Source organism: Pleurodeles waltl, chromosome 9, assembly GCF_031143425.1.
Source record: "Pleurodeles waltl isolate 20211129_DDA chromosome 9, aPleWal1.hap1.20221129, whole genome shotgun sequence".
Classification (NCBI taxonomy): domain Eukaryota; kingdom Metazoa; phylum Chordata; class Amphibia; order Caudata; family Salamandridae; genus Pleurodeles; species Pleurodeles waltl.
In genome coordinates this window covers 628,234,471-628,306,559 of record NC_090448.1, presented here as the reverse complement: position 1 = coordinate 628,306,559, position 72,089 = coordinate 628,234,471, and positions in this window count along the sequence as shown.

Here is a 72,089-nt window from a genome sequence, read left to right as displayed (position 1 = left end):
AACCCTGAGCAAAGGTGGCACCTACAACTTCCTTAGCATTATCAGTTGGGAAATCCCAGAATATCTCTCAAATACATCCTTTAATCGATTTAAATGATGAGTGGGAAATTCTCCCTTTGTTTACAGTTTGAAAATGTTCAATCATTCTTGACCGGACATTTCACCAAAATGGATGTGGTTGCACGGACAGCGGCATTATCCAGGGCATTTTGAGACCATTACCCATCTACATTAAATGGTTCAAAATTTTGCTTAGCAGATAAAGTCACAACATTTGATTCACATCAACCCAGTTAGGTTTATAGTATTCAGACACAGATAGAAACTCCTCTCAGATTTTATGGTATTATCTCAGATACTAAGGAAGTGTTTCCTATTGTTGGCAAGATCTGCAGTTGACCAATGGACGTGAATGGCAGCACTACTCCTGCCCTAGTACAAGGTAATCTCTAAAGGGAAAAGGGCATCCTTGGAGGTTATTACTATCAGCATCAATATATGGGAGGATATGTCAGTTATGTTTGGGGGTACTCTCAAATAGGCAGTGGGCCTTATTGTCTAGCATTAGTCTAACAGGGGGCAAAACTGATTGTGTTTCTGAATATTGACACCAATAATATACACAATGTTTATAGGAATTAGATTTTTAATTGAAAATCACTCATTTTGTAGTCACATGGGTGGCGTTTTTTCCTTTAGAGCATGCAAGCAGAGTCTAGATACTAAAAGCATTGAGAAACAGTCGTTCGAGCTTTTGGTTCATAGCTGAAACACAGGAATGACGTCTAAAGCTAAGTTGGTGGATGATACACAGGTGAATGAGGGGTTTGTAAAAGCAGAGATTGTTAACTGAATATAAAATGTGCCAAACATTCAGAGCCTATATCCCAGGTTGTATGTTCGTTTGCAGAATGAAGTGGGTGACATCATAAAAGTACTCCAAGAAGAAAGATATGATTTTTTCAAAATGCATAAGAGCTTTAAAGTCAGAAGAAGGCATAATATATCATTTGTACTAATATCAAGGACGGAATACCGAGGGACAAAATATCGAAAGGTAAGTGTGCACAGTGACGTGTAGATTTACTACTCCTAACTCGACATCTACAAATCTTGAAGATATATGTACTCCTGTATATTTATGTGAAGATGGGTATCGAAAATCTAGGCTTATTTACCCGTCAATATTTCAATTTAGACAATCTATCCTCGATATTATGCTCCATCCATGTTGTTAATTTGTCATTAACGGGGAACATCTACGGAACTAGAGTGATTTCTAAAAGAAGTGTGAGTAATGGTGAAATCAGCAACTTTTGTGTGCCCTCTCTGTCTGCTGGTTGCTTGCGTCATTACATATGCTTCACCCACCTACATGTTGTTTACCAGCACCCTTCATGCTAGTTGATCAACTGGTGCTGCCCCTTTTCAAGGTCCTACCCCAGAGGCATCTTTGGCATGTGGAGATTCCTTTTCTTCTACCTGCACCGTTTTCTCAGTTGCAATCCTGGAAAATAAATGCAGAGGAGGTAGGTCAGTAGGCGTGCGGGCACTCACCCTGTCCCTCATGGTTTCATGTGATTTCAAAGAAAAACAATTTCATGAAATACCACCACTGAGAAACCATTTCATCTAAACTGTTTAATGGAATTTTTCAGAATTAACCAATCAATCAATCATAAGACTAGTCACCCGCTAGGGTCTCAAGGCGCTGGGGCAGCAGTAAGTGAGAGGTCGTCAATGAACGGAGGGGATTAGGTCAAAAGCCAAGTTTCTGAATCGCGATAGAGTGGGAGATCTTTTGAGGTGGATGGGAAGGGAGTTCCAGATCTTGGCAATGTGGTGGGAGAAGGATCTTCCTCCTGCTGTGGCCTAACCAGACACGTGGGATGGCGGTGAGTGCTAGGTCAGCGGAGTGGAGCTGTCTGGTGGGCGTGTAGAAGTGGAGTCTTTGGTTGAGGTATTCTGGTCCGGTGTTGTGGAGGGCTTTGTAGGTGTGCTTGAGAAGCTTGATTGTGATTCTCTTGTCTATTGGGAGCCAGTGCAGGTCTCTCAGTAGAGCGGAGGTGTGGCTGTGTTTGGGTTTGTTCATGATGAGATGGGCGGAGGCGTTCCGGATGCATTGCAGTCTTTTCTGTACCTTGGTGGTGGTTCTGACATAGAGTGTGTTGCCGTAGTCTGGGTGGCTGCTGACCAGGGCCTGGGTGACTGTTCTTTTGGATTCGGTTGGGATCCATTTGAAGATCTTCCGGGGCATGCGCATGGTGCTGAAGCAGGCGGAGGAGACTGCACTGACTTGACAGTTCATCAAGAGTGCTGAGTCCAGGATGAAGCCGAGGTTGCGTGTGTGGTCAGTGGGGGCCGGAGCGCTTCCGATGGCAGTGGGCCACCAGGAGATGTCCCAGGCTGAGGGGTTGTTGCTGATGACGAGAACTTCTCTTTTTGCTGTATTAAGTTTGAGGCAGCTCTCCTTCATCCAGGCAGAGACTGCCCTCACTCTGTTGTGGAAGTTGGTTTTGGCTGTGTGCAGGTCGTTGGTGAGGGAGATGATTAGCTGAGTGTCATCGGCGTATGAGACGATGTTGAGTGCATAATGTCTGGCGATGGTGGCTAGGGAGGCCATGTAGAGGTTGAAGAGAGTGGGGCTCAGATAGGAGCCTTGCAGGATGCCGCAGATGATCATGATGGCCTCTGAGTAGAAGGGGGGGAGTCGGACTCTTTGGGTCCTGTCAGAGAGGAAGGAGGTGATCCATTCTAGTGCTTTGTCTCAGATGCCGTCGTCGTGTCGAAGGCAGCGGACAGGTCGAGGATGGTGAGATCTGCAGTCTCACCCCTGTCTAGGAGGATGCAGATGTTGTCTGTGGCGGTGAGGAGGGCAGTCTCAGTGCTGTGGTTGCTCAAGAAGCCTGACTGTGAGGGGTCCAGGATGTTGTTGAGTTCGATGTGTCTCGTGAGTTGTTTGTTGACAGCCTTTTTGATGACCATAGCTGGGAAGGGGAGCAGAGAGATGGGCCAGATGTTCTTGAGGCCGTCCTGGTCTGCAGTGGATTTCTTCAATAAGGGCTTGATTTTAGGCATGTTTCCAGATTTCTGGGAAGGTGGCAGTTTCAAAGGAGCGGTTGATTGTGTGCTGGAGCTTGAGTGCGATGGTGCTGCTTGCTTTGTTGAAGATGTGGTGGGGGCAGCCGGAGTGGATGGAGTTCATGATGTTGAGGGTTTCTTCTACGGAGTTGTTGGCCCAGCAGAGTAGGTGGTGGGGGTTTGGAGGAGCTTCGGTGGTGGATATGCCGGTGGGAGGCATGGGAAGGTCCTGAGTCGGGAAGATGTTGTAGATGTCTGCTATCTTATGGTGGAAGTAGGTGGAGAGGTTATTGCAGAGTTCTTGTGAAGGGAGGATATTTGTGGAGTTCGCTTTGGGGTTGGTCAGTTCGCTAATGATCGCAAAGTGTCCCTTGCTGTTGTGTACATTGTTGATGCGTTCCTGGAAGGAATTTCTCTTGGTGGTCCTGATGAGTTGGCGGTGTGTGTTTATGGCTTTTCTGAAGGCTTTGTGGTTGGTGGGGGTCTTGTCAGTGCGCCATTTTCTTTCGTGGCATCTGCAGTTTTGTTTGGACTCCTTGAGGGTGGGGGTGAACCAATTAGCTTTCGGTGATGTGCGCCTGTTGGAGGGTTTGTTGATGGGAGATAAGGTGTTGGAGCAATTAACAACATTTGCCTTTTCGTAGAAACCAATACATAGAAACATAGTATGTCTTTTTGGTTGAAACTGACTTTTGAGTGCTTATTTCTTAAGTGTAAATGTGCTGGCTGTAGGTCTTACTTTCAGAAACAGTTTTGTCTGAGAAATGTATTTCAGTGCTTTACTTCAGGGGATATGATTTCATATTTATATCTGTAACATTGTCAAACAATTACTACGGATACTTTTAATTTGCTTACCCATTATCACCCATAAACTCCAATCATCGCTGACCCCTAACATCCCTCACTACACGTAAGCTACACTCATGGCTGAAGCCTAAAAGCACTTTCTACCCCAAATATTCACCATTCCTGAACCCCTAACTCCACCCATTCCGGAACACTAAAAGCTTTTCCTATGCTTAATCCCCACCCATCCCATAACCCTTAAAACACTTCAGCACACCCAAACTCCACCCATTCCTGGACCTTGACAAACTCTCACCACCCTTAAGCACCAGCCATCTATGACCTGTAAGAACTCCTCATCACTCTTAGCTACTCATCCCTGAACCCTGAAACCCCCTTTCTACATCTAAACTTCAGCCATCCCTGAATCCTTAAAATTCCTGATCACTCTAATTGCACTCCATCCTGAACCCTAGAAAATATTCACCACCCCAGCCGCTAACCATAATTCAGCCTTAAAAACCCTCATTAGCGCTAAACTCCCCCCATCCATGAACACTAAAACCCCTCAACAACTTTACACTGCACCCATCCCAAAACCTAAAAACTCCTAACATGCCTAAACACTACTCATCTGTGAACCCTAAAAAACCCTCACCACCCCTACACTCTCAGCATCTCCAAACTCTAAAAACCCCTTTCTAAGCCCAAGATCCAATTATTTTTGACCCCTAAAAAGTAATTACCCTCAGCATTACTCATCCCTGAACCCAAAATCCCCACAGTACTCCTAAACTCCACCCACGGTTTTAATTTAGAATATTTTTATTGAATTTTACATTCCCATACTGCAGAGCAAAACTAATGAGAGCATTAACATAAACAATGCCAGCAGATTTCTCGCAGACACAGGGCAGCAGTAATCAATCAAGACAGTAGCTTGTACATTTGTAAGTAATAATAGAAGCAACAGACCCTTACAAGAGCGCACATCATCCAGGAAGGAGAAAAATGAAAACCACTGGAGTTCTAGGGTCACCAACAAGAGATGGGCACAGTATCACCTCCATTCTGCACTTCTCCCACACACGGACCCCTGTGGCTGGCAATGAAACCGGTCAGAGTAGATAGAACCAGGAGAGAAAGAAAGTCATGGGTCATCAGGGGCGCCTCTGGACATCGGGCTCAACGCTCCAGTGTCGGAAGCCTGCCTGGAGCCATCATATGGATAATGTTTCACTGGCACCTAACCCCCTCGGTCCACCCATGGACAAGCCAAAAGAATAGCATTCCATGTGGGTAGTACCAGGATCTTCTGGACTCCCCTAACTTACTCCAGGTAATTGCCTCCAGCTCACAATGAGCCCACTTCTTCATTTCAGACCACCAATTATAAATTTCAGGCCCCCGGGTGAATTTCCAATTCATAATCAGTTCCCTTCGGGCAAGGATCAAAACCATATATAGAAATCCATTGGTGACATTCCGAGCCGCCGAGCATTCATGAAGGCCCAACAAGCATAACGAAGGGCACAGGGAGAATTCCCTGTCCGTGGCCCCCTGACCACCTGAAGGACTGCTGTCCAATAGGGCAACTGGAGTGGGCAGGACCAAACCATATGAAAAAAATCTGCTTCTTCAATGGCACACCGGGGGCATTCCGAGACCACAGCCGGGAACATAGCATGTATATGTCAGGGAGTCAAATAGGAGTGATGTGAGTAAAATAATTGAATACGTTTGAAACAGGCATTGCAAGACGCCTTAAGGCTAAAGTCCAATATCCCCTTCCAGGAGGGATCAGAAAGAGGTATCCCGTGGTCCGCCTCCCAGCATGACTTCATGGTCAGGAGTGCAGGCCTTGTTCCTTCCAACAAGGCCCTATATAATAATGTAACCGCTTTCGTTCGGTCTCTGTGGAGGAGGAGGAGGCATAGGCAGCCATGCTCTGGAGGTTCTGAGGGCCCGGCACCCCGCCACTCCTGTATCTTACGAGTCAAAGATCCATGAAGAATGAAGTGACCAATCGTGATGTCATAAGACTTCTGGAGGTCCGAAAAAGGGCAAAGTTCTTCCCCTTTGAAGATCACCCAGAACATCAGTTCCTGCCACTGGCCATTCACAGAGTCCTGTCCATCCCAGCACCCCTAGCGCTGAATGACCAAGAGAGGGAGTTCACGAGTATATGGGACCGGCGACTGAGTTTGACATAAAGCATGGACCCAGACATAGCGCACTGTCCTAATCAAGATGTTCAATGTCTGCGCCCAGGATGCTGGAGTAGGCTTCAGTGAGAAACCCAGGAGACAGTGCTTGGTGGGGGATCGACATTCAGCAGTACCCAAGCCTTCCCACGGAAAGGCCCCCCAGCGAGCCACCCATTGAAGCTGTGCCACCAGGTGATATAACTCCAGGTCCAGAGCAGCTAGGCCTCCCTCAGTCACTGGAAGGCATAATTTCCAACAAGCAACCCGACGACGCAAGGAGTCCCAATAAAGTGAGAGAAGTAAGCATTCTAACTCCCGAAATAATTTTTGGGGCAACTCAATCTGAAAGGCAGCAAACAAATAGAGGCAACGAGACAGTATAATAATTTTGGGCACAGCCACGCGGCCATGCACCGATAAGAGCAAGCTAGACCAGAAGGCAATGGAATGACGCAGTCCTGCCAGCACAGGGCTGTACTTTTCCACATACAGCAAGTCCAATGAGTGGTATACAACGACACTTAGATACCGAATAGAGTCACGTTCCCATCACAGCGTCGTGCCGTGGGGATGTGACCACCCAGTGGGATGTCTCCCCTCAATGGATAAACAAGGGACTTATTATAGTTTAACTTTAGTGCTGAATGGGTACCAAAGTCCAATAAGGCCAAGACCACGCCCAGGAGGTTGGAGTCCCTCCCCCTAAAAAACAACATCTCTGAGATCAAAGCACAAGTAAGAATCTGAGCCAGGGGGTCACTGTAAAGCAGCTTCATCCACCGGACAAACGTTAGGCCTAAACCCATGTTGAGCATAGTAGTGTAAAGAAAGTCCCAGTGGAGGGAGTCAAAGGCCTTCACAATATCCACTGAAATAAACAATGCCTCCGGCAGAAGAAATTCCCAGCAGTTCAAAGCCAGAAATAATTGTTGAATATTAGGCAAGGAATAAAGCCTCTTTCATCTGGATGGATGAAAGAACACATGTGAGGAAGGAGGCGGGTCAATAGAATCCTACTCAAATTCTTATAATCTGTGTTGAACATGGAGAAGGGGTGATGAGAGTAAAGTAGAAGTGGATCCTTATCCTTTTTAGGAAGAGACACAACAGCAGCCTTCTTCAAGAAAAGTGGGAGCCAACCACATTGTTGGGAGTGGTTAAAAAGCGCTACCAGCCTTGGAACGAGCACCAACAAGAAAATTGCATAAAGCTGTATCAGAAACCCGTTGCAGCCCGGGACCTTACCCCTCCCCATATCCTTAGTAGCTCCCTGCACCTCTTGTTCAGTAATATCTGGCCCTAGTTATTCGGCCACTGTCGACTGGCAGGCCCTCCAAAGTAGCATCAGCAAAGTAGTCCGGAACCTCCTGTCACTACTTGCCTCCCCAAGAAGTACAAGTCACTGAAGTACTGCAGAAAGACCCCTTTAATCTCTTCCTGTATGAAGGCATTACGTTACAAAGGGGCCCATAACAGAAGGATAGGCCATACGCCCTTGAAATCCCGCAAAAGCCATACCAGCATTCTGCCCCACTTATACTCTCTGGAATTAGCCCTAGCAGAATATGCTTTGTAATCGATTTGGCGAAGGTGCTCCACTAGCGCAAACAACCTCTCTCGCTCCTCTAGTAAGTGTCTCCTATCCTTGGTGAACCACTCCAGTCACTCAAAAGACCGTCCAGCACCTCTTCCTGCTGCTGAATGTCCAAGAGTAACTGAGCACAAACTCTCACTTTACTGGAAATATATTACCCCAAAAGGACCACATTCATAGCTTCCCTTCCACGCCCACCAATGAGTTTGTATAAGCATTATCAGACCAATATTGAGATATCTGCTATCCCCGCAAGCCTCAAAAGGCTTGATCGTCTAGAAGCAGCAGATCAAAGTGCGACATGGGCATGCTCGTTCTGGGAGAAGACCATTGAAGTGTCCCCCCCAGGGGCATGGTCTAAGTAAGATTTGCTAAATATTCCATCCCAGTCACTCGGCCGCAGAGTACCCTGCCTGTATAAAATGTGTCAAGAGAACCTCAAGATCATGTAGGCCAGAGCGGTAGGAATAGACACAAGACTCTGGGTGGCAAATGTGCCAGAAATCTACCAAATCCCACTGGGTGGACCAAGAACGGACCGTCACCACCAGTCTTCCAGTGGGGGCACTGTGTAGGGGTGGGTTGGACCTATCCAAAATTAGATCTTCAACACAATTAAAATCCCCTCCCACTACTCCCATATAAGGGATCATAAGAGTGAGGAGGGGCTTCAAACTGGTGAAACATAGATTGGTCTACGTTTGGTGGATAATATTTAAGAAGACAACATCTCTACCATTCAAACACCGTAATACCAGGACATAGTGGCCCTCTGGGTCTGTAACCACCCTATGTAAACAGAAAGAGACTTTGTACCTAAACCAAAAGAGGACAGCTGGCGAGAAGGCTGAAAATAGAGTAGCATAGAGCTGGGCAGGCCAGCTCCCTCAAAGGGTGTGTCCCTCAGACTCCATAAGATGGGTCTCCTAAATGAATGTAATATGGACCCCCTGATCTTTCAAATAAGACAGCACATTATAAATATAGCACAAGAAGAGAGGCCATGAACTTAAAGTAATGTAAGGTGTGTAGCCATAGATGGGGGGAAAAAAAGAAAGAAAGAGAAAAGAGGCCACCTGTTGGTCCCGCCATTAGAAGCACCTCTTACAACCAAGCTGTCTTCATAAAACAAACAAGCATTGTCACAGCCCCAGACATTCCACCAGTGGCAAACAAAGAAGAACACAAGAAAATAAAAAGCAAGACCCCAACAAAACCCTCCTATGTCCGCAAGGACCAAGACATACAACCATCCTGTATGAAGCACACCACACACAGATCCCGAAGAGGAACCAACTAAAGGCTGACTAGAACCATAACAGAAGATGATATGTGAGGAGAGAGACACCAGTGAGATGTGGACAACCATCACTCAAAAAAGGACGACATTGTGAAGGTATGTGGCACGTAAGCTCCCCACTGCCCGGACCACCCCCGGACGCATCTAGCAGGATTAACAAGAGCAAACATCAAGAAGCAGTCCGCCAACCACCCCACCACTTAGACTTTAAATTGAACAAGGCAAAATATACAGGACAGGTTCAAAGGACCACATGAAGCCAGGTCATCCACATATTTTGGCGAGACCATGGGCAGGATGTCTTCAACAGCAGGAGGTGTGGAGTCCTCAGAATCTGATGCGGGAAGAGTGGTTCTCCAGAGTCTCAGGATGCAGGGAGTCGCAGAGTTACAGAGTACCCTGCATCTGAGGAGGGCATACAGTCCCACGTCTCTGGGAATATTGGCGCTTGGGCTGTGGAGAGGAGGTAGTCCCAGAATATTCTGGGCACACAACACCCCATGTCATAAAGTTTAATCTGGTGTCAATAAACCTCTATCGCCCTAGTTACTCACCAACGCTGGAATCTGAAACTCTCCAAATTATAACCAGGACATGCATAATGCAAATAAAGCAACCTTCCACTCTGAAAAGCAAATATCTTGTTCATAATACTGCCAAACAGCTTCTCACACCACCCTCCCTCCCTAGCCTAATCCACCAAAATCCTTTTCCACACTTAACTGTCCATAGGATCATGCCACCAAAAAGATTTCCTACAGAATTAGATACCTGTAGATTGGCCAGATATGGTGACAGCTGACAGACCTTTGTCTATTTGGCTTGTAATAAAATTAACAGAATCAGTATGTCTTAATAAAAAGTTCATTTTTGGCCACACGCCTCTTTCTTGACCCATACTTCAGAAATTCCTGTCAAGCCTGTTTATTAACTTGTCAGGTTGATTTAGGTACTGGCTTCCCCATTATGTAAAGAACTCTCATCTCATCTGCCAGAGGCCCCGCTGTATCTTGTTCTAATGTCTGTTCGCTCTTGGTGCCAAACCAAGCCACCTCTGCACTTTAAACGAGCTAATGCATCTAAATGTTATTACCCACCCCAGGTACATATCTCACCTTGAACAAAATTGAGACATCCCAACACAAAAACCCTCAATAACCTTAAAACTCTTTCATCCTTATCTTTCAGTGACTTCACTAAAGCCACCACTGTCTGATTGTCCACGTATAAAGTAACTTTACTGTTGGCCAGCACCTTTCGCCACAAACCCATAGCGTCCACTAGATGGACAAAATACAAAAAATGCTGAATTCCATTTTTTGAGCTAGCCATTTGTCTGGCCATAGCTTTGCCTTCATAGAACTGTTAACGCGTCCCTTTATAATAATTTATTACACATCAGGACTCGTTTCAGGCCACTGAATCTTTTGACCCAGTTGAGAGACACCTTAGGATGAGATAGCTAATCAATACATCAATCAATACGTCTATAATGTCATCAATATTTATCACAACAATATATTTCACTTTAGTCAAAGCCATTAATCAATTCAAAGCTACTACCATGACCTTGCAGTCATGAATAACCACACCAGTTTAGTAAAATTTTATGAGTTTTATTCCCTATTGGTTACAATTCTAAAAGCAGATGCGTTAATCTCAAAACCAAGAAACATAATAGCATAGTCACGATATGGCAACTTTGATAAGATTTCATTAAGGCGAAAATCACGGGGGCGTGGCCGCGCGATCGAAGATGGCGCACGCATAAGTTACGAGCTCCGGAGGGGCCTACAAATAATCCTGTTAAATCTACACCCAGCCCTGGGGGCAAACCGCAATCGCAGTGCGGGAGAGCTGTGGAGGACACTGCAAAACAGTGGAGCCCGAATGGAGCAAGGCTGAGAGGCTCCGATGCAGGTTGGAGAACTACAGAGCTGTCTACTAGGTGGGCCCAGCGCAACCGGGGACCCGAGTATGAACACGCGGCCAGCGCTGAGACGACCGGCTGCGCTCGAGGAACAGGAGGGACCGGGAGCGGAGCGACTTAGCGAGTGACGGCACTGGGGCCAGGGGGTACTCGCTGGACCGAGGGAGTACCGAGAGCGTGCTGCGGAGACCCGAGGAGCGTGCCCTAAAGAAACACAGTAACAGGGAGTCGGGCGGAGCCAGTGGGCCCCGTTCGACGCACCTACGCCCAGAATCGGGGCAGTGAGAATGCGGGATCTGACCCTCTGGACACATAAGAAATACACGGGCTGCACTAAGGAACAGAAGAGAGAAGGCGTAGGCCCGAAACCGGCGCCCTGGAGTAGGGTGAGTGTTGCATGTGATTCCCCTGGCACCCCGGCGGAGCCCCACTGGAACATACCTGCGCCCCCAAAGATCAGATCAGCACCCTGAAGGGGGCCCTTAAACAAACAAATAAATAAATATATAATAAACGGAGAGAGAGAAATCCCGGCCTACGGCGGCGGAACCTGGTCCGAACAGGTGAGACCGAGAGTGGTGGGGTCTGGCGGGTGACGGCGCCGGGGCGAGGGGCACTCGCTGGACTGAGGGCCGAGGGCGTGCAGCGGAGACCCGAGGTGCGGGCCCCAAAGAAACACAGCAGTAAGGATGCGAGCGGAGCCAGTGGAAGTCACTGTGCTGCACCAAGAAACAGAAAGGAGATGGCGGAGGCCCGAAATCGGCGCCCCGGAGTAGGGTGAGTGTTGCAAGAGATTCTCCTGGCACTCCGGCGGAGCCCCGCTGGAACACGCCTGCGCCCCCTAAAGATCAGCACCCTGAAGTGGGCCCTTAAATAAATAAGTAAATAAATAAATATATAATAAACGGAGAGAGAGAATCCCCGGCGTGAGGTGGCGGAACCTGGTCCGAACAGGAGAGACCGGGAGCGTAGCGGCTTGGCGGGTGATGACGCTGGGGCCGGGGGACGCTCACTAGGCCGAAGGAGTGCCGAAGGCGTGCTGTGGAGACCAGAGGAGCGAACCCCAAAGAAACACAGCAACAAGGAGGCGGGCGGAGTCAGTGGGCCCCGACCACCGGACAATCGCGCCCAGAGTAGGGGCAGAGAGAACACGGGATCTGACCCTTTGGACACATAAGAAATTCACGGGGCCGCACCGAGGAATATAAAGGAGATGGTGGAGACTCGAAATCGGCGCCCTAGAGGAGGGTGAGTGTTGCAATTGATTCTCCTGGCACTCCGGTGGAGCCCCGCTGAAACACACCTGTGCTCCCAAAGATCAGCACCCTGAAAGGTACCCTTAAACAAATAAATAAAAATATAATAAACAGAGAGAGGGTAACCCCGGCGGGCGGTAGCGGAACCTGGACCAAAGAGAACTCTGGTCTCGGACGGTGACGAGTAAAGAGACACTGACCAAGTGAGCGACCCCGGCAGACCTGGTACGCCAAGTGCCTGCGGGGTGCCGGAGGCGGAGAACGAAGTGAGAGGTCAAAAGGAAACCTGAGAGATCCCAGAACTCGGCCCAGCCTGAATGGGTGGCCCCACCCGGGTGCCAGATGTCCCCTAAGAATCGCCACAAAGGTAAAATAATCGGCAATATGACACCCATTGCACGTAAAGAGGGAGAGCCGCTGGACCCTCCCCAGCTTAAAATGCAGGACACCTTAGATAAGATCTTGGGTGCAATTGAGGACACTAAAACTACTCTACAACGTGACATTAACCAGGTCGCAGTTGAAGTTTGCCTACTGATGGCGGACCACCACAAGTTAGTGGATAGAGTAAAAGACACGGAGAATGTCCTGGCTGAAATTGCGCCGCAACAAAAAGACCTAAAAGCCGAGGTGACGTGCCTTGTGGATAGCGTTGCGCGCCTAGAACAAAGAGCAGAGGACGCGGAAGGCAGAAGCCGCAGAAACAACGTGCGTGTGGTGGGGCTGCCGGAAGGGGCCAAAGGAGCGAACATGTTGAAGTTTCTAGAGGAATGGCAAAACCAAAGGTGACTATGGATGGTAAGACCACCTTTTTCCAGACTCCCTAGGAGGCGTGGGACTGGCTGGAGGCCCGAGGGACCCAAATGGTGCGACACGCAAACGGGGGAGTACGCCGGGGCTCAGGAAGACGACGAACCAGGAACCGATCCTGCTTGGCACCAACCCAGTCGCAAAAGGAAATGGGGAAAAAAGCGGCATTAGAGGCTGCTGCCTCCATGAGCAGAGAGGAATCGCCCCCCAGGGACTCAGGCGGAGAATCGGACGGCACAGTGATGGCCTCGGTGGACGGGTCGGGCTGCTCGGTGCAAGTACCAAAGGTGACCCCACAGACGGCGGATGAGCTCGGGTAATCGAAAAAGCAGCGTAGCCCTGAGATGGAGGTGGACAGCGATCTGATGGCCCCTCCGGGTGTGGTCCCCCCACCAGAATCTCGTCCATTCCGACAGTATGGCGAGAACTAGAGTTGACAGTTTGACTGAGTTACACAGTTGCACAATATTTTGGCAGCCTTCTGTTTAGGGGGTGCCCTGGGGAAGGGGAGTTGAGGTTCAAGATAGTTCGTTCTGGTGGCGCTCTGCAGTAGGTGGGTTTTTAGGATTAGACATACAGTCAGTCACAGAATGTTCCAGACCAATGGGACGGGCCAAGAAGGAAATATAGTGAATGTCCTTCCAATATGGCAGAGTATAATATGCTAACATGGAATGTGCGGGGTTGGGAACACCAAACAAACAACACAAAACTCTGTCCTACCTAAAGAGGAGGGGTATCCAAGTGGCGTTGCTACAAGAGACCCACTTAGCAAAGAGGGAGGCGGAAAAGATAAGGCGAAGATGGAGGGGTCAGGTGTATGCCACGGAATATTCTGCATATGCTAGGGGGGCGCTGATATGGATACGTGCTGGGGTTCCCTTTGCAGTGGAATCCACCAATATTGACGAGGAAGGCAGATACGTGGTGTTAGAGGGAAGGTTACACGGTGTACCAATTACCTTGAGTTGCATTTATGCCCCTAACCAGGACCAGATCCCCTTCATGACACGGCTATCAGGTCAACTCACGAGCCAGCGGCGGGAGGCCTCTTGATAGGGGGAGACTTTAACAGTGTGTTAGATATAGAACTAGACCGCTCCACCCCTCCACTGTCAGGGGCAATGACAAGCAGAGTAGCCCAAAAACTTAGAGAATGGGTAGATGCATGGGAATTATTAGACATATGGCGTGAGCAACATCCTACTGAAAAAGATTATTCATATTACTCAGGACTCCACAGGGTACACACAAGAATTGACAGGGTGGTTTGTACAGCAACACTAATGCAGGGGATGGTCCACTCTGAATACCTGGGACGTACGCTCTCTGACCATAATCCTCTTCTGCTGACCTGGAGAGTGAAGGAGGTTAGGTCCCCCATCCCGATGTGGCGATTGGCCCCTGGAGCCTTGGAGGACCAGGTGTACAGGGATGACCTTCGTCTTTTTCTAGCTGACCATATTAAAATTAACAAGGGATCCACTGACTTTAGATCCGTTGAGTGGGAGACCCTTAAAGTGACAACCAGAGGATACTGTATGGGACAGACGACGGGAGTGAGATGAACGCTGGAACGTGAACTGACCAGACTCAAGAAAGAAATACATGAGGGGGAACTGAGACAGGGAACAGATGAGCAGGAAGGGGAAAAGTATGCCCAGGCATGGAGAGACCACTCCCAGGTTGAGGAACAACTTAGGTGCCATAGTGTGCAAAACTATATGGCCTCATTACACTCCGAGGAGGGGAGATCAGGCAGAATGCTGGCGTGGCTGGTAAGACCTGGAGGGGAAGGAGAGCCTATAACCAAGGTGATAACCATAGAGGGAGAGGGAAGACACAGTCCGAACACTATAAATGACGCTTTCATGGAATACTATGCTCATTTATATAGGAAACCTGGGGAGCTTGACGAACCGGCTCTTGAGGCGTATCTGCAGCATCTCCCATTGCCCACGCTGACAATTGAGGAACAGGAGGGGCTGGGGGCAGTTGTGACAGTAGATGAGATAAAGAATGCCATATCGCAATTAGCGCCCGGGAAGACACCGGGAACGGACGGCTTACTTACGGATTTCTATAAGAAGTACGAAACCTTACTGGCCCCCAGACTGGCGGTGGTGTACTCTGAGGCATTGAGCCGGGGTGTGTTGCCAGCCACGCTGAGGGAAGCGTTGGTGGTCCCACTGCCCAAGTCTAAAGCTAGAGAGACATCTGTCGCTAATTTTCGCCCCTTGTCAATGCTGAACAATGATTTTAAAATACTCAGCAAAGTTCTGGCCAATCGGCTGCTCGGCCACATGCCCAAACTGATACACAAGGATCAGAATGGGTTTGTCCCGCACCGGAGCACGTCCCTTAACCTGAGACGACTATTTGCCATTCTACATATGCCCAGGGAAGCGAAACCTTTGACTGGGGTATTACTCGCCGTGGACTTCGAAAAAGCCTTTGATTCAGTTAGATGGGACTACCTGAGAACAGTGATGAGAAAGATGGGGTTGGGAGAGGGTTGGGTAAAGTGGGTGGACCTGCTATATGCATCCCCCCTGGCTAGAGTGAGGACAGGCAAGACGGTATCCGACACCTACCCAATCCACAGGGGTACTAGGCAGGGTTGTCCTCTATCGCCACTATTATTCGCACTGGCCATCGAGCCGCTGGCAGCCAAGCTACGAAGGGATGGCAGGGGCAGAGGGATACAACGGGGACAACCGGAGCACATCGTTTCCCTTTATGCAGATGATATACTCATCTACCTCGGTGACGGAGAGACGGGACTCCCCTGGGCTCTGGATGCCCTGGAGCACTTTGGGTCCTTATCGGGATTGCGTCTCAATAGGGGCAAAACATATGTTTTTCCCATCCTGGCGGGATGTGACCGGCCCGCATCGTGCCCCGAGGATGTAGGCTGGGCGCCGAGGACATTTAAGTACCTGGGGATACAGGTGTTCCACGAGGTGGAGGACCTCCGGGATGGCAATCTTGGGAGGGCGCTCCGCTCCCTGCGTTCCTCAGTAAAGTTCTGGCGCTCTCTAAGGCTATCCATAATGGCCAGAGTTGCACTGTCCAAAATGATAATCCTGCCCCGGTTACATTACTATTTCGCGAACCTGCCGCTGCAGATCAATGCGGCGTGGTTCCGCGAACTTAAAACGCTGATCAGGGAGCTTATATGGGACGAAGGCCGTAGACGTATGGCACTTTCGATTCTTTGCAGGCCGACACACATGGGAGGCCTGGGAGTCCCTGACTTTGAGTTTTATTATTTAGCATCACAACTGCAGTGGATTGCGGTGTGGATAGGAGGAAAGGGACAATTGGATAGATACACTGTTCAAGGAGAAATTGGAATGGAAAGAATCATTGCGCGGATGGTGAACATGAGAGTGACCAAGCGCGCGGACAGTATGATGACGAGAGTAGCGGCAGCATGTTGGAAGAAAAGTGCGAGAAGAGTAGGGGGGGACAGCCTTATTCCCCCGAGCTCCCACTCTCAGTACTGGGGGAGGGAACTGATGATGGGAATCTGGTGGGCTTTGACCTCGGACCCTGGAGCAAGGCGGGAGTAGAGACAGTCGGAGCGCTGTTTCAGGAGGGGGTGCTGAGGTCCTTCTCGGACCTAATAGAAATGGGCGTCCCAAGGGGACAGTTCCTCCAGTATGGGAAACTAACACACATCCTCAAAGAGCACTGGGGAACGGTAAATGCAGAGCCCCCAACCCACAGAGTACTACACTTACTACTAACGTCTGGTGGGGAATCTCACTTAATAGCTAGGATCTACAGGTCCCAAAATGAGGAATCACTGGACGCACTACAGCCCCGAAGAGAACAGTGGGAAAAGACAGTGAGCAGGGAATTAACAGACGCAGAGTGGAGCAGGGCACTAGCCTATCCTCGGACGGTATCCAGAAACACCCGGTTAAGATACATACAGTACAACTACATGCACAGAACATACCTCACCCCACACAGACTGACAAGAATTTATGGGGGAACCCCCAAGACATGCCCTAGATGTGGAAATGTAACTGCAGACTTTGACCATATGGTATGGAACTGCCAAGAGCTCCAGAGGGACTGGGCTGCGGCGCTGGTGGACCAGGAGCGAGTGCTGGGGGTGGAGACTGGGCTATCCCCCGGCGTCATGCTTACTGGGTTTGAGAGCGCATGCGCCTCTAGGGAAAGTGAGGGGACGCTTCCTGGACCTCACACTTGTCCTCTATTGGAGAAGAATCATGATAGGTTGGAAATCTCCCAGCTGCCCATCGGCAAGCGAATGGAGGCGGGATGTGTCAAGATGGGCCCGAGCAGAGTTGCAAGTGCTGAAAAGTGAGGAGGCAAGGGGTATGCGCCAAACCCCCATTGCCCAGGCGTGGGAAGAAATACTCCTGAGATGGGATAGTCAGACTAAGGAAGGAGGGTGGCAGTGGAAACCCAGAGCGACTAATAGGGTAGTGCACAGACAATGGGGCATGATAGGGGAACCAAGAGAAAAGGAGTGGAAAGAGGGTGACCAGGACCATCTGGAACAGGCAATTAGGGGGATAGGATGACTGAACCCCAAGAGACAGAACAAGGATGTTCTCGGCCCCCAGGCACATCTGTCTCGGTATGAGGAAACAGAGACAATAAGCATAGGAAGGTACCGGCCTGGTCTCAATTGATTGAAAGAAGGGGGGGAAAAAAAAAAAAGAAGAACAAGGAAACAATGAGTAGCACCCACCATGGCTGTGAATGTAGTCTGTTTGAAATAGCGCCATCAAGTTAAAATAATAAGTAGTTTTAGAGTAGTTTGCGATGCGGACAAGTGGGCACTCCAGATTAAATACGACCACAGGATAGAGATGTACCCCTAAGACACCGAAACAATCTAAGTGCATTGCATCCCCAAGGAACATATACATGTCCAGGATAAGAAGAAATGAGGTGGGAGCATTAGAAAATGAAAGAGTATGCTGTATATTCAATGATCAATGATATGCACTAAATAGAAATCTGTTGATGCCATCAAGAATGTTGCAGATGTAAAGCAGTGAAAGTTAATTAATAATAATAAAAATATATAAAAAAAAAAAAAAGGGCGAAAATCACAAACATCAAAACATAACACGCGTAAACATAAATCAATTTAGCAGAATATCATTAGCACGTCAGTTCAACAAAGCATAGATTCAGGCGTTTGTCTATTTGCGTCAATTTAGTGAACACCTGTCCTAACCACTGATTAGCATTAGCATGTTGGGCTTCATGCAAAACAATTTAGACCATCAATTGAGAAAACATCTAACTATGGTCTCTGTCAAAAGTAAGCAGTTGGTACCTAGAAAGGAAAAGCAAACAGATAAATCACAAATGCATTGTCATAATTACCCTCCAAGGTTTAGGTCAGCGCACAGGTTCAGTCTTCGTCTTCAGAACATCAGTCAACTCGCCATCAGTCAGAACTCAGCTCTGGGGCAAAATGGGCACTTCCCTCATAAGGAGGTAAAGTGTAAAATGGGCAAATCTAAGGACGAGGATGGTTTTAAGCAAACCAATGAGTCACCAAACAGAATGGCAAAGTTTCTGGATAAAATCAATAGCATTCCCTACCTAATTCTAAATGGCTCCCCGTGTCATGGGTTTTTATCCCTTTTTCGTTGTACATTCCCCTAAAATGTCATTGGTCGTTGGTTATACCCCACTATCTTTATCCAATGGAAAAACACATTATGTCATTAATCTTTCACCCCATATTATTTTACAAGCTTCTCATTGGTCTTCATGATTGACGTCTTCAGAGGTAGCATGTCCGGTATTATTTCATCCTTCTGTAATTCTTTGCACATCTTTTGGTCAGTAGCTCCATTGTCTTTACCGGTTAGAATGACCTCGTATATTACATTAATCTACACTGTTGCATTTTGTCTAATATCACTCCACAAGCAATGAAGAATTCTTGAGAACGGATCTACTATGGTTACATTCAGCTTCTAGTTTGAAGAAAACAAAAGGTCATGTCCTTTTGTGAGTCAGCACACTGCAAGATAGGAAAAATACATTTAATATGAGAGCCAAGCAGCTAAGCTTCGGCTCATGCTAGGCCTATAAGGATTTCAGCACAGATTCAATAACACAATGATTAATAGTTAGTATAGAACTTATTCAATATAACATTTTATAAACATTTTAATCATCATTATTAGTCTACGTATACATTGGTGGCCACTCCCCGTGGTCACATTTCAAGTGCACGTTTAAGAAAAATTTACTATTACAGTTTTTATGCGACATTATCACACATTACTTCATAAACATTTCATGTTAATATAGATTATATAAGCTACGCTCTCTCAGTCCCTCCTCTGATGACGTTCGTCATCACACAAACCTTTCCCTTTTCGACCTTTCATTTTAATTTTTTCACTTTACGCATAATGCGCATTTCAACATCCTGTCCTTTGTGTGAACTTTCCCAAATTTCGTTAAACATTTTCTCCCTTTCACTTTCCTCATTCTTTTTATTTCTCTTTGTCCAATTTTTTCTAATTTTGTCATTGATCTTGCATGCTCCCCATAAACCTAATAAACAGGCCAGAACAATTAATAGACCCCCTAGTATTTTTGCAAGAACCCCATTCCAAATGTTGCTAAACCAGCTCCCTACTCTGGCAATTCCATTTTCCCACTTTCTCCCACACTCCAGGTTCCTTCAAATCCTTCAAATCTGCACTATCTCTAGTTAGGTTGGTAAGCATACCTCTAATCTTTTTCCTATTGTCCGGTATAAACGAGCAACACTGACGCTCGTTGAGCATCTTGCAGACTCCGCCGCTCTTTGCTAAAAGAATGTCTAAAGCAAGCTGATTTTGAAGAGTCATAGCTCTTTCCGCAGCAAGTTCAGTATCCATCAGGAGTATAGCCCCTGTAAAATTTGTCAGCATGTTATCCACAATAGTAGACAACTTTCGAATCTTTATGGAGTTTAAGATAACCCCTACTGAAGGAATTATGGCTCTAAATATGTCACCAACGACAGCAGCCGCTGTCTCTCGTTTTTGTCTAGCTTTTTGTAATTCAGACGCTTTAGGTATTTGCTTTAAGTCATCAATCTGGTAAATCTTTGGGAAAACTATCCCCAAATAACATGTCCCATACCATCCCTTAGGGAGACGGTAATAAGCATTTAGTCCACAGATATAATAGATCCCGGGGATTGCTGGATCCTGTCCATTTAACATGAATGTCCATTTTCTCTGAAACAAAAACACATACCTGCATTCACTCGTTCCCACAAATAAAGTGTCATGTTCAGATTTTGGCCTATATATACACAAAGCCTTCCTACATGCAATGCATCTATAGCTAATTTGCCTTGCGTCTTTATTGCAGTGTAAGCATAATCATTTGCATATGTGCGTTTCTCTAGCCCCTTTTCTAATCTTTCTTTTAATGCTTTGCGTCTATCATCAGTGTGATCTAAGAAGCTCTTCTCTACAGGTGTTAATAAGCAAGTCAGATTGTTGCGGTGTGCATAAGCTGTCCCAGATGTAAGTGTCGGTTCAAAGAAACCTCTAACTATTTTTATACTATGCTCTTTAGCTAATTTGTTCAGAAACTCAATCACTGGCACAAAGGAAAACACCACATCCAAATTTGAATAGAAGTATTGCACATGCTCTTGATTATAGAATCTTGTTAGTAGTAAGCTACACCTTATCCCGTAAGTCAGTGGCAAGCTATGGAAAGTGACCCCTTCTTGCACTGATGAAGGAATCTTTGTGCACACATAACAATTTCTAGCATCCATGGTTTCAACATACTCATTCAGTAAGCGATAGAAGACGTTAGTGGAGAGTTCCCCTTTTCAATTAGTTCCCTCATGCAAGAGTTTTGTATCTTGCTGAAACCTTTCCCATGGTGTTAGTGTTGTAGTTTCAGGTTTTGAAGCATTGTTAGTCGCTTTCTTATCCAACCACGGCATTCCCACAATCACACCTACAATTATTATTGCACACACAATACCTAATGTAAGGCTTAACCAACCACACACTTTACCCTTCTTGCTACTACCTCTATTATGAGCCATGGCCTGTAAAGAATCAGATAGCAAAATAACTCAAAGCAAAACAATCAACTTGAGGACAATTTAAAAGCTCCTTTTTTTCTTGATGTAAAGTCTCTCTTTCTCTCTGCGTGTATTTACAGCGTTTCACTCACTCCAGGACCCTTTTGCCAATCAGGTTAGCATGTTGTCATAATCAGGTTTCAAAGTCAATTCAGGTTATCAGTGTCACATCCGGTAGTTTTATAAGTCTCTTTCCCAGCTTTTCAGCTTTCGATTTCAATTTCAATTTTAACACAGTCTCTTCTCTGATTGAGTTCAGGGACCGTAGTATTGGCCTGGTACTTCTCGATCAAAACAGAACGCTAAGAATTCTTGTTGCCATTCAGATATCGTTGCATATGCCCATTCAGGACCTGCGTACCTTCTATTTGCGGTTCTTTTTCTTTTCAACCTGCGTTCACTTTGTAATTCTCCTTCACTCAAATCCTCTATCCTTGTGGTATCAGTTTCTTCCGCTATTGTTTCACCTGGCACAACCCTTTCTTTGTCAACTTGTTTTCTTGGCCAGTTATCACCCTTATGCGTTTTCCTCCTGCTTGACTTTTCAGGACACTGAACAGCACCCTCCTCTTGTGCTATGGTGTTTTCTCTTGACGGACCTGCAACTGGTTCAGGGGATGCCGGTGTGCTTTGATCTCTCTCTACTATTTCCCCTTCTTCTTCTTTTTCTGGGTCTGTAACAAGTTCAAGCTGTAACCCGTATCCGTCTACTTCTGGGAGAACCTCTCCTTGACTTAGTTCTCCTGTTGCCTCTCTGAGATAGGCTCACTGTTTCCTCTCCCAAACTTGGTTTACTGTTTGAGGGACCGAGCCGTTCTCAGTGGGCTCTCCTGCGGTTTCAGTTCCCCTTTGGCCGTTCTCTGGCCCTGAAACTTCCTTCTCTGTAGTTGCTGAGTCGGAGACTTCAAGTTCCTCATCAGTCGGACATGTTACCTTCTTTGTGTGACTGGGATGTATCCAGTTCGGAACGCCTGCACATTTCACAGCAGTGGTTGTCGTCAGTATTACTTGATATGGCCCCCTCCAGCGTGGTTCCAAACACGACTTTCTCACGTGCTTCTTGACAACCACCCAGTCACCGGCTTGCAGGTTGTGAACTGGATCACTGATTGGTGGCAATGTGTTGGCCTCCACCTGGTGGGAATAAGAGCGAACCACATCAGCCAAACCTTTGCAGTAGTCCAACACCATATCATCCGTGATATTCACAAGAGCATTTGCAGGTACTGCGGGCAGTCTCATAGCTCTGCCCATGAGGATTTCATGGGGTGATAGTCCTGTCTTCTTATCAGGGCTGTTTCTCATTGACATCAATACTAAGGGCAATGCATCTGGCCATTTCATATTGGTAGCTGTTCACATTTTTGCTATTCTCGACTTCAGGGTACCATTCATCTGTTCTACTAATCCTGATGCCTCAGGGCGGTAACTACAATGCAGCTTTTGTTCAATGTCCAATGCAGCACACAAGAGCTTAATAACCTCATTGTCGAAGTGTCTGCCCCTATCTGATTCTAAAGAGACCGGAAAACCGAACCTGGGTATTAGCTCTCAAAGCAACAGCTTCACAACTGTGAGACTGTCATTCCTATGTGTGGGGTAAACTTCAATCCAATGACTGAAAACACACACAATCACCAACACGTACTTCAATCCTCCACACACTGGCATTTCAATAAAATCCATTTGCATCTTGCCAAATGGACCTCCAGCTCTCCCTATGTGGCTCATAGTCACCACAGTCCCTTTTCCCGCATTCATCTGTTGACAGATGATGCACCTGTGGCAGGTAACCTCTGCGGCATGTCTGAATTTCAGGTTAAACCAGTCAGTTTTGAACAATCTGATCATTGCATCCCTCCCAAGATGTGCCTGTCCATGATAAAGCCTTGCAAATTGTGACAAGAGACTGTTTGGCAAAACCAGTTTCCCCTCCTCTGAGATCCACAAGTCATCAGCTCTTTGTACGCATTGCATTCTCTGCCAAGAGCGCTTTTCTTCTCTGCTTGCACGGCTCTGCAGTGACTTTAGCTCATCTAATATGTCAACAATCCTTAATGCAAAGTTCAAACAAGTTTAATTTTCTGTTTGCGGTAATAGTTCCCACTGGTCATTAAAAATGATATACAGTTCAATGCGCAAAACCTTGTGACTTGATCTGCATAGCCGTTTCCCATTGACACAAAATCTTGTGATTTAACATGAGCACTGTATCTCACCACGGCAATTTCAAGAGGTAACTGAATCGCATGTAACAAATCCTTAATTTGTTTGGCATTTTTAACTGGAGAGCCAGAAGAGGTCATGAAACCTCTTTGCAACCATAATTGGCCGAAATCATGTACAATGCCAAATCCGTATCTGCTGTCAGTAAAGATAGTGACTTTCAAATTTTCAGCTGCTTGGCATGCCTTAGTAAGGGCAATTAACTCAGCCACTTGAGCAGAATACACTCTTTCGAGCCAGGATGCTTCTATAATGCCAGTTATGGTACATACTGCATAACCAGCTCTCAGTATTCCAACTGAGACTCTCAAACAGGATCCATCAACAAACATAATGCAGTCATTTTCTTTTAACTGCGCATCTTGTATGTCAGGTGGGGGTTTGGTACATAGTTTGGTTACCTCAAGACAATCATGCTCCACTTCTTCATTATAAATTTCAGTATTTTCAACAGGAAGTAGAGTTGCCGGATTTAATACAGTACATCGCTTCAAGGAGACATTTGGTGACCCCAAAATAATTGTCTCATATCGGGTAAGTCGAACTTTTGTCATGTGCTGGGTTTTAGTTCTAGTCAACAAAATTTCAACTGAATGTGGAACCATTACTGTTAGGGGATGTCCCACCACTATGCCTTCACACTGTGTGAAGCTTTGACCAACTGCTGCAACTGCGCGCAAACAACCCGGTAAGGCTGCTGCGACGGGGTCCAGAGTAGCTTCAAAATATGCTACAGGGCGGTTTGCACCTCCATGGACCTGTGTTAAGACAGACAAAGAACAAGCATCACGTTCATGACAAAACAATAGAAAAGGCTTTGTGTAGTCAGGCATACCTAAAGCCGGTGCCCTACACATGCATTCTCTCAATTCCATAAAGGACTCAAGCTCTTCCCTAGACAAAGCTATGGTATATGGTTCATCCTTAGTTTCTTTGCCTGTCAGTTTTATCAATGGTTTAGAAATAATCGAATAATTGGGTATCCAATGGCGTCAGTAGCCCACCATTCCCAAGAACATCCTTACGTCTCTCTTTGTTGTCGGTGGGTTCATCTGTAGTATGGCTGTCACCTTTTCCTTTGGTATTCTCTTGGACCCTTTCTCAATCAAATGTCCCAAGTATTTCACCTCTTTCTGACAATACTGCAGCTTCTTTGGGGACACTTTATGTCTGTTCTTTCCCAAATAGTTCAGCAAGGCAATTGTGTCAGACCTACAGTCATCTTTTGTCCTAGATGCGATCAGTGAGTCATCAATGTACTGAACTAGAGTCGAACTAAAAGGCAATTCTAGCGACTCCAAATCCTTCTTCAATATCTGATTGAAGATGGACGGAGACTCAGAAAACCCTTGAGGAATTCTGCACCAACTGTACACCTTGTCCAGGAATTTAAAACTGAAGAGAAATTGGCTGTCCTCATGAAGAGGCACCGAAAAGAATGCTTGTGACAAATCTACCACTGTGAACCATTCTGCATCACATGGAACCTGGAACATGATTATTGCTGGGTTCGGCACTATGGGGCAACATTTGACCACAATCTTGTTTATTTTTCTCAAATCCTGCACAATTCAAACCTTCCCACAAGGCTTTTTCAGACCCATTATTGGTGAATTACATGGGCTGCTCAACACCTCTTTCAGAACCCCTTGCTTTACAAAATTTGCAATTATTTGCAACACCTGAATAAGGACATCTTGTGCTATGTGATATTGTGGCACCTGGGGAAACACTGCATTTGGCTTCACTTGTACTTTAACTGGTTCCACTCCTTTTATCAGCCCCACTTCCTTTCCTGTCAAATCCCACACTTTCTCTTTCACTGTTCCCTGCAACTCAGCTGGTAAGTCAGTCACTGTAAGCATCGGGAATAAGGTTATCAGAGGGTAATCCTCATTCGCGGTTTCAGTCTCTAGTTCAGAAAACTGGACGTCATCCCCTTCATCATCACTGTTTGTTTGCACCTCTATTCCATCATTGGAACAGGTAATTGAACATTTTGTCTTACACAATAAGTCTCTTCCTAATAGGGATACGGGACTTGAATCACAGACTACAAACTTATGCAGTCCCTGGAAGTTTCCAATCTCAACTTGCACCGGATCCGTAATCGGGTTTGTCAAGTACTGGTTTGCTACTCCTACCACTCTTATGGTACGCCCTCAAAGTGTCAATTTCGGAACCTCTGCACTTCTGACTGTAGAGCGTGTAGCTCCGGTGTCAACCAGGAAGGAAACCTTGTGACCCATCAACTTTCCCTCTACATAGGGTCCCCTCTGGTCTACTTCTAGGGATGCTACAAGCCTGCATTCTTCACTGTCTGAACTATCATCCGACCATTCATCATTCACTCCATCTTCACCACGCAATGGGAATTGCTGTACTGTATTATTTTGGCTCACTACTTGACCTGTGACCTGCTGAGGAAGCATTACCTGTTGTTGTCCCATTGGAGCTAATGGTAATTGCATTTGCTGTCTAGGTACCATGGGAACCTGCTGTTGTACCTGCTGCATTTGTGCTGGTTGAACACTCGGCATTTGCATTTGCTGCATGGGCTGTAGCCCCTGCATCTGAACCATGTTATTCTGGAAGTTCTGATTCTGACCTCTCAATTTTGGACCTCTCATGTTTTGAAATGTACCGACATCAGTGCTTTGTTGAACGACACCATCATGCACCACATTTGGGCATTGCCGCTTCCAATGCGCCACGCCCCCGCACGCGTGACATGGTGACATCTTTTTCATCCCTTGCGCATCATTTTGAACCACAACAGTATTCAAATCTGGACCGCGATTCACAAAACCTCGACCTTGGCCTCTTGGTTGCGCCTGAAACACGTTATTCCCTTACGGTTGCTGCTGTACCATCTGCTGGATTCCATTTCCCTGCATACCTGCCTGCGCTGCCCATATCTGCATCACCATCACCTTCTCCTTCAGTTTTCTCTGCTTCAGCTCCATCTCATCACTACAGTATTTCGCATACTGCAACACCTCATCAATCGGCTTCGCTTGCCAACAGATCAAATGATTCTTAATCATCTGGCTAACCTCTGGTCTCAGCCCTTCAACAAATCTATATATGAGATGGTTCATGTCTTTCAGCGCAATAGTTTCAGTACCACTGTAATGTTTGAACGCTTGCACCAACCTCTCATGGTAAGCACGTATCGATTCTTTAACCTCCTGTGAGGTCCGATCAATTTTCTGCCAATCAGTCACTTTCGGCGACACTTTCTGCTTCAAAAACTCAATCACTTTATGATAGTATTTCATCACCTTCTCAGAGGGTGCTCCGGTCGCCTTATCCCTTGCCGGTTCCTGTGTCGGCCAGTCCACACCTCTCTTGCACTCAAGCCATAAATCGGGCGGAACAATGATCTCAAACAAAGTATTTAAGTCTTCCCAGAGACACTTCGCAAGCTTCACAAACTTATCTGTTTGCTGATACCACTCGATCAGCTTCTCCCTCAACCTGGGATAATCATTTGTGAAAGATAGAATGTCTCCCCTGGACCACGGTACATGGACTAAAACCCCACCAGCTGTTTCTCTCATTGGTAGCATCTTTACTGATTCTGTATCTGGTGAAGCTTTAGCTTGACTTGATCCCGGACTATTGCTTTTCTCTTTATCACTTTTCTTTGCCCATCTGCCTTCCCATTTTTCTAAGGCTCCCAAATCTGAGCACCACTTTGCAGTATTTCTTTTAGATGCACTTTCATTCTGGCAGACCTCATGTGCTCGAAGTCCTTTGAGTCAAAGTCTAATCTGTAGCTTCTTTTCAAATGTTTAGTATTCTCAATATCGATATGGTATTTGTCTGCCAGGTTCGCCAACCTCTGATGTACCTTACCCACTTCTTTAGTGATTTTAGGGCACAGATATCTCAATTCTGCTTCTGTATATGACTCTAATCTGTTTACCCCCATTGTTCCCTCCACTAATTCAGCAGCTTCCACGCCCAGTCTCACAAGGTTCAGGTATTCATCTTTTTCTGACCTTTCTGGCTTCTCTGCAGTTACTGTAGTCTTTTGTGAAGCATAAGTCTTTTCTAACCACTCATTTAACTGTTGTACCGTAAAAGCTTGCAGTGAAATATTCCCTGCATGCATCATTGGCGAATGTGAAGCATTTGTACTTATTGACTGCGGGGTTAGCATACCTAGCCTTGCCTGTCTCATCGCCTCCAACGGTGCTTCAACCGGGCTAAGGTCTAACAAAGACCTCGGTCTTTCGGCCGTTTGCTCTCCCGGAGCCATTAACTGGGGAGTTCCTATGGACCCTCCTCTTATTGCATCCTGGGTCATTACTCCCTGATCACACATACCAGGCTTACCTTGTGCATACAATGGCACCGGCGGACCGACAGTAATTGACAACGATATGGCAGCTGGTGTCTGACCTGGTCCCAATCCCCGTGGAGCAGCGACTCCAAAAGTTTGATTCTCTGAAGCCGGGGCAGGTACTAATGGAGGTCCTGCTGCTGGATTGTACCCTGGTATCAGCTGTTGCTGCGGCTGGGGCAGCAATTGGGGAGTTGGCTCCAGGTGCACTAACCTTGATTTTGTATATATCGGGTCTGGCGGCACTATCAGATTTGTAGTAGTCTCTAGCACTGGGATGTCTGGATAGATTCTCTGTATCTGCGGTGGAGGTTGCAACTGTATCTGCATGTCTGGTGCAGTGGGTACACTGACACCATTCTGTATCAAACCTGTCTCACTAGTCTGTGCTGTATCAGTAACTCCCTTCTCCTGCGTCTAATTTTCAGGACCCGCACTAGTGCTCGGAACATTGATGCTTACCGCATAAGGTGGCGGGCGATCGTGTAATATCTGATTTAGAAACTCCTCATCGTCTGAGTCATCTTCTTCTATCCAAGATCTCTTAGTCTCTTTAGGCTTACTTGAGTCTTTGTCTGTTTTACAAGTGACTTTCTTCCCTGCGTCTCGTCTCCCTGTGCTATTGCTGGAAACAATTTAACTCTGTCAACTATTCCCCGTCTCCACATTTTGCTCTCATTGTCCCATCTTGCCTCAGCTAAAGTCTTTTCTGCTCTTTTTATTCTCCTTTCGAATTTCTGCTGTCTTTGTTTGATAGCCATTAAATCCCAGACTGCTAATGCCTCGTACTGAGCTGGCCTCGGAGGCGGCTTTTGTACACTTAACATCCATCTCAAATTCTCTAGAACTTTCGTATTGAACGTTCCATGTTCTGGGAACACCAAACATCCCTCTTTTTCTGTCAGTTTGTGCCACTGTTTCATCCACACCCTTTTCCTCCATTACTATATAAGCTGGAGTACCCTCAGGCGGTGTAGGCTCCCCATCACTCGCCATAATGTATGCATCTCCTTTCAGAGCGCTCCTAAAAGCCTTGATAAAGTTCATCTTTCCGTCTTTTCTTTTGTTTGTATTTCATCAGAAAGTGACTTTAATTCCCAGGACACTCTTCACCCAGCTTTCTCAACCTATTGCCTCTTACGGACGGCAGCCAATCCGGGCGCGAACCCTCTCGTCAACTGACCTATCTCAGCGCTGCCCCACTGACATCACACTCACACACTGCAGCTGACAAAGTCTTGCGGCTTGTCTGCCCCTCACTGGATTCACACCAAACTGTTGCAAAATTACTGCGAGCACTTTTAACAACAACAACAACTCAAATTTGCCGGTTTACTACAGGAAAGGTACTCATTCGCTTCAGAACTTTACAGAGATTTCTTTTGAAACCTTGGTCGCTACTCTCTCTTTCTCAGTTCCCGCACCCGCAAGCAGAATTCGACCCGTAAATCCTACTCTCGACTTGTCAATGGTTTGCTCTAGTGCACTTTAGAACTTGCCAAATCTCCATTGAAGGTTTCACACATACAGTTTGACTCAAACTCGACTTGTCAACCACGCCCGATTGACCTAATTAAAACTCACAAATTACAACATAATCCCAAGTGTCTCCTACACTTGTCAATATACTCCGGAGTCTTAGACCACGACGAGTTTGTACATTCAAAACCAACCACGTCGATAATTTTGAGCACAAAGCGCTACACTCATATGAAGTACGTCGACTTCCCTACTCTCATACTGCGGAGTACGCCCACTCCTACTAAAACAACATTTACCTGCCCTAAATACACACAAACTTCACATATCTCCTGCAAAAAAGCATAAGCTGAGCAAGTGCAAATTCTACACCACACATGCTAAAACGCCGAGAACATCCCCAACTCACTTAGGTAGGCTCCGAGATCCCAGGAAAGTCATGGTGAATTTAGAAACACATCATACCTCCAATTTTCATTATCTCAGAAAAACAATTAAATAATAATTCTCCGTTCTAGGGCCCCAAAGGGCCAAACCGTCGCTCTGCTACCAGAACTGTTAACGCGTCCCTTTATAATAATTTATTACACATCAGGACTCGTTTCAGGCCAATGAATCTTTTGACCCAGTTGAGAGACACCTTAGGACGAGATAGCTAATCAATACGTCAATCAATACGTCTATAATGTCATCAATATTTATCACAACAATACATTTCACTTTAGTCAAAGTCATTAATCAATTCAAAGCTACTACCATGACCTTGCAGTCATGAATAACCACACCAGTTTAGTAGAATTTTGTGAGTTTTATTCCCTATTGGTTACAATTCTAAAAGCAGATGCGTTAATCTCAAAACCAAGAAACATAATAGCATAGTCACGATATGGCAACTTTGATAAGATTTCATGAAGGCGAAAATCACAAACATCAAAACATAACATGGCGTAAACATAGATCAATTTAGCAGAATGTCATTAGCACGTCAGTTCAACAAAGCATAGATTCAGTCGTTTGTCTATTTGCGTCAATTTAGTTAACACCTGTCCTAACCACTGATTAGCATTAGCATGTTGGGCTTCATGCAAAACAATTTAGACCATCAATTGGGAAAACATATAACTATGGTCTCTGACAAAAGTAAGCAGTTGGTACCTAGAAAGGAAAAGCAAACAGATAAATCACAAACGCATTGTCATAATTACCCTCCAAGGTTTAGGTCAGCGCACAGGTTCAGTCTTCGTCTTCAGGACATCAGTCAACTCGCCATCAGTCAGAACTCAGCTCCGGGGCAAAATGGGCACTTCCCTCATAAAGAGGTAAAGTGTAAAATGGGCAAATCTAAGTACGAGGATGGTTTTAAGCAAACCAATGAGTCACCAAACAGAGTGACAAAGTTTCTGGATAAAATCAATAGCATTCCCTACCTAATTCTAAATGGCTCCCCGTGTCATGGGTTTTTATCCCTTTTTCGTTGTACATTCCCCTAAAATGTCATTGGTCGTTGGTTATACCCCACTATCTTTACCCAATGGAAAAACTAATTATGTCATTAATCTTTCACCCCATATTATTTTACAAGCTTCTCATTGGTCTTCATGCTTGACGTCTTCAGAGGTAGCACGTCCGGTATGATTTCATCCTTCTGTAATTCTTTGCACATCTTTTGGTCAGTAGCTCCATTGTCTTTACCGGTATGAATGACCTTGTATATTACATTAATCTACTCTGTTGCATTTTGTCTAATATCACTCCACAAGCAATGAAGAATTCTTGAGAACGGATCTACTATGGTTACATTCAGCTTCTAGTTTGAAGAAAACAAAGGGTCATGTCCTTTTGCGAGTCAGCACACTGCAAGATAGGAAAAATACATTTACTATGAGAGCCAAGCAGCTAAGCTTCGGCTCGTGCTAACTTAAGGCCTACAAGGATTTTAGCACAGATACAATAACACAATGATTAATAGTTAGTATAGAACTTATTCAATATAACATTTTATAAACATTTTAATCATCATTATTAGTCTACGTATACATTGGTGGCCACTCCCGTGGTCACATTTCAAGTGCACGTTTAAGCAAAATTTACTATTACAGTTTCTATGCGACATTACCACACATTAATTCATAAACATTTCATGTTACTATAGATTATATAAACTACACTCTCTCACATCCATTCCAAAAAAGACTGAAGCGTGAGAACCAACTGCACTGGGAAATATCTGTAGTTGCCACCGCTATTCTTCATTAAACGACAATATAGTAACACTCTTGAATTATTTCAAGAAAGTAATCCAAACTCTAACTTCCTTCCTCAATCCTGCTTTCAGGAGCACTGTATGGTGTGGTAATCTAGCAGAGACAGTCGTATCATTCTCATTCTCCCTCCTCATAGCAGAGTGCTGGAGGCATAAAATGCCGCCCACTGCAGTTGCACCTTTATGTCATGATGGAGCAGGAACTTTAAAACAGTCACCAGTCCTTTTCTCTCCTTGTAGCTCACAACAAGCATGAGACACGCGTTTTAGTTTGATTTAAACTGTTAGTTTATAGGTGTGAGGTTCCGGGCTTCCTTTTTCATTGGTTCTCTTATTGTTTTAGCTTATGAAAGTTTTCAGTTTAATTATTTTCTGCACATTTTTTGTTCAGGCTACCTGACTGCGGCAGAGTCATTCGTGTTATCTCCCACCTGTCTCCTCACAGCTGAGTACTAGAGGCATAAACGATCGCCCATAGGGGGCGCACTCAAAGGACGGCTGCAGTGAGTGCAACCCACGAGTGCAAGAGGAAAACCGGAAGGCGGCCAGCCCTACTGGACTTCTAAACAACCACCAACCTAACATAACTTTTTCAGGTGAACACATTGTGTCCCTTTCTCGAAATAGTATCCACTTAAGCCTGATATCAGCATCACACATAATGGAAATTAACTTTTTTATCGTGCCTCTGAACTCCAAGGCTTCCCATTCTTTTAACTTCCTTTACTACTTTAGGCCACGTGAACCTACTTTACTCTCTGGCCCCTATAATGTTAGATCAGCTCTCAAAATCAGGTTTACGATCAGCAGTCTGATTACGCATAACAACTGGCAATTATCATTTCTCAATGAGACATGGCCCTCTTAGGTCCTATTCACAGGAATTTGATCCCTATGGCTAAAAAGTGTTAACAGCAGGACCATGCTGAAAAACATGGTTGCGCGGTAGCTGGCATGTTTAAAGATTTTCTAAAACGTATTAGTCTTCTATGCTCCCAATACCCAGGCGCCGACATTCTAGATTTAGAATTTGAAAAGACTATTTCGCATCTCTCAATAATTCACCCATCAACTCTGTTGCGTGATTATTTTTCGTAGCTCAATGAAAACATTTTGCTCGTCCAAATTTGCTGGGCCAGTTAAGTGGTTTTAAAGGATTTTATTGTGTGGGGAGAATAGTGACACCAACGTGCACTCTTTAATACACCATGACTAATCTTAACGTGATCTAAGATGATGTTGGCCACAATCATAATGCGGTTCATCAGCTCGACCTCATTTACTCAACAATAGGGCTGGCAGTGTCCAAATCTGCTTTGACAATTCTGTGGTCAAATTACTTTGTACAGTTCGTTTTCTGTCTTCATAGCAAAGCCCAACAAAATTTTTATCTAAAAAAATAAAGAAGAAATAACCCATAGCAGATCATGGACAACCAATAAAGTCGTCAATTTAACAAATCAGTTGTTGGACCTCTATAGTTCCTTTTTCCAATGCTCTGATAAATTAAATCCCTCCAAAATGGTTAGGGCCTTCTATGATCTTGTGCAGCATAATGGGAGAATGTGTGCCCTAAACAGACAAAAACAATAAATGTCAACCACGTTACCTGCAAGTGGTTTACACCTACCCCCAAACAAGAATAAAACAATTTAAGAAAGTTAGAAAAACTATAGAAATTAAACTATAACTCTACAGACGGAACTAATTACTGCTGCCAATTGTGTAAATACTGCTTCCTCCTAAGGGCATCTAAAATGTTATTATTCAAACAAGAACCCCAGGGCTAAAAACTCCATCAATGAAATATTCCAGTCCATTATTTTCTCCCCCTAACCGTGGCCTCAAGAAATTCTGTTGCTCCCTCTGAATCATTAATCAATAGCTTATCACATTTTTTCTCTGGGAAAATCATAAAGATAGGAGAAGAATGTATTAATTTAGAAGGCTCATTTGATGTTCAATCAGCAGACACGAATCCAAAAAATGGATATTCACCTCTGGATGTACTTCCAATAGGCATGTGTTGAGAAGGCAGCCTGTCTCTATTTTTAAGCTTACCACTTCAGACGATTGAGAATTTGATCTCTGTTAGCAGACCCCATGCTCTCCAGGCGTCCCAATGGCAATACATTCTTCTGTCTAAAATACATAAAAGATAAGGTAACTCACTACCTAAAGAAATCATTAAATCATCCTTAATAACTGGTAACATGATTGCTTTAAACATGCTTATAATTCACTCCCTATTTAAAAATGACTACCATGGACTCCACAGATCCTTAAAGCGTTAGGTAAATCTCCCTACCACCTTTGATTTTTATGGTCATTAAACATAGTTCCTCTGCAGCTACAGAACTTTGTCTTAACATGTCTTTTAGTATGTTCAGTAAGGGAATCACAAAACATATTCTCTGGATACATTTTCAATACCTTTTTTTGAAGCCCAGCATGCAACAAACTTTACATTCCATTATGTTGCTCCAGTGAGATGTCCCTTCTAAGCTGGTTAGGTTTTTTGCACCTTGTTTTTATAGTGCATTTGTGTTGGTCCACTTAAACCTGAGCTGCAAGCCTTTGGCCCCAACATTATAGTGTGTGGGTCCATGTGTGAAGGAGGCCTCCCCTTCCACATGGGGCAATAATTTTAATTTTATATTACATAGCATCTCCCTGATTAGGGTTTTTAGTGTATTCGAGAGACAGGGTTATATTCCACTCTGTTTTAAGTCTTTGCTTCAGAGTCTTGAACTAGAACGAAAGTCAAACAAAAGTTACGAGAGCCAGGAACATAAGCTTTCTGATTGGCTGATCTAATCTCAACAACTCCCGAAATAAGACATGTGTGAACAACTACCGGTTGACAGGAAAACCAACTAGTGTTGCCATACTCAATTGCAATTTTGGGTGATCCTCATGCCCCATTTCAAGTACTTACTAGTCACGTGACCTTAGAAATTTGCAGTACTCCACCATGGAATCTTCTATTCCTTGTTACGGACTGATGGTCTATGTTATGATTAGTCAGTGTTTTTTATATGCACTGTGTACTTTTAGTATGGTGTCTCCTAATGACTGTATGCTGATGTGCTTATTCATTGTACAGAACAGTGGTGGATTGACAATGTAACGGCAAGCATTGACAAAGACATTATGCGTGACCTTCACAAGCTAGTCTGATGATTATTTTCGTATATTTTATTTCAATTGTATGCCATAAAAAGAAAATACAAAACATGCTGTTGGCAATTAAAAATTACATTAAAAAAAAAAAATAATTGCCTATAATTTTGATAGAACAGTACCGGTGCTTCGTAGCATTCAGGTGTACGTCGAACACAGGAGCCATTTTTAGTTTCACAGCAAAATCTTATTCTTATTCAGAAAAAGACAATATGCTATTAGTTTGAATTACGGCACCCTGAAGACATGGCTTGCATACACAAGGATGACTAAAAAATAAAGAAAGAGTAAGAATGGAGAAAGGAGAAAGCATTGGCACCATAAAGCTTTGTCCCACTAGCCATGGCACTGATGTGCACTTTTTAGTTGGATGTGGACCTGATTAGAAAAATGCCATTCACCGCGATAATGCAGGCTAGGCCACTCTAATATGTTCTGCGGAACACTGAATTACTCATAACTGTGACATATTGTAAATCAAATTTTGATGTTTGCTTTTATAGCATTCGAGGCCAGATGTGCATTCTGTTTAACATGCTGTGCTCTGTGTAATTGCTGAATGCTTTGCGTGTAGTTAGGAAAAGAAATGGTTAACATTTTCATTGTTCTCCAGTCATAAATCTTTGTATATTGCAATATTGTTGAATATGTAAATGTAAAAAAAAACACTGTTCCTGACTTAAACAAGCAATTAAAGTTTATTGCAGGCAATTGAGTCTGATTGATTGAGGCTGCAAAATTTACATTTTGGTCACCAAAGAAGGGGGGATACAGTGTTAGGCCGTGAGTGAATAGTACGCAATGACATATTTGCAGGCGGAAACAAAACAAGCAAGTAGCACATCATAAGTAAAGGGCTACTGTATTACAGGCTTACAAAAACGAAGCAGAACATTTTTTAGCTAACCAGTGTATTTGAAGTGTAAATAAAATAACTGCAGGGACCCATTTTTTTTGTTTTGTTAGGAGCCTGCTGCCTCAGGGTTCCCAAGTCTCGATTCGACCTCTTTCTTCGACAACCTTACACTTCCTGCCTCTTTATCCCACCCTTGCTGGTTCTTTTTCACCCATATTTTCTGTTTTCCTGTGTTTCTCTTTCTCCTCCTTTCACCCTTGTCTGCCATTCCCTGCCTTCCATTGGGTCAAAGTCTGATTAGGAAAACAATAAGTCCTGTTCCAAAAATGATTGCCGCTGGCTCAAATTAGGCGGAGTAGCTAACAGAAGCAGTGACTGCATTTATTCAGCGCACATGCATCCGTCCACATTCTCTCTTAAAAGGGCTCATAAACAATACACACAATTGGTGCTCTGGTATAGATATGGAAAAATGTAACCTGAACCATCTGAGGTGAGCCAAACATGGCACCCAGTGGCTAAATTGAACTTTTCGCTCCCTGTTTCTTCAGACTAGAATGAAATCCAGGGGTGAGGTAGAGCGCTTGGTTGTCGGGAAGATATTTAGAAGTGAGTGGTAGGAGGGCAACTGCCAAAAACAGCGGATGCCCAGTCTGCCATCTTTTAAGTTTCCCACTTCAGTCAACGTGCACAAGAAGCCCATATTCCAAGTGACTCTGGAAGGGTGACTATGCGGAGACGCATCATTCTGTAGTATGACTTTGTATTGCTTGCTAGGTGTGAGACGTTTAACCAAATGAATAACTCGACATAACGCAAATTGATTGCCCCCCTTGCTTAATATAATTAGTGGCCCCTGAGTCACCCTTATCTCACAAATCTTCATTGTCCTTTGGCTGAATTGGGGACACCCTGCAGGGTTGGGGAGGCCCCTGCACCGCAGGGGCTGCTGGGGCCTGTGTCACGTTGCTCGTGAGTCAACATGAATATTGTGGAAACTCCTGAGGTAAAAAACGATTAGCTTGACTTTGGGTACATGACAGTATACCAACTAGGGCACCATGTGAAAACCACACACTGTGACTGCTTGTCACTTCTTTAAAAACAATACAAAAAAATCTGATAGCGCTCTTGCAGGGAGGAACTGGATTAAATGCCCACAAGAGTCCTTAGCATCTTTTGATATCCTGCAGCCATTGTCCCAAGTCACCGATTCTATCTCCTCACAGTTGGTGAAATAATGGAATGTGCACACTCGTTACCAAGCCAATGAAGATCTAAGGGCCAGATGTATCAAGGTTTGTTGCATTTGCAAACGGTGCGAATGCCCGTTTGCGAATGCAAAAAGCCAGTTCAGAATGTATGAAAGACATTCTGAACGCAATTTTAAAGAATCGCTAAAATAGCAAATTGCGACTCTCTAAATAAGAAATCGCAAATAAGGATTCCGTATTTGTGATTTCTTAGCACATGTATGAAGCCATTCCTAAATGCGATTTGGGCATTTAGGAATCGCTATTTACCACCAGATTGAACCTGGTGGTAACCATGTGCAAAATTTTAAAATGCATTTAAAATGCATTTTTAAAATTTACATGTAAAGCACACATGCCCTTTTGGCATGTGTGCACCTTACATGTCCCCCCAATTTTTTTTGGGGTGCAGCAGAGGGGCCTTAGGCCCCCAGCACCCTGTGGTTTTGCATTTCCAAAATTGCGATTTCTGGTTAAGAAATCGCAATTTTGGAAATGCAAAACATTCGCAGAAATGGGCCAACAGGCCCATAGGTGCGAATGGGGACAGATTCTCTATTTGCGATTCGGTAATAGCATTTGCGATTTTTAAGAAATCGCTATTACCGAATCGCAAAAATCATACATACCTTTTTGCATTTCTGAAATAGCAATTTCTTAAAAATCGCTATTTGAGAATCGCAAATCGGTTGTATGGTACATCTGGCCCTAAAAGTGAGAGCATCTGTTATGTGTTAAAACCACTGGAATCATAAAAACTGAAAGAAAATGTAATGCTGCAGTAATGTGTCACTTCATAATAGACTACCCACCTATCGTGCAGTTAAGAAATGTAAGTTTTAATTATTTATTGCCTGTTATTTGTTGCAACAGTTTTGTAACCTGTTGTATTTAAAAAGATATGATTTAAGACAATTGTTTAAATAAAGTAATAAAGAGGGACTGCTAGCATGATGAGAGTTGGGGGAAGGTCATAGATATGTGAACAGGCATAGTGCAGCTGGAGGATGAGTCTAAGCATTGCTCAGATGTGCATGGAGCCATTGATTGGGAAATGCATAAAGAGATTTGCGCTGAAAGCCTTGAGGTACTAGTGGGATATGCACATAGATCAATGATGGAAGCACCAGCCATGCAGCTAACGCATTGCTAGTAAATTCCGTGAAGAGAGTCATGGTGAAGGCTAGCTTGAGGTACAGAAAGAGCGCTTATGTTAAATGCAGCGAGAATAGTTGATATTAATTACAGTGAGAATATTGATTAGTGCAGGGGGAATACTGATGGGAATTTACTTACTATTCATTTACTAATATGTGTATTGTGCTCGACTACGGATTAGATCATTCTGTAACTCTCAACGAGGATTCCAGAGGGGAGTGACCTGCTCGAACAAAAAAAAAAGAAGCATTGGAAATGCCAATAAGTGTGTCAGAGTGGCATCCTCCATGAGTACCCATCTTGCATCTTCTGCTGTAGTGCACTGTAATCAAGCATGAAGGCAAGAGTGGTGGATTTGTTTTCCAGCCATAAAGGAAGCTGAGTAAATTTCAGAAAAAACAGAGTTCACCTGTCTGCAAAAGAAAGAAGGCAACATCGCTACCTCCGGGTAGTGAATTTTAGTAATTCACCATTGCATTTTGTTGATGGTATTTCAGTACAGGGTGGGGGCACAATATTAATTGATTTTGAATTACTTAATTGCACAGATGAGAAGGCAATAGACAAGGCAATAAATAAAGTGGAGTCAGAGATTATTTTTAGAACATAAAATATAATAGATCGGAATACAGAATTCTACGGAGAAACGAAATTCTATTGCTCAAGTACTATTGCTTTGAATTTTGAAGAGAAAACAGTGGATCATTTTACTTGAATTTGGTTTTGTGATGCCTTCAGAAATTTTGAGAACTACATAAAGACTCATAAACGATTGCAGATCCTTGAGTGACGGCAGTCTTGTTCATCATAATAGCATTCCTAAATTATAAAGCGGTTGCGGCGTGCCTGCGGAGGTCTTCTTCCCACCTTGTTTTCAGAAACCACAAGCGCGATGGTGAGACTCTATCACTATCCTCACCCATAAAGGTCGACTAGATCTTTGGACTTGGCTAAGAGTGTAGTAGCCTGAATCATTCAGTCACAGATCAATGACATTAAGCCATACACAATTATAGACACCATGAACAATTTAACACTAAGTCATACTCCAAACTGAATACATTTTCAAAGTCATATTTATGGTGTGCAAAACCAAGTTGTAAACATATATGAAAACAATAGGTTGACCGAAATGTCAAAATAGATTCAACCTACTAAACATCAATACTGTTAAACACTCCAAAAGAATAACATAGATTAGCAACAACACAATATGCACCTTACTATTATATTTAAAAGCAGATGTTGGTGACTGTATGAAGTTGGCTCTGTATATACTATCTTAAAGTGAGAGATAGTGTGCACAGAGTCCAAGGGTTCCCCTTAGAGGTTGAAAGTGGCAAAATTAGATAATACTAATGCTCTATTTTTTGACAGTGTGGTCGAGCAGTAGGCTTATCAGAGGGTAGTGTTAAGAATTTATTGTACACACACAGGCAATAAATGAGGAACACACACTCAAACACTCCAGGCCAATAGGTTTTATATAGAAAAATATATTTTCTTAATTTATTTTATAACCACAAGATTCAAGATTTGAGGTAAGTACATAAAATGCAAGATACTTCACACAGGTAAGTAGAGAACTTTGATTTGAAACAGTAGTACACACAGTTTTGGTTAAAATGGCAATAAGCTATTTTAAAAGTGGACACAGCAAAAATCAACAGTTTATGGGGGAGGTAAGTTTTGGTTAGTTTTTCAGGTAGGTAAAGCATTTACACAGTCAGTCTCCTGGACATAGGCAGCCCACCGTTGGGGGTTCAAGGCAACCCCAAAGCCACCGCACCAGCAACACAGGGCCGGTCAGGTGCAGCGGTCAAAGAAGGGCCCAAAACACATAGGCACCTATGGAGAACAGGGGTGCTCTGGTTACAGTCTGCTAGCAGGTAAGTACCTGCATCCTCGGGGAGCAGACCAGGAGGGTTTTGTAGAGCTCTGGGGGGGACACACACAAGCACACAAAACACACCCTCAGCGGTACAGGGGAGGCCGGGTGCAGTGTGCAAAGTAGGTGTCAGGTTTGCTGTAGAAATCAATGGAGGGACCAGGGGGTCCCTCTGGCGATGCAGGCAGGGCACAGGGGGGGCTTCTCGGGCCAGCCACCGACTGGGCTAGGATGAGGGCCGCATGCTGGTCACTTCTGCACTGGTAGGTGGGTCCTCTCTGTCATGGGGGCTGCGGGTGCAGTGCTTGGTCCAGGCATTGGGTTCCTTTGTTACCAGGCAGTCGCGGTCAGGTGGAGCCTCTGGATCCTCTATGCAGGCGTCGTTGTGGGTGTGCAGGGAAGTTGACTCAGGGTGTCCACGTCGTTGGAGTCGCTTGGGAGTCCTCTCTGTGGTGATGGTTGTCCTGAAATCGAGCCGGGGGCGTCAGGAAGTGAGAGTCTCTTTAAAGTTGCTTCTTTGTTGCAATTTTGTTGCCGTTTCTGGACAGAGCCGTTGTCCTCTGGAGGTTCTTGGTCCTTTAGGTGCAGGTCAGTCCTCTGAGTCCTCAGAGGCCGCTGGCCCAGCTGGATGGGTCGCTGTGCAGGTTCTTTGAGTCTGGAGACAGGCCGGTGGGTCTGGGGCCAAGTCAGTTGGTGTCTCAGTTGTACTTGTTGAAAGTTGCAGGAATCTGATTTCCTGGGTTCAGGGTCACCCCTACATGCTGAATTTAGGGGTGTGTTTAGGTCTGGGGGACAGTAGCCAATGGCTACTGTCCTTGAGGGTGGCTACACCCTCCTTGTCCCTTCTTCCTGAGGGGGGGTAGCACATCCCTATTCCTACTGGGGGAATCCTCCAAAACCAAGATGGAGGATTTCTAAAGGCAGGGGTCACCTCAGCTCAGGGCACCTTAGGGGCTGTCCTGACTGGTAGGTGACTCCTCCTTGTTTTTCTCATTATCTCCTCTGGCCTTGCCGCCAAAAGTGGGGGTTGAGTCCAGGGGGCGGGCATCTCCGCTAGCTGGAGTGTCCTGGGGAACATTGTAACACGAAGCCTGAGCCTTTGAGGCTCACTGCTAGGTGTTACAGTTCCTGCAGGGGGGAGGTGTTAAGCATCTCCACCCAGTGCAGGCTTTGTTTCTGGCCTCAGAGCACAAAGGCTGTCACCCCAGGGGGTCAGAAACTCATCTCACTGGCAGGCTGGCACAGACCAGTCAGTCCTGCACTGAAGGATTGGGTAAAATACAGGGGGCATCTTCTAAGATGCCCTCTGTGGGCATTTTTTAATAAATCCAGCACTGGCATCAGTGTGGGTTTATTATTCTGAGAAGTTTGATACCAAACTTCCCAGTATTCAGTGTAGCCATTATAGAGCTGTGGAGTTCGTTTTGACAAACTCCCAGACCATATACTTAATATGGCCACACTGTACTTACAATGTCTAAGAACAGGAACGCAGCCCCCCGGTAGGTCCCCGGCCAGAACCAGGAGCACCACATACCTGTTTCTGGGCACGTGCATTCCTATGGAGCCTGTGCTTTAATTTGGGATGGGCGACTTGCTGACTAGACTGACCATGACGCGCAGATGGTATGAGTAAGTGACCGGGTATTATCTGCTTTATTGTATCCTAATTGGGTCTAGGTAATATTATCAGGAGAAGTTATGTTGTTGGTTCTGAAGAAGCGTCACTGAATCCTATGTGACCACTCAGACGGGAAACATGTCGACCTAGCATGATAGGAATTTGGATAGTGTTCATCTTCCTCTACCCACATGGAATGAGAGTGCGGCTGAGCATTATCTCCATAAGCACTCCCCATAACTGTTTTAACCTTGACCTAAACCACTTTCTGAATTATTAAATGTGATGGTTACGGTTTAGAGCCAATTTTACGTTTCACTTTTTTTCTCTCCTGTACATACCTATATTTTGTGTTCATTACAGGCACATCTATCAGTGGTAGTAAGATCTCCGGCTAAGAGCTACCTCCTTTTCTTAAAGGGGTGGCCCGTCAGACATTGCAGTGCCGGTCTGATGAGGAGCTTGCCCAGTGATGAAGCTTGACATCCTATTGGGTATGTGAGGGCTTTTCAACTCCTGGCTATCAAGTTCCCCTGTGTATTAATTATGTCTCTTTTTCATATATTTTTTGTGGAACAGTGTACTTTATAATTGTTATAAGAATAGACTTAGATACTGTAGGGGCATATTGCTCATGCAGCTATGCCCTCACCTGTGGTATAGTGCACCCTGCCTTAGGGCTGTAAGGCCTGCTAGAGGGTGACTTACCTATGCCACAGGCAGTATTTTGTGTGCATGGCATTCTGAGGCGGATGCCATGTTGACTTTGCCTTTTTCTCCCCACCAACACAAACAATCTGCAATGGCAGTGTGCATGTGTTACAAGGGACTTATCTGTGGGCCAGGAGTGTGCCAATTGTGGAAACAATGGTACATTTTTAGTGAAAGAGCACTGGTGCTGGGGCATGGTTAGCAGGGTCCCAGCACACTTCTTAGTCAAGTCAGCATCAATATCAGGCAAAAAGTGGGGGGGGGGGCAACTGCAACAGGGAGCCATTTTCCTACAGTGACATAAGTAAATCATCAAAATACAGTATTTAACACTACATTTCAGGGCTTGCTCATTCCTATCACTAACACAAATTTAGACTTGCATATGTGGGAACAGCCAAATGCATGCGGACAAAAGTAAAAGAAGAGACAAAAATAATATATAAAATCATCTAGCTAGGGTTACTCTCTATAAAAATATGCTGGTATAATTATCTAGGCTGGAAAGAAAAAAAAGACCACATTTTTTATACCAATCCTCATAGGACAGCAAACAGAAATACTTAATTAGCTAGAGGGGTCACTTTCTTTCGATGCCAGTTGACGGCAGCATCAGGACAGTGCAGATCATGGGCTGCACATAGGACAAGTGAGCCATTCAGAATTAGTTGGCCATATTAGTACTGAACAGCATAAACAAATGGGTCAATTAAGACTAAGAGGAAACTCATCAGGAGACTTGGAGAAGACAGAAGGTGACAGCAAAAGACTTACGACAGGGGTAGACAGACTCTGGCAGAGTCCTGGACAGACTTGAGGCAGGAATAGACTAACATGAACAAACTCCACGTTTTTAAAGTTCCTCACTAATCAGAAGTATTCATGGTCTGTTGATTGGTCCTTCAGGTGGGCTCATACTTACGTACAAGATTCAGAGTCCTTTTAATGATTTCACACAGTTCAAACAAAATATTACATTATCTAATTGTTTGTTACTTCAGGTCCTTTCTCACGATACACAAAATAAACTAATCATATTTCACATGAAAATCATGAGTTTCCTGTCTTGTTCGACAGCTAGAGAAAATATTGTTACATAGTTAATAGTGAAACATGTTCTTCACCTTCAATACAATAGGACATTCAATATTATGCTAGAAACCGAGAGAAAATTATTCAGATCACAGGGAATAGAATGAGCAAATAATTTTCTTTCACTGCTGCAGAAAAAATCTTTCAGGCCTAGTCAAACTAAGAAAACCTTAATACACAATAATACAACTAATACATTAATAAAACCTATTGCGCACCTTACAATTCAATTCAGATATCTAAAGAAAATTATTTAATTGCAAACAATATTTAAGATATGTTAGAACAATTTAAATGTGCATTTATTTTTCTGTACACATGTAGCTCGCGTTAATAAAATCCATTTAAATCAATTTAAGTATGATTGATTCATGTTCATTTAATACTTCAATTCTAATATTCATCTTAATAAGAACACACAATGTTAATTCATATTAGTACTTTATTTAATATAAAATCTAAAGTACCTTTCCTGTTAAAACGGAATGTCTAATACAAATGGCGACCACATGGTCCACCATAATTTAAACATGCACATTTTACATTTCTAGGTTATTTTCTCTGTTAGGCCTTTAAATGTATGTCAATTAGCCACCATATGCTAGCTTGTGTGCCACTAATATATTAAAAAAATTGGATCTCTCTCAGAGGTCACTAGTAACGTCTAGCATTTATTTTAACTGGGATGTACAATGATTAAGAAAAGTGCAGAGCTTCCCTACTTGATCGGACAGTGCAAAATAATATTTGGAAAGGTAATTTCTTCACTTTCTAAATATATAGTGAGAAGGAGTTATAAAAAGAAAAAGGATCTGCATTCATCTATTTTGCCACTGTTGTTTCAGCTATTCTCCCCCAAAGTACCATCCCTAAAACCCCTTTCACACGTCTGGCCACCTTGAAACTCAGGTTTACTCTTCCTGAGTTGGTGCTGCCAGAAACTGTGTTTGTCACGGCGCTTGACAAGGTGTGGCTTTAAATTGCTAATACACGCTAACTGTGTTTTTGGTCTGTTACCATTATGACATACGGGGTCATTATATTGCGGAAGCTGCATCGGGAGTCTCTACATCACTGGTACGTTTTCAGTCTTTTACATCACAGGTCTTTAATTCACAGGTAAGTTAGTTTTAAGTGTTCTAACCTTATCATATACATATTTAAGAATTTGTCACTTAATAATGCAATAATACTTTGAGATTAAGTTAGGTTAAAAGTAAGCAATTATTAAGTAAAATATAATTTATTTTAAATAGTTAAACTAATTATTAAAATAATTGATTTAAAAGTAACACTAAAATATCAGTTTAACATTTTTGTAAGTTTATTTAGCGGTACCAGTGGGTTTTTAGGGTTCAGGAATGGATTGTACATAGGAGTAATGGGGAGGTTTTAGGATTCATGTATAAGTCATCTATAGGGGTAGAGAGGACCTTTTGGAGCTCTGAGATGGGTATGGGATGGGGTAGTAATACTTTTACGACTCAGGGATTGATAGCATATAGAAAGAGTGAAGAGTTTTTAGGGTTCGTGCATGGGTAGCTTCTAGAGGTATTGAGGAATTTTTAGGATCAGGGTTGGGTAGTGTATAGGGATATCATTCAATGCTTTTGGAAATGCCAGCATTAAATGTATACATACAGAATCTTCTTATTTAAAATTCATACGAAAGAGAGGTCTAGCCAAGATGGGGGACTGCTAGGAGCTCCACTCCAAAGCTCCCCAGCCTGACAACATCAGTGACCAGTGTAGCCCCATCTCTGGGGCTACACTGATTCAGGGCCCTGTGAGTTTGTGTTGGCTCCCCCTATCGGTCTCGGGCTGCCCTGAAGCTGACAAGCAGCCTCCTATGGCAGACTACGACCACTGCCTCCCTTCTGCGGGGCAGCTCTGCCACCTTAAATGCTGTGCTGTGGAGCGCTGCTGCCACTTGTGCCCCATACATCTGGCTGCTCACAGGCACAGTAACTGAGGCCTAGAAGGACTGTTGCCATAGCCTAGTTACCTGTGGCAGCCAAGCACCGCTGCCTGACACGAGGAAGCTGCAGGGGCCTGAAAAGATTGGGCTTGACAGGAGCCTGCCCTGATTTTGCGGCCTGGACTACGTTGGCTGCTCCCCATGCATTCAGCAGTGACCTGCCGGGGGCTGGTGAGGACTCTCCCCCTCCAACATATGGTGAGGCTGTCCCGTGGATTTGAACACCCTGGACTGGGTGGGTCTCGCAGGGGAGTGCCAGCATGGGGCACATGGAGCCTGCTATACATTTGGACTAACTGGGGGCCCATTGGTCGCTAAGTCTGTGGATGCCAGAGAGGACATGAGGGGTGCACGTCTCTACCCTTCACTCTGCTGACTGACTCACTGAAAGAAAGGCTCACGAAGGTGGCAGTAAAGAAGGCTGATCGTCTTGTAGAGAAACCTGCCTTGGAGCCCTCGGTGACATTTGAGATGGTAGCCGGTGTGGATGAACTCCTGGCCCCGGCCACCTGGCCATTCACGGATGCCCTCTTTACCAAGCTCCGTGAGCATATTGAGGCGCTCTGGATTAAGGTTATGGTGGACATCAAGGAGGTCAGCAAGGAAGTGACCAATCTTGGCAACTAGGTAGCGACGTTGGAGACCGGTGGCGATACCAGGGCCAGAAGAGAACTATTGTATAGAGAGCCATTGAAGGGAGCTGGTGGACCTCAGAGAGCAGAACCTAGAACTGCAGCTCCATTGGAGGACCTGGAGAATAAAAGGGGTTTCTCTATAAGTTGATAGGGGTACTCAGAGGGCTATGTCATCCACCAGTTCCACCATGTCTCTTCTGTCCTATCACCACCTACCTTTGGGATCACCCTGGGGCTGACTTACTGCACTTCTCCATTGTCTTCTGTAGATGTTCAAGATTATAAGCTATAACCTATGGGGACTCTACACCCCTGCCAAACAGCTGACCCATCTGGCCTTTCTCAAAGTGTAATTGCCCTTCTGCACAAGACGCACCTCCTCAGAAGGGACCGGGGAAGGCTCTGCTCCCGCTGGTTTGACAGGCAATATTTCTCTTCTGGCCCCAGTGCCGGTTGCCATTCTCTTTACCAGCCACTTCTCTGGCCAAGTCCTGCAAACCCAAGTGGAGATCGACAGGAGACTTCTCTGCATCGGTCTCACCGTGAATGAACATCCCTTCACTCTTTCCACATTGTACTCCCCCAATGACCACCAGGAACAGTTTGCGCGGAGGGCCTTGGGACTGGTGATTGCCACTCCTGATCCTGAGATAGTAGTGAGGGGCGACTTTAACCCAGTCCATGACAACCCCCTTGACAGGTCTACACAGAGAGTTGGTTAAGCAGTAGGTCAAGCAGGTGCCTTTACGGAAAGGACTGAACTGGCTTGCTAATGTGGGAGCACTGAACACCACGTTTCAAGAAGATACACATTTTTTCTGTGGCCCATCAGACATTCATCCACATTTACTTTTTTTTACTCTGCCTGCGCATTCTGGCAACTTTGCAACAGACTGACATTGCAGTGGTGGCGTTCAATCATTCCTCGATCACACTTACATTTACTGTAACTGACAGAGAAGCACAGGACCACCATTAGCAGCTCAACGACAAACTGCTCACATAAGATTCCACCAAAAAGAGAGATACAGGACATCATTAAGTATTTTCTTAATGATAATGACACGCCCGACATGCCTATTCCCTTTCTATAGGACATGCTGAAGGTGGTGGTCAGGGGGACTTTCCTCGCAAACTCTGCGAAGTTCAATTGCGAGTGACGAGAGAAGAGACGTGACTTAGAGACCGAGGTCTGCGACTTAGAAGCCTTCAAATACAGAGGTACACATAGGGTACGTAGGTAGCTGAATTTGCCCAGGGCATAACTCAAGGCACTAGACTGGGATAAAGCGGAGTATGCCCTGCTCCGGATTAAGCAAAAATATTATGCAGGGGTAATAAAGCCAGGTGTCTTTTGGCTCATGAAATGGGAGCCCAATCTCAGAAACACCAAATCTCCAAAATTAGCCTGGCAGATGGCAGAAGAGCCCACCAGGACAGTGATGTCGCCAAGGCTTTGTGTGCATTTATGCCACCCTATACAAACCTGAAGAACCCCTTGGAGAGGATTGTCAGAGGTTGATGCCTCCAGAACCTCTTAAGCGCTTACTTGATAGCGATGCCCACAAGCTTGAGGCAGATCTCTGCCTCAACGAGGGCCGTATTCGGAGAAGGCCCGGGGGTCGGATGGCTTCACCCCTGGGTTTTGTTAAATTATTTAGACCACAACTGATCCGACTACTGTTCTGACTCTACATCTCCATAGGGGATTCAGGCACACCCCACTCCCTTCCATGAGAGCGGCAGTTATCACTTTCATACCAAAAACTAGAAAAAGATCCCCTGCAATGTGCATATTACGTCCCCTTTTACCTCTTAAATGTAGATGGTAAGCTCTTCACAGGAGTCTTGGTGGCTCAGTTGAATCCCTATATGCAGGAATTGATCAACCTGGACCAGGCCGGCTTCATCCCTAAAAGAGGTTGCAGCGACAATACAAAGTATCTCCTCCACCTTCTGGATAAGTCAGCCCAACTGCTTTTGCCAGTGTTTCGAATGTCCATTGATCCCGAGAAGGCATTTGATTAGTGATGGAGAAAGCAGGCATTAGGCAATGATTCCTGACGTGGTTCTGGACTAAATATATGAACCCGAGCACTCAGGTATGAGTTAATGGCACCTTGTTCCCGCCCTTTGGGATCACCAGGGGGACTCGGAAGGGTTGCCCGCGTCCCCAGTTTTCTTTGTGCTTCACATGGAACACTTGCAGACTGGATAAGGGCAAACACATTGAATATAGCTATTCCCTTTAGCCTGCAGGAGAATAAATTGGTCCTTTATGCTATGATATGATGATCGGACTGACCCAACCTCCCTACACCTTTTTATGGAAGAACTTAGGGCCCATCTGGTTTCAGAGTGAATGCTCAGAAAACCCAAATCCTCAACCTAACCATTCTCCAAGTGCACCGGGGCACTCTGGAAAGGAGCTTTCCCTTCCAATGGGCATGTAAGGGGTGCAATACCTGGGTTTTAATTTATGCTCCTCCCCTGGGGAGACGATGGAGTCTAATTACCCCTTGTTCCTAGCTGTGGCCTGCAAAGATCTGCAATGTAGGAAATTATGTGTCCTGTATGGGCAGACTACTGGCAGTAAAAATGACATTGATACCCAGGCTCCTAAACATTATGAAGACGCTCCACTTGGCCCCCCACCAAATGCGCTCACACAATTACAGCATGCAATAGAGTCCTACATTTAGGGTAATAATAAACTGCATATATCTAGAGAGCGAGCATATATTTTGGTCGTAGATTTGTGACCTTGGAATACAACAGCTCACACACTATTATCTAGCCGCCCAACTTAGATACATGGTTGAATGGAACAGAGCCCTCACTGAAATGAGTATTGGTGAGTTACATGACCACTTGGGGGCATTTAACTTCACACACCACCAAGACAGTTACGGCCTCCATGATAGCAAATATTGGCACTGTCTGGAGGTTAAACACTGGGTCTCACACCTTTCGGTCCAACCTCACACCAGTAGACTCCTTAGGAAATCTGTCAAATGATTACTCACCAAAACGTTCGATAAACATATGCTCTCCGACATCTACACTTTCCTGAACTCCTCTACAGATAGCAGCAAGTCCCAGCCCAGAAATGATGGGAGGCCGAACTAGACCTCACTTTTACTCCCTGGGAATGGGCCGACATCCTGCACAGAGCAGATCGTACCTCCTCCATCAATGCAATGAGGAAAGAATCTCTACTGAAAATGGCCCAATACTGGTATTATACCCCAGCCAGGGTGGGGAGCTAGAAAGCCGGCACCATGGGTCTCTGTTGGCAACATTGTGGTCAGGTAGGCACTTTTACTCACCTCCTCTGGCTTTGCCCCAAACTCCAGAGTTACTGGGAGGAGGTACTCCAGGATATAGATGAGATTTTCACCACTTTCCAAGCTACACCTTGCTGCAACTTTCTAACCCCCTGACTTATCCACTGAGGTCTGCAAGGGGCAAACGGATTACCCTGGGTCTCTGGGTGGCTTCTCAAGCTCTCTTATGTTACTGGGGCAAAGATACTGTGCCCACACATTCGGACTGGTAGTGTAGAATGTGGGACATATTGTCTATGGAAAAGATCACTAGCCTCTGTGGAAGAAACAGAGGTTTGGGGGGTTTTCAAGTCTGCAATGTTAGTTTGTAGACAAGCTATTGGTTTATCCAAGAGATACAAGTGCGATGTAATTGGTTTTACTTCTAAAAAAACATGTATACAAATCGAGAGGTCAACTTAGTGGAACAGAGAAAAAGTGGAAAAAAGGTCAAATTGTGGGACTTCACGTGATAAGTGTTGGTCTTAATTTGTCACAAGTTCTATTAATATGGTCTGGCCAGAAAAAAGGATGGAAAAACGTTACGACCCGGTTGATGAAGAGATTCAAATAGATAGGCAAGAATTCACCTTAACTATTATCATCATTAAGGGCGATATTTCCATAGATGCTAATCCACTAGTTCCAGTGAAGTCTTTTATAATGAATCATGAGAAAGTGGAGACACCATGTGGGGTCCTAGGCCTCTGGAGGTAGTATAGCTTTTAAAGGATCGTTATGGCTATCAAAACTCTTTCACTGATGCAAACACTGTACTGTTGTATAGCTATTTTAGCCATATTTTAGACACATAGGGGGTCATTCTGACCCCGGCGTTCTTAGACCGCCGGGGCCAGGGTCGGCGGGAGCACCGCCGACAGGCCGGCGGTGCCCCGCAGGGCATTCTGACCGCGGCGGTAAAGCCGCGGTCAGACCGGCAACACTGGCGGTCTCCTGCCAGTGTACCGCCGCCCTTTTGAATCCTCCAAGGCGGCGCAGCTAGCTGCGCCGCCGAGGGGATTCCGACCCCCCCTACCGCCATCCAGTTCCCAGCGGTCCCCCCGCCGGGAACCGGATGGCGGTAGGGGGGGTCGCGGGGCCCCCGTAAGAGGGCCCCTACGAGTATTTCACTGTCTGCTTGGCAGACAGTGAAATACGCGACGGGTGCAACAGCACCCGTCGCACCTTCCCACTCCGCCGGCTCGATTACGAGCCGGCCTCCTTGTGGGAAGGGAGTTTTTCCCTGGGCTGGTGGGCGGTCTTTTGGCGACCGCCCGCCAGCCCAGGGAAAAACTTAGAATACCCTCCGCGGTCTTTCGACCGCGGAGCGGTATTTCGGAGGGGGGAACTCTGGCGGGCGGCCTCCGCCGCCCGTCAGGGTCAGAATGACCCCCATAATTTTAGCAAACTAGGCCTACTGTTGTGCACTTTAGCCCAGTTACATTTTATTCAGCATTGCTTTATTTTTCTAGCAGTAGCCACATTTGCGGTATTGTTATTTTTCCTCTATCTAATTGTTCTTTCTCCTAGGAAAGCATTACGTTCTCAGCAGGTCATTCATTTCACTTTGTGCTTTCCTCAAGGCTTCAGTCAGATAGGGTTGCTGGCAAAAGTATACGCTGTGTCTCCAACATTCACAGAAACATACACATTCCTATGTGGGGACCCTTTCTTAGAATGTCAACTGTTTTATTATGAAAACACTCCTTTATCCCATACACGTTAGAGGGAGATTCCAGCCAGATAACCACAACTGCATACTGATTGACTCGCTACAGCTGCTTGCTTAGACTACAGAGTCCCTGGCCTCTATGGGCACAGTGTCTCTCAAGACTACAGGCTTCCTTGCTCAGGTATGAGGGATGATGTCTTCCCAGGGGGTAAACCTGAAGGGTGGATTAGGGCTTATTATGTTGTGCTCTAACATAGCGTAGGTAGGAGGAATATATATCACTCCTAGTGACAGTATGATGGGTCTGTTTTTGTGTTTCACTCTCCTTGGTCACAATCTTGCTTCTGTTGTGTTTTATCATCCTAGTTATTGCAATACATGCCATTTTACTGAAGATTCAGTTACTTCAATAACCCCTTATTGAACTATATTCTGCCTCTGTTTGTCTTTGCCTGTGTGAGACTAATGTAACAGAGAGAAAGGGACCAGATCTGATCGACCACGATTACCCTGAGGAGTCTTTCTTGTCATGCGCCTGGTTGCCACAATCATCCCTGTTCAGGAACAGAGATGAGGCACTGCTAGTTAGCCGGAAAACCCAGACTAGGCCAACAGGCATCACATGGTGTGGATTGGATTTAGTACCCCACAGTCTATGCGATACTGCATCCCGAATACAGTAGCCTCATTAGGATAATGAGAACCTATGTGACTTGGTGCCGCCAACATTTGTGTCAGACACTAATTTTTGGATCCTCCAAAGTATCTCAGTCTCACTAAAGGCTAAAGATACCTCGATACTATATCCAAAAACGTCTGTGGTATTGAGGATTTCCTCCTGAGCTGAGTAGGTAGTATCTATCTAATGCTGTAGGTTGTCCAAGCTTGAACCTTAAAAAGATCAATTCCCATCTGGTGTCCTTATCTCTGAACAAACACTTTTACCATTAACATGGCAAACCCTCAACGGGTAGCATTTGCAGTAAATATGCGACCGCCCTTTACTGCACACTTATTGGCAAATGGCCTAATGACCCAGGGGAGTCAAGTCACATTTGTTGTTGAGGCACATCCAGCCTACAGAACAGAAACATTTTATTCTTGGGTCACCTTTCCAGCAGTTGATGGGAACACAAACACATTTCATCCCTATACACCTGAAAACATACCTGCACAATACAGAGCTTATGCATATTTAGAAACAAAACTATCTTATCAAGACCATAATAATTGGCTTGATTGCACCTTCCCACGTACAATATTACGTGTTAGGTTAGGTCCTCTGAGTAATGATGACCCGACCTGGACTTTATTGGCCACATATACACTGCACCCTGATGCAGCAACCTTAGCAGTAGTTGGGGTTCGCCGCTTAAACACGGAGCTCACTGGGATTTACAGACTGTTAGTACAGTTTGTAATGCAAAGACTAAATACTAACCCAGCACGTGCTGCCCAGTGCAACCACATCCAGTTACGCCAGGCATTAACCCTGCAACTGTACATTCGATCATGGGGAACACACCTGCCAAGCGGGAGGAAATTCTGTTTTGGTTATCTCAAAAAATAAATGTGCTGGAAGAAGTTTTTCCCCTTACGGGTCCTCAGGGAAAACATAGAATCCTCACTATGTGCTTGCCATTTGGGATGGTTCCCACAGTAGATACCTGCAACACATGGGGCACAGTATTTGCTGCGCACCATACTACCACACATGGTACACCAACACTTGCCAATCTTCCGGAAGTGTTAAAACAAATTCAAGTTGAATACGGGGCTGCCCCGGCCCTGGACTTGGGGATGCAATTAATGGGAAATTTTGCCACTGTGTCTTCAATTATATTAAGTAACCTTAAAGGGGAAGCAGTTGCACTAGCAGTGTGCATGCAGCTCCGGGATGTTCCTGTACAGGATCAGGAATGTGAGCTGTCAAAGATTATCGCTGAAACCTACTCTAGTATTGGTCGAGATAGTCTGGGGGCCAAACTCTTTAAACCACAATTACAAGGTAGATCGTAGATCTAATAAAGATTCTACTAAGCACGCACCTGAAGGCTCCAAAAAGCGCTAGGATAAAAAACACCAAAGACCTAAAAAAGGGGAGAATCTCCGCAGTCGGAGACCCCTCAAAATAGATATAGGGGGTCATTATAACCCTGGGGGAAGGCGGAGAAGCGGCGGTAAGACCGCCAACAGGCTGGCGGTCTTTTTTTTTGTATTATGACCATGGCGGTTACTGCCATGGTCATCCGCCGGTTCTCCGTTCCGCCCGCCAGGACGGAGATGACCGCCGGGCTCCCAGCGACCTTCACTATACCGCCAGCGGTATTTTGACCCGGCTTACCGCCGTGGATTTCCTGCGGTTGGAACCGCCATGAAATCCATGGAGGTAAGCACTATCAGTGCCAGGGAATTCCTTCCCTGGCACTGATAGGGGTCTCCCTCACCCCCACCCCCGACTCCCTCCCCTACACCCCCCACCACCCCTGCCACCCCCCAAAGGTGGCAGGGCCCCCCTCCCCAACCCGACCCCCAACATCACAGAAACTCACACACACACAACACGCATGCAGGCACCACCAACACACACACGCACACACACTGACATACATGCCTACATCCACACACACAGTCAGACATGCACACCCACATACAAACATACACACACACATCCATACATTCATATCCACAGACATACACGCACTCCTTCCCAAAACACGCAACACCCCAGCAAGCATACACGCACTCACACACCCCCTCTACATACAAAGACGCACACCCCCATGCAAACGCACAACACACAACACCCCCAACCCCCCTCCCCTAACGGACGATCGACTTACCTGTTCTGTCGATCCTCCGGGAGGGGACGGGAGCCATGGGGGCAGCTCTGCCGACACCACACCGCCAACAGAACACCGCCACGGCGAATCACAGGACGTGATTCGCTGGGCGGTGTTCTGTTGGCGTGGAGGTGGAGCAACCTCCACTTCCCCGCCTCCCGCCAGTATGGCTGTTGGCGGCTCTCCGTCCGTAAAAGGACAGAGAGCTGCCAACGGTCATAATAGGCCGAGCGGCAAACCGCCACCACTGGCGGTCTTCCGTACGGCGGTCCCTCGGCGGTCTTGTAAAAAGACCGCTGAGGTTGTAATGACCACCATAATCTTAGAAATAGCGATAATATAAAAACGCCTGACAGATATCAATATACTGATACATGCCAATCTCCTTCCTTTCAGGACTCACCGGAAAAAAGCAGTGAGAGAGGTGTGCGTTCAGAGCAGCGAACAGAGTACGTGAAACCGAGAAAGTGCTCACAACCCTCATCTGAAGTTTATATTAAGAAAGAAGAGAAGCTTCCCCAACAAAAACCCCAATTCGAAAAGAAAAAGGTGACAGCAGTTGCAATACAACATGCCACTCAGGAAGAGGGCTTTACTGAAGAACAGGAAGTGGGCACTAACACTGCTAGACAGTGCAGCAGAGGTCACAATAGTTCACTGGGATCTTCAAGAGCATCTGGAGGTGAAGGCAACTGATGATTTCTTACAGGTTGAGACTGCGGACATGCATGTCTTAACACCTGACAGGGTGTAAAAAGTAGCTATACAGTTCGAGGGAGACATTGAATGCACAATCGACGCCATCTTTCGGGACTGCATCGTCATTATTTATGAAATATTACTGGCCGAAAAAGATTGGCCACCAGAATTTGTCCGTGATCTCCCATATGGAAAATAAATTATTGAAAGATCTTTCTCACCCCGTGTTCCCAGAAAGCTTGTAGAAATTCACATCATTGATTGGGCAGTGGCACGGTCACCTGTGTTATACCGCAACCAGGTAGGGTGGGATAAGGCCCCCCCCTATCACATAATACCAATCAAATCCCAACCTCAACCCCAATATCCAATAAAGCATGAAGCTAAAGCACCCGTGAGGGAAATCCTCAAACAATTAGAATACAAGGGCGTGATGAATCCCTGTGTTTCACTATTGAACAATCCATTGTTCCCTGTCGCTAAAACCGAACATTCATATAGAATTGTCTTAGAATACAGACATTTAAACAGCCACATTTGTTATACAAAATGCACACAGCACAGCACATAATAACAACATTGTGCGCAAGAAATATGAAACAACCCTGGATATTTCCAACAGGTTCTTCTGCCAAAACATAGCGCCTGAAAGTAGGGATTTAACAAGTTTCAGCGCTTTAGGTTCTCAGAAAAAAATCGGCAGACTCACGCAAGAGTACAAGAACAGTTCAGGACTGTTCTCAGTTTGTGTTACGTCTATTTTACACGACATTGACCCTGAGGCATTGTCATATGTGGATGATATCTACCTTACGGCTACGACCTCATGCAACATATAAGACAGGTAGCCTGCACTGTTGTAGGCACTCAAATTATAACGTTATTTAGGACTACAACATATAGGCATCTCCCTAACCCCTTACTGACACGAAAAGCAGTGGGATATTTTGCACTTGTACATCAAACAACTGTAACCAAACTCACCCCGGTAATCCAAATAAAGCAACAAATCAGATATGCTTTACAATTCGTAAAACGATCCTAAATGGGCAAGAATGGGAGTTGACAAGAGACGGCTATATATTATATTTAAAGGCAGTGATGCTGCATTTTTCTGTGCAAAATACATGAGCAAAGAAGAAGTCGAAGAGCAATTAAAGATGTCTACCTGTGAAGAAAAAGCACAGACTATATAAAGGCCCAGATTTCACCTACTCATGCTAGACCAAAAGAAAGCAAAATTTTGAGTAGTTGTTCATGCCACAGGCCACTCTCATGTTCGCAAAAGCTGATGAGCCCCAATTGGGCAAACCCTAGGCATATCCAGACTGACTGCCTTCACATGGAAGGGTGAGAGACAAAATGCTCAGTAGGTTTCTGCCCTGACACCCCAAGTCTAAATCGGCCTCCCTAATGTTACCTTTATGTCCTTACCCATTCATGCAAGTCCACATTTTTTCCTTAAATCCCAAAGATCCTTACTCTTTTGAGTTTACATTAGCAGGCGTCCTCATGCACGTACAGAATGTCCTTCCAGACAACTTCCAAAGTACCTTGCTTCTACTGTTGTCTGTCTATATATAGGACAACAGCATTGCACAGTTTTGGTAGTTCTCTATTTTATTGGCTCATAGCCCAGCTCTTCTCTGATCCTTTAGGTTTATGTCCCTTCTGCACGTCTTGAGATCAGCCTCTCAATGGGAGAAATGTTTGTTACATGCACTGCCCGAGCACAACATTTCCCCTGGCCCCAGGTGACCAGGCTCTTCCCTTGAAATTTTGAGCTAAGAAATGTGTCTTGTGCTTGTGATGGCCCTTTGTATAGCGCACACTGTTTTCCCCCTTTTAGCACCTTGACTTAACTGTACCGCTGAGGGTGTTCCACCAAGATGTCCAGATAAAGGACCTGAGTGTCTAGGTTAAATGTGTAGGGATTACTGGTTTCTTCCCTCTGTTAGGGTAAGTTAAGGGCTAGACCCCTGTCCTGTTTCATCATTTTTTTAGCCAAACCTCCTGCCTTCCTGTCTCTTGTGTGGCAACATAAGAACATAAGGCAACATTCGTCAACGCAATAACGCCTTTGACCCTCTCTCTGGTTTCCTTAACACTATTCACACAATAAGTTAGGCTGTCAGACTAGCCCACAATATAGTACTCATTCTTATGCTTTGCTACCTGCCTCCCTGCCACACGTGCTATGTGCTCCAAGGAGTCCACCTAGGTAGAAGCACTTCACCTTCCTGCGCGGAAATGCCTTCCCAGCTCTACCAAGAAAACCGGTCCACCTCCAGTAAAAGATGGAGAAGCGGCTAAAAACCATGGCCTGTCTTTCACCAATTCTCTTTCCTTAATGCACTATAAGCAAACTGTCAGATACTGCACCTTGTGTTTTTTCGGGTCATTTCCACACTGTCTGTGTCAGGAGACTTAGGCCCTCATTACAACATTGGCGGTAAAAGGCACTTACCGCCGTGCAGAAGACCGCCAAAACACCGCAGCGGCCGCGGAATTCCGCCACAGCTATTATGACACACATCTCGGAATCCGCCGAAATTCAGACACCCACACAAGATCGCCACACCAAAGGTCAGTGATAAACTGGCGAAAACAAAACCTCCACCATCACGCCAACAGAAACACGCCCATGCTATCACGACACACGAATCCATGCAGCGGTCTTTCAACCGCGGTATTCCATTGGAGGTACACACCGCTGCGCTCAAAATACACACACATCTCCAAAACACCGCCACATTGGACAATTCAAAATACACACACCTGATACACATACAAACACCACTCCCACACACCCAACACAATATAAAACACACACCCACATCACCCACAAACCCCTACGACCAAAAATCAGAGACGAAGGCCAGATAGACAGAGAGCACAGCAACTGAGAACCCCACCACACAGAGGCACACAACACCATCACCCATACAACATTACATGCACAATACACCACACACCACTACACATCACCACACACATCAACACTTACACCACCCCACACATCACCCACACCACCTCATGTCACGCCAAAGACACCCCCGGTTTTCCGAGGAGGAGCTCAGGGTCATGGTGGAGGAAATCCTACGGGTAGAGCCACAGCTATTTGGCTCACAGGTGCAGCACACATCCATAGCCAGGAAGATGGAGCTATGGTAAAGAATCGTGGACAGGGTCAACGCAGTTGGACAGCATCCAAGAAATCGGGAGGACATCAGGAAGAGGTGGAACGACCTACGGGGGAAGGTGCGTTCTGTGGTATCCAGGCACAACATCGCGGTACAGCGGACTGGCGGCGGACCCCCACCTCCTCCCCGCAACTAACAACATGGGAGGAGCAAGTCTTGACCATCATGCATCCAGAGGGCCTCGGAGAAGTCAGTGGAGGAATGGACACTGGTAAGTTAAATCTCAACTATCATATCCCCCACTCTACCTGCATGCCATCACACGCCCCCACCCTCACCCCCTCCCCTATCACTCCAACTCCTCACTAATGTACTCATAACACAAACCACCCATCCCAACACCAAGCCCGCATGGAAAAACAAAGCATGGTCAGCCCTCACCAAAGCATGCTCACTGCACATACCAATAACAACCCACTAACCATCATCACACAAACCCACACACAGGAATGCTTGCACTGGGGTACACAAACACCCACCCATTGCACACCATTACTCACACACATGCACTAATCATGCTCTTATATCCCTGCAGGAACACTACGGAACGTCACCACACCGGAGGGTCCAGACAACTCCACTCCACCCACAGAAGAGGCCCACAGTGACGACAGCAGCTCTGCCCTACTGGATCCTGATGACCAGCCCGGACCATCGTGGGCCTCGGGATAGTCGGTTCCCCTTGCACAGGCACAGCCCAACACTGACCTTCCACCCTCTGGTAACACCAGCACAGCACCCACCCAGTGGGCCCATACCTCCGTATCCAGGTCACGTCAATGAGCGGTGTGTCCACCACTACAGGGAACCCAGGATAACCCACCACCCCAACAACAACAGGGACCTGGGGGCAGTGGTAGTGGGCACACGGTCCAGGGGATGGAGGCACAGGAACATAGGGGAACTGGGAGGGCTGCTGTGCGACAGGTGGCGGACAGGCCAAGGGAACCCACCCTCCACGAGGCCCTCTCCTCCATCATGGGAGCCTACAACCACTCCCAGGAGACGATGGCGACGGTCCTGGCCAAGTTTCAGGAGACCCAGCGCCTGCAGGACGAACTGTATTTGGGGCTCAGGGAGGAGCTCAGAACCATCAGCTCCGCCCTGGGCACCATTGTAGGGGTGCTGAAGGACGTACAAAAGACCATGAGGGACACCGTGGCACTCCAAGGGGCCCCTGACACTAGCATGGACGATGAACTGCCCACCACCTCCGCCGGCGCTAGTGGACAGGACTCCCCGCCACAGGACCACTACACCAGCACCCCACCCCCTGCAGACGCACAACCACCCCGCAAGCGGTCCCTGAGATCCAGGAACAGGACAGAGTAAGATGGCAAGACCCGTGCCAGGAAATGAGACCACCCTGATTGTCCTCCCACTGTCTCACTTTGTTACCCTGTCCCGATTGGAACTGCCTCATCTCCACTTCCTATGCCCATATGGGTAGTGCACCTGTGTGACTAATGGACTGGACTCTGCCATGGACATTCCTCCACCGTCCCCCTTCACCATATCACTACCCCCCTCCATTTTTTAGCACTGAAATAAACACCCTTGAACCACAAAACAATCTGGAGTCAGTCTGTGATTTGGTAAATATGTATATTCAATGAAAGTTTCAAGATGCGTTTCCAATTTTAACGCCAACATACCTATGTCACACATCACAAGTCCTTGAAGGATGCAAGCAGATGACACACGTTGCTAACCACACCTGTGAAACCGTAATGGAAAGGTACAACTCAGTGACCAAATACTGCTATGAAATGACAGACAGGATAGAGGTAGAAGTGTGAAAGTGAATGTAATGGTAAAAAGAAAACTATTCTCACCTGTGTGTCACTGGAAATATTGCCGTATGACTGACTCCCTGTTGTCTATGTCTTCTTCCTCAGCATCCTCCTCATCACTGTCCACAGGCTCCACAGCTGCCACAACACCGCCATCTGGACCATCCTCCTGCAGAAAAGGCACCTGGTGTCGCAAAGCAAGATTGTGAAGCATCGAGCAGGCGATGATGATCTGACACACCTTCCTTGGTGAGTAGAATAGGGAACCACCTGTCATATGCAGGCACCTGAACCTGGCCTTCAGGAGGCCGAAGATGCGTTCAATCACACTCCTAGTCCGCCCATGGGCCTCATTGTAGCGTTCCTCTGCCCTGGTCCTGGGATTCCTCACTGGGGTCAATAGCCAGGACAGGTTGGGGTAACCAGAGTCCCCCAATAGCCACACCCGGTGCCTCTGGAGTTGACCCATCATAAAAGGGATGCTGCTATTGCGCAGGATGTAGGCGTCATGCACTGAGCCAGGGAACATAGCATTTACCTGCAAGATGTACTGGTCTGCCAAACATACCATCTGTACATTCATGGAATGATAACTCTTCCTGTTCCTGTACACCTGTTCGCTCCTGTGGGGGGGACCAGAGCTACATGGGTCCCATCAATAGCACCTATGATGTTGGGGATATGTCCAAGGGCATATAAGTCACCTTTCACTGTTGGCAAATCCTCCACCTGAGGGAAAACGATGTAGCTCCTTACGTGTTTCAGCAGGGCAGACAACACTCTGGACAACACGTTGGAAAACATAGGCTGGGACATCCCTGATGCCATGGCCACTGATGTCTGAAACAATCCACTTGCAAGGAAATGGAGTACTGACAGCACCTGCACTTGAGGGGGGATTCCTGTGGGATGGCGGATTGGTGACATCAGGTCTGGCTCCAACTGGGTACATAGTTCCTGGATAGTGGCACGGTCAAACCTGTAGGTGATGAGTAAATGTCGCTCCTCCATTGTCAACAGGTCCACCAGCGGTCGGTACACCGGAGGATTCCGCCATCTTCTCAAATGTCCAAGCTGACGGTGCCTAGGAAGGACAACAGCGACCACAGAGTCAACAAAATCCCAGGTATGTACCCACAGATATACAGAACACGACACCAAAGACAAAAATCTTCCTGTATGTGTGTCAAGTGTAGGCCCAGGTATGTGTGACGCAGTTGCAAATTAAGCCATGTGGGCCCCTGAAATGGTGGCTGCCTGACCTCTAAACTGGGACAATGGGATGTGAGGTAACTGCGCTGGCGTTGTACACCGTCGCAGTAGGTGCGGCGCAAAGCTGCATTGGTTAACATTGGACCCTATGGGTCCCAGGAGCCAATGATGAAGTGCGCCGGCGGTGATGAGATGCACCGCCGCGGACGTGACCGCCATTTTCTATCTGTTCAATCACTTGATACCTGATCTTCGACAGGAGAGGACCTACACTGCAAGTGCTGCTGTGACCTCGGTCTGGAAGAGACAATGGCTGCTGCGTCTGGGGAAAGGGCCCCTGCCTTCACTGCTCAGGAGTTGGAGAAGCTTGTGGACGGGGTCCTCCCCCAGTACACGCTACTCTACGGTCCTCCAGACCAACAGGTAAGTACACAGGGAGCACGTTGTATGGGCTATGCCTGGGTGGAGAGGGCTGGTTGTAAGAGGGAAGGGGGCAGAGTGCAGTGAACATGAAGGACTGTGAATGCATGTGCCACATTGCAAGGGCAGGGATGGGGGCCACTCACTTTGACGGTGCTCTTGCTAATGACTTCTCTTCTTTTCCTGTGCATGTCATGTAGGTCAGCGCCCACCAGAAGAAGGACATTTGGCGTGCCATCGCTAAGGACGTCCGGACCCTGGGGGTCCACCAGAGACGGGACACCCACTGCCGTAAAAGATGGGAGGACATTCGCCGCTGGAGCAAGAAGACGGCGGAGGCTCAGCTGGGGATGGCCTCCCAACGTGGGAGGGATGCCCGTCGCCCCATAACCCCCCTGATGTTCCGGATCCTGGTGGTGGCCTACCCTGAGTTGGATGGGCGCTTGAGGGCATCACTGCAGACACCAGGGGGTGAGTACACACTCATTCTGGGGACTTTGCGCGCAGTTGAGGGGTCTAGGTGTGGGAGGAGGGCTGTGGGTTTCCCTAGGCCAGGGCGACTTCCATAGGCTAGGCCCCTCCATAATGCAGGCCATGTGGCACTCCACCCCACCACAGTAGAGTGCCAAGTACAGGTATACATGCCCCTGTGGCATCCATGTGTGCAGATGTCCACCATAGCGATGTAGGCCATATCCCAGGAACTGCATCTGTAGAGGCCAGGAGCACGGCGTAGTGCAGGGGGCTGCTGTGTCTGTATTGTCCGCCAACGGTAGCGGTAAGCCATGCACTCAACCTGTCTTTCTTCTGTCGTCCCCCCCCCTTTCTCTGCTCTCCTTGTTCTTTTGTGCATCAGCATCATCAGGCGGAGGTACAGTGGCACCAGAGCACGAGGGAGCTGCATCCCACATGGCCATGGAGGGCCACACCACAGACTCAGAATGCACCAGTGGGACGGAGGGCGAGGGGAGCCTCACGTCGGGCACCGGATCACCAACCAGCGACACGGACTCGTCCGCCGATGGGAGCTCCCTTGTGGTGGCGGCACCATCTGTGCCCCACACTTCTACAGGTACAGCCGCCACCTCCCCTACCAGCACCGCCCTCCCAGCAGCACCTCAGCGTTTGCCTCATGCCCGCTCACCCAGGAGGGTGGGCATCATCTTCGCCCCAGGCACATCAGCCTCTGCCCCTGTCACCCCTGCTGCCCTCAGTGAGGAGGCCATTGACCTCCTCAGGTCACTCACTGTTGGGCAGTCTACCATTGTGAATGCCATCCAGGGTGTAGAAAGGGAGTTGCAACACGGTAATGCATTCCTGGAGGGCATTCATTCTAGTCAGGCTGCCCTTCATCGAACCCTGCAATATTTGGCCTCAGCACTGATGGCAGCCATTTTCCCTGTGTCTAGCCTCCCCCCTCCAACTTCCTCCACCCAGACCCAAACCCCTGTACCCCAGCCTATCCCAAGCACACCAACAGACAAGCATGCACACACCTCAACACACAAAAGTAGCTCAGGCAAACATAGGCACCACACATCCCACAGGCACTCACACAAGCATCAGACACATACAGACACAGCAACATCCACTGCCTCCACTGTGTCCCCCTCCTCATCGTCTCCCTCCTCCCTCCCAGTGTCGTCTACACCTGCATGCACTACATCTACAGGCACTAGGACTCGCACCAGGACACCCAGCACCACACCCGGCTCACCTGCACTCACCACCCCCACTCCCATTTACACGTCCCCTGTGTCCTCTCCCAGTGTGTCTGTGACGCCCCCTCCCAAAGTACACAAACGCGGGCACCCACACACCCAACATCCATCCACCTCACGACAGCCTCCAGTACCTGCACCTGCACCCAAAACACCTAAAGTGACACCTCCTACAACCACCTCCTCTTCCTCCGCTCCCAGACCCCCACTCCCAGACCCCCTCCAGCTACCCATCCCAGTGTTCGTCATAAACTCTCCCTCAGCAACTTTGACCTCTTTGCCCCCATCCCCACACCTCCAATTCATAAGTCCCGTAGTAGCACCTCAGCCAAAAAGACTCCAGTACCAGTGGTGCGTGTTACAGGTGTGTGGAGTGCACCGCCCACCAGGTCAGGCAGTGTGACACGGAGCCAAAGCACTGCCAGTCCACCCCCTGTAAAGCATCTCAAGTTGGAAAGTGGCCGACGGGACAGGGTGAAGACTCCTGGCGGCAAAACTGCTCACAAGGGTCCCAGGGGGATTGCAGAGTCAGCTGTGACTCCTACAAAGGTGGTGAAGGGCCAGAGGAAGTCTGCACAGTCTGGTGAGAGCAGCACGGCGGAGAAGGGCGCCATCCTCCCCGGCGGCTGGGACGCCACCCCCAGCACCGTCGTCACTGGTCAGGAGACCACCGCCAGAGTCAGTGCCCAGGAGGGCAGGAGTATCGTCACTGGTCAGGAGACCACCGCCGGAGTCAGTGCCCAGGAGGGCAGGAGTATCGTCACTGGTCAGGAGACCACCGCCGGAGTCAGTGCCCAGGAGGGCAGGAGTATCGTCACTGGTCAGGAGACCACCGCCGGAGTCAGTGCCTAGGAGGGCAGAAGTATCGTCACTGGTCAGGAGACCACCGCCGGAGTCAGTGCCCAGGAGGGCAGGAGTATCGTCACTGGTCAGGAGACCACCGCCGGAGTCAGTGCCCAGGAGGGCCCCGGCTGCCACAGCCCCGCTGGAAAATGAGGGACCGTCATGCCACACACCAATGCACAGGTCAGAGACCGCCATGGCAAAGCACCGCTGAACAAGGGAATCACTGCCATGGTGAAGACCGCTGAACAGGGCACAGCACCGCTGAACAGGGCAGAGAACCGCTGAACAGATCAGAGACCGCCATGGCAAAGCACAGCTGAACAAGGGAATCACCGCCATGGTGAAGCCCGCTGAACAGGGCACAGTACCGCTGAACAGGGCAGAGAACCGCTGAACAAGGAAACACCGCCACATCAAGCATCGTTATCCCATGTACAGCTGGGACTGTGACGGAACAGGAACCGTCACGGGGAGCTAAATGCAGTGTGGGCACCATTCCCCCTCCAGAACCAGTGGAGACTGTTATCCACTTGAGAGACTGTGGCTTTGCACTCCCCAGGATTGTTCAGTGGGCAAACCACCCACTGTAGAGACTTGAGAGACTGTGGCTTTGCACTCCCCAGGATTGTTCAGTGGGCAAACCAACCACTGTAGAGACTTGAGAGACTGTGGCTTTGCACTCCCCAGGATTGTTCAGTGGGCAAACCACCCACTGTAGAGACTTGAGAGACTGTGGCTTTGCACTCCCCAGGATTGAGGATTGTTCAGTGGGCAAACCAACCACTGTAGAGACTTGAGAGACTGTGGCTTTGCACTCCCCAGGATTGTTCAGTGGGCAAACCACCCACTGTAGAGACTTGAGAGACTGTGGCTTTGCACTCCCCAGGATTGTTCAGTGGGCAACCCACCCACTGTAGAGACTTTAGAGACCCCAGGATACATCAATGGGCATGGAGCCCCGTCGTAGTTCTGGCGTGGTGCTGTAATCCGGCTGAGGTGCCCCCCCTTCCCTTCCCCCTGAGGTGCCTGTTGTATTTCGATCTGATGCCCCAGCAGTGTTCTCTATCTCTTTGTGGACGGTATCTATTGTGGGCCTCGCCCATGCATTTTTGGACCAGTGGTGCACGGACATTGATATGTGCATACCTGCACTGCTTCTCGTAATGTATATACTTTTGAATGTGTATATATATATATCTGTATATATTTGGTAATTGTATTTTGATACATTACAATTTTTCGACTGATTTCCTTTGGTCTTTGCATTCTTCTGGGGGGGTTGTGGGTTGTTACTGTGATGTTTTGACATGCATAGCTGTGTGTGTTATAATGTGCGAGGGTGGGGGTGGGGGTATTTCGTGTGTCCCCCCTGACTTTTGCCTCCCTCCTCCCCTATGTTGTAGGTGCAGTACTCACCGTTGTCTTCGCCGCCACTGTTGCTGGTGTTCGTAAATGAGCAGGAAGACAAGGGCAGGTAGGATTTGTAATTCCGGCTCCATGGTGTCCTCCTTCCTCGTGGGATGTGTAGAAGGTGAGCGTTTTTCCATTGCAAAAGCTGTTTCTACCGTGTTTTTATCCACGGTGAATCCGCCCCGGTAAAGGTGGCGGATTGGCGGGTTGTGATAGTCTGGGCGGTACATTGTCTCCCGCCTGTCTGTTGGCGGTGACCGCCGCGCTGCTTGTCTGTACCGCCTGGCGGTCGGAGTGTAAAAGTGGCTGTCTATGTTGGCGGTTTCCGCCACGGTCATGATTCCCTTTTTTTGTCCGCCGGCCTGTTTGCGGTATTACCACACCTTTAACACCGTCCGCCAGGGTTGTAATGACCCCCTTAGGTAAGAGTGCGCTGTGGCACCACAAGGAACAGAGTGCCAATATGTAAACAAGCCCTAGGCACATTCTTAAATCTACAGGGAAGTGAAGAGTTCCTGAGAGCAGCCCTGGACGTCAAAGGGGGTCGCCAGGGGTCGCAGCTGAGACTCCTGTCTTGCCCCCTTGCGATCCCTAGCACTGCATTTGCGACCTCTTGCCTCAGAGGTGGCAAAATCAATACCAGAAACACAGGAGCAGCTCGTCCTAATGAACATCAGTTAGGACTGCAATCTCTTTGTTGTTTGTCAATTTTCATTACACTAATAGTGAATAACATATTATTCACTATTAGTATAATAAAAAACGACTACAGTTAACTGGAATATGACCCACCCTAGCAGTTTCGATAAGTAAAAATGGTTTTAAATAGATGTTGAGTGCATGCTTGCAGGTGAGAGCGTATTTATGTGAGAGTGTGTGTGTATGTGTAAGCATGTGTGTGTGAACGAATGTAAAGGTTAAATGGCGTCTGAGGTCACTTCTGCTAGCCCTGCTCTTTTGCTGAACTGACGTTCATGACAGCAGCTGGAAAAAGCTGTGAGAAAAGTAGTGTCCCTTGGTAGGGCTAACTTCAGAGGTGGAGTTAACTTGATTAATCTGCTGTGTACACCATCCAGGGCTTTGCAATAAACACAGAACATGTGGCACTCTGTTTACAAACGTGTAACACTATAAACTGCTGACCAGCATTAAACTCGTGTTAATGCTCGGAACTGAGGAGTGAGGAACCAAAACTTGGACCCGGCCCTCTGATACCATCCCTGTGTTATCACCTGTACGAGCCACACAAGATGGTTAAATAAAGTCGTGAAAAAAGCAGAAATTTGAGGTTCCTGCATCCCTAGAGTTGAGCTTGTATCAACTGTTTTCGCCTCCCAAATAGATGCAGTCTTGCGTTCTACATAACACGTGTCTTTTTTGGTGCAGTACGCATGTGGGTTGGTGCCGCAGTCCCAAAAGGGGAAATTAAGTTATCTTTTTCAGAGCATAAGAACCATCCAGACTTTGCTGATTCTGTCTCAGAACTCAGGCTACCAAGGTCGCTCAGTAAGATACACTTATGCTGTTGATATGTTGCAAGGGTAGTTGTGCAGGATCCTATCTTCTGAGTCCTAGAATTCTCCTTCTTGCGCCCAACCTCTCCTGGCTAAGGTCCCAGTAGGTTCCCTGGCAGAACCTTAGTGGCCACAGCCGAACCAGAGGTGCGCTGAGGGAAGAACAAGAACGACACGGAGCTGACCTTTTACCATGAGAGTGACTTTATCTCTTTCAGGCCTTAGAAAAGCGACTATTAATGGTGAAGTCAGGAAGAGCAAGCTGTGTGACTGTCAAAGTTAGCATGAGTAGATTATCCAGTCCATGTTTTATTATTTGAATTTTGGTGCTTGCAGATGTGCTTTGCAACTTCAAGGGAAAACAAAATAAATAGTAACCTGATATCACTTGAAATCACTGACAGCAGGGAGTCCTGTGTCCTTGCGGTCCAGTCCATTACTTTTCTACAGCCCCAATCAGCCCTGCTCATTGCACCTCTGTCACCAACGTTTTTGAAAGACACTGTCCTGCACTTGGTCGCCTCCTCCATGACCAACATCAACTTGTCCAAATGATAAGTGGTGTACCTAAAGCTCAACCTTATCTGTTAGTTTTCGACCTCAACTTTAAACCACTCTGCGTACTGTAGACATGCAACACTACCAGATCCACCGGTATCCGGTTGACAGTGTGCTCTACCATAGGGTATGATCTGCTAGGGGATCATCGAACATTGGATGACTGCCAAACATAGTTCTTCTATGTGGGATGGAGCCATATTTAGGGTGGATCGAGAACTCCACTTACTGGCACTTCCTCACAATTCTTAGGCTGGAAACCATGCATTATAAATTTGCCTTCCCTGAAGTAGGGGTTTGGGGCAGGGACCTCCTGCCCTGGGGGTATGACGGAATTTCAAAACAGAGCATCACCTTCTTTTATTTTGCACCCTGCATACATTGCCAAGTCTATCCTTTCTACTCCCACTCTGGCGTGAATCGAATCTGAGACTTCACAGAGAAGGCCTATTATACTTGCAATCTTTATGCTCACAGGAACTATGTTCTCTCTATTAAATTTTATAACAAAAGCTCTCCAAATCCGAAAAATATAGAACCTAATGTATAGTTTACTTTTAGACTTTTTTACACGCTTTATGCACGTTTTATTTTGAGTTTGGTGTTTTTATGATATTACAGTGACATTTGTAGTTTAAGTTAATTGCATTGTTATAACCTGGTAGCATCTTCTCAACCCATGCACTTTATGCGTGCACCACTTGAGTGGCGCACTTATGATATCTTGATGATGTTTGATTTCTTCATGGCATTGTAATGTATTTATTCCTGTAGCTTGTTTTTACTTCTGTGCTTATGCTTTTATAGCCCCTACCTAAATAAAATTTATTTTGACTTCACTAGTTCTTCTATGCACTATAAATTTTATAATCTGTGAGCGCCTATTTTATCAGGTCCTTGCAAACCTGTATTACTACAAAGAAACTAATATATTTGCAAAGGCTTATACTCCTTTTTTATGACCTAGTCTGTAGTATTCGTCGTTGATATTTCTATGTCACTCTGTAAATTGCTCGACTAAACTGTGCCCTGGGCCTTAACATGCTGTATCAAGAACTGCAGTAAATAAATATATTGGCAGAAACCTGGGAAGCACATTCAGTCCTTCGCTTCTGGAAACAAATGGACACATGCCTCTTGAAGTAGCACCTCATCCACAGGTAAGACCTGCACCATTAACTTTATGGATGACTGCTTACCTTTAAGAAAATCGTATTATGGATATTGCTGTTGCAACTCACCTGTTCTCTTGTATGGAGTTCTGTTTCTTTTCAGCTATGTTTATGCTTTCTGACCGCACATGGATCTAGAGCAATGAAGACAAATATAGGTTAAAAAAAAATGATGTTATACGTGGTGACATCTCAGCGTGTGAACTTCACTAAGTTCAGTGGTAAGTTCAGGAAATCACTCATGACACAATAGGTGCAAAGAAAGACTTAATGGTAAGTGCTTTGGGTGCCCGGATTGCCCTAAGTGCAGGATAAAGGTGCTCGTGACACAATAGGTGCAAGGAAAGACACACTGCGATGTGACTGCAGGGCATTGATTACCGTTAGTGCAGCGAAAGGGTTAATGGTAAACGCAAGAAGAGCACTGGCGGTAGTGCTGCACTGAGAGGGTTAATGGCAGCCGGTAGGATGAAGTGAAACCTCTATCTCCCAGAGAGCGGAAATCTCTGCCTCTTCATTAGGATGCAGCAGTTGGGCCTCAGGGAGAGGCAGACATGGATTGCAGCGGGGATGATTGACAGCTCGGGCTCGCTGAGGTCAGAGGTCTCGTTGCCTGAGTCAGGGGTGAGCCGGGGCCCGGTCCCAGCGCTGAGGCCTGCTCAGGACCCGGTGACACCGCGCTGCCTCCGGAGCAGGGGCGCCCCCCCAGGGGGCTCTTACCTCCTCTCACTGCAGGCGAGGTTTACCTCTGTGCACCTGGAGGGGGTGTAATCCCTCACCCGGCTGCTGCGGGAGGCGCAGCCGCAGGAAGGCAGATAATCCCCTTTAGCAGGAGCAGCTATCACAGGGGAGTAGGCACGCAGGCAGGCATGAGAGACAGGCACATTCTACAGTGCCAGAGATTTGGGAAAGATCTGGCAGAGTGAATGGAGGCCCAGGGGTTGTGTCATTATGTTGCTGTGTGCGCGGTAGGCTTTGTTATTCTCGCTCTCGTACACCGTGATATTGCGCTTTGTTCTGTTTTTTTGTGTGTCTATCTTTGGTAAACGTTATTTCTGACTGTCTCTTGGCCCCATTTTAAAAGTGATACAAAATCCAGAAGTGTTGCCCAAATGTTTTCATAATATTGCCATATTAAACTGCTACGGGATATCAGTTCGGAATTTGAGCAAAAAATGAGGCAAATAATAGCACTTGCTGCATCTTTTTACTCATTTGCTCTAAACCCATTAAAAAAACAAAGCAAAAACCGTAAATAAGCTTTTGTACTTCGTCGTTAACTCAAACGTCCGGCGCAGGACTCCAAAAGAGACCATCTGAAACTTTTTGTTCTTGAGTACCTTAGATTTGCCTTCCGATCCGTGTTTGTATGTTTTGCTCTACATCTGTCTTTCTTGCTCATAATCTTCATCTGGTGCAGTGCACCTGTATTCTATGACCTTTACTTCTCATTTACACGTGGTCAGTATTGTGGGGCGCAAAAACACCCAATGTGCAAATTACCCTTGAGACTGGAGCTGTTAAGTACTTATTCTGAGTAATGTGAAAAGTAGAAACCTGTCCCAAACAGTGTTTTTACACAGTGTTTTGCACGTTGACCTTCATAATGAGCAACATCTTAACCCCGATTTGGGCAGAAATAGGAATTTCTGTTAAAATTATTTTTACGAGGCATGTGGTAATTTCATATGTGGCATTACTGCTGACAGAAAATTACCATGAGTAATACTGGAGGTAAATTTATCAGGTAAAACCTAGTGAAATCTGACCCCACAAAAGGCCCAGCAATGAGAAATAATATGCATCAATTGATGTGCAAACGTGGCTTTACAATGTTATTCAACATTCCCTAGGGACTCGTTAAGAGATTAGTTTTAATCCATCTGGAATACCACATCCTAGAATACTGGATGCAAAATTATAGCGCTGATTTAGCACATGTACATGTAAAGTGGGGTAAAATCACTGAAAAACAGTTAATGCGCATACAGAAACAGGCACAGAGATGTACGGCACACAGATGCAGCAGATGCAGGAAGAGCCACACTCTAGACAGACAAATGCAGAATAATTTACACATGCAGAGGAACACGTATTGTGAGTAGGGTATTCTCCAGGACGTGTACTCTTTGGGGGACAGATATGAGTACAGTATCATGAAGGATACGATGAGTTTCTAAGAAAGGCATTAGAAAATTCCAGTAGAGGCGCACATGCTTAATGTCTTTATAATTGCTAAAATCGGCCATGTTACCTAGTTTTGAACATTCCTTTCTCTGTAGTCTTTTCCAGGTGTTCAGCTTCCCCACTGTTTCTGGCAGTCCTCTCTTATTTCTTTCCCTTTATAGGATTTCTTATATGATGTTTATGTGAAGAGTGTTTATGCTTGAAGGATGAGTGTACGCTCACAGAAGTCTGCTAGAATATCAAGGGAGACAATTTACATTTACACCCCAAAAACACAAACTGTTCATTTGTGATGGGCCACTTTCTTGCACCATATGGCATGCAGTTTCAACTTCGCTATCCCAGATTTTGGGGTTGTTCGGTCCCTTCCTGAAACACAAATTCATACCCCCAGCATGACGCCTTGAGTTCCTGGTGGGGTTACACCCTAAAGCTTCAGGTCTTATTTAAAGAGTTCCAGTTCCTAAAATAGGCAGAGCATAAGTCGGGGGTGGACGTGGGAGTATTCAAGTCCTCCATCTACTTTCAGAGGGGACAAAGCTGAGAGGTGTCACTATGTGCCCTAGCACTGAGGCTGTTGACATTTGCAAGCACTGTATGTGTTTAACCTGGCCTCAGGATCTTCTCAAACCTCCACCCACAGGCAGCATCCTCTTTCATATCTGAACATGGGCCACAAGGGGTTATGATTTAATCTCTTATCTGAGGAATAGAGAACTTCACACTATTTACCTGTCAATTGCTAACTGAAAATGTAAAGTTCTTTTGTGCTTTTAATTCAAGCTGAATAAAAAACAGTAATAGGAAATAAACGTGCGTTGTCAGTAAATTTAATATTTAAAAAACACACCCAGCATATTTAGGCCCTCATTACAACATTGGCGGTAAAAGCCGCTTACCGCCATGCAGAAGACCGCCAACACACCGCCGCGGAATTCCGCCACAGCTATTATGACCCACAGCACGGAATCCGCCAAAATTCAGACACCCACAAAAGTCCGCCACACCGAAGGTCAGTGATAAACTGGCGAAAACAAAACCTCCACCGTCACGCCAACAGAAATACGCCCACACTATCACGATGCACGAATCCACACAGCAGTCTTTAAACCGCGGTATTCCATTGGCGGTACACACCGCCGCGCTCAAAATACACACACATTTACAAAACACAGCCACATTGGACAATTCCAAATACACACACCTGATACACATACACACACCACTCCCACACACCCATTACAATATAAAACACACACCCACATCACCCACAAACCCCTACGACCACAATTACCGGGAGAAGGCCAGAGAGAGACACCACAAACAACTACCAAGCATCCACAGGCACACAATACCATCACCCACAGAACTTCCACACACCTTACACAACACACCACTAAATATCACCCCACTTATCACTATACACCCCACCCCACACATCACCCACACCACCCCATGGCACGGCAAAGACACCCCAGGTTCTCTGAGGAGGAGCTCAGGGTCACGGTGGAGGAAATCGTCCGGGTAGAGCCACAGCTATTCGGATCACAGGTGCAGCACACCTTCATAGCTAGGAAGGTGGAGCTATGGCGAAGAATAGTGGACAGGGTTAACGCAGTGGGACAGCACCCAAGAAATAGAGATGACATCAGGAAGAGGTGGAACGACCTACGGGGGAAGGTGCGTTCCGTGATCTCAAGACACCACCTTGCGGTTCAGCGGACTGGCAGCGGACC